At 45.7% G+C, this 72,089-nt stretch overlaps 5 protein-coding genes across 5 annotated transcripts in view; all 5 read left to right on the plus strand.

Moving 5' to 3' along the window:
- Window positions 1–2,673: 2,673 nt before the first annotated feature.
- LOC135828269 (dentin sialophosphoprotein-like) lies at window positions 2,674–7,633 on the plus strand. The gene is made up of 2 exons (XM_065340718.1): window positions 2,674–2,979; window positions 6,053–7,633. The coding sequence occupies exons 1-2, from the start codon at window positions 2,887–2,889 to the stop codon at window positions 6,935–6,937; spliced, it is 978 nt and encodes a 325-aa protein (XP_065196790.1). The 5' UTR covers window positions 2,674–2,886; the 3' UTR covers window positions 6,938–7,633.
- Window positions 7,634–22,796: 15,163 nt separating this feature from the next.
- LOC135828271 (dentin sialophosphoprotein-like) lies at window positions 22,797–27,756 on the plus strand. Its single transcript, XM_065340721.1, has 2 exons — window positions 22,797–23,102; window positions 26,176–27,756. The coding sequence occupies exons 1-2, from the start codon at window positions 23,010–23,012 to the stop codon at window positions 27,058–27,060; spliced, it is 978 nt and encodes a 325-aa protein (XP_065196793.1). The 5' UTR covers window positions 22,797–23,009; the 3' UTR covers window positions 27,061–27,756.
- Window positions 27,757–39,851: 12,095 nt separating this feature from the next.
- Window positions 39,852–40,717, plus strand: LOC135827923 (aspartate and glycine-rich protein-like). Its single transcript, XM_065340360.1, has 2 exons — window positions 39,852–39,944; window positions 40,184–40,717. Exons 1-2 carry the CDS (start codon window positions 39,852–39,854, stop codon window positions 40,715–40,717), a joined length of 627 nt encoding a protein of 208 aa, XP_065196432.1.
- A 5,194-nt stretch (window positions 40,718–45,911) lies between these two features.
- On the plus strand, window positions 45,912–48,005 carry LOC135828692 (RNA-binding protein with serine-rich domain 1-like). Its single transcript, XM_065341113.1, has 2 exons — window positions 45,912–46,437; window positions 46,921–48,005. Exon 2 carries the CDS (start codon window positions 46,993–46,995, stop codon window positions 47,464–47,466), a length of 474 nt encoding a protein of 157 aa, XP_065197185.1. The 5' UTR covers window positions 45,912–46,437; window positions 46,921–46,992; the 3' UTR covers window positions 47,467–48,005.
- Window positions 48,006–63,304: 15,299 nt separating this feature from the next.
- LOC135828383 (uncharacterized) overlaps window positions 63,305–72,089 on the plus strand; it is an 8,906-nt gene continuing 121 nt past the window's right edge. Inside the window, exons 1-2 of the mRNA XM_065340833.1 lie at window positions 63,305–64,812; window positions 70,478–72,089. The exon at window positions 70,478–72,089 is cut by the window's right edge and continues 121 nt beyond it. Coding sequence (XP_065196905.1) covers window positions 64,176–64,812; window positions 70,478–71,253 — 1,413 coding nt within the window. The 5' untranslated portion in view covers window positions 63,305–64,175 and the 3' untranslated portion in view covers window positions 71,254–72,089. The remainder of the gene's footprint in view (window positions 64,813–70,477) is intronic.

The raw sequence follows: 72,089 nt of genomic DNA on the forward strand, positions 1-72,089 counted from the left end.
GCCCGGTGATTGGCTGAAACACGGTTTTCACTGATCACGCCAGCACCTCGTGGAACAAAATGGCGCTGATGTTGAATGTACGCAACTGTGAGCCCTAAAATTGAAAAAAAAAACCTTGAAGCGTACGTAAACTCTCTATTATCCCTTATCCAACAATTCTTCTCATCCGAACAGGGTAGTTCCCCTGGAAGCAGCCCTGCACCCCTTGTTGCGGATCATCAGCGCTCTACCGTACTCAATCTCGTGTTTCGATATTCTGTATAATTTTGTAGGTCTCCTTAGCGTAGCTCACAGATAATGGCAGCAACGATCGCAAGGAAGTCTAATGAATGAAAACCACTAAACCAGTTCAAAGCGTCAAAGTCTTAGTGGTGGGCTTGTAACTGCGATAAACACAGCGAGTTTTGCACTAGCAGCTAATGTAATACTTGGTATATATTTCCTTTAGCCAATTATTCGCTTGAGAGACATGCATGCAAGTCACCCGCGGCCAAGTCAATTATTCCCTTTCTTCACCCATTGTGCAAACTGAAGCTGGATACAAATCTATTTCATTCCTTTGTTCTGACCGCCTTAATGCGCTTCCCGCATCTATTCGCACTAATCATATGCCCAATTCATTTCGCCAGGACTCATTTAACACATTCCTTCATATAGATACCCCAGTAAGAAGACCTTAGCGTCTTTTGGGAATGTCCAAGTAAACTACTTAACACATGTAAAGATTTATAGAAAAGAATAAAGACCAAGGAACTACAAATTACGCTATAATGTCCACTGACACCACGGCACCGGTTACTAAACAATCAGCTCGTGGGACAACATTGCACGCCACTGACCAACGGTACTGACGTTCACCACTAACTGGCTAACAGCTCTAGCACATCTTGGATGCGCACTCCAACAGCCCTTCGACCAGGAAGGTTCTACTTCAAGTAAGTTATAATATCCGCCAGCATCCTTCGCAGCTGACACTCTCAGCTCGTGCTAGTCTTGGTTGCGCTCACCTTCCCCTCTTAGGTTATCATTCCAACTTGCTCTCTCTGGGGAAGCGTTGGGAAAATACGCAGAGACTCACAGCAGAGTGCTAGGCCGTCGCCGGCCTGCCACTCAGCCAAACTAACTGCATACAAACGCCACTGCACCGGACAGCTGCTGAGTCCGTACCACTGTGTTCGCCAGTGACACTGTTCTTTCGTCTATGAGCAACACGTGCATTGATTCCCCTATGTATAACGGCAACGAGTTCCACTCCGAATTTGCGAACCGTGCGCAGAATAGCGTGCCACAGTCGGCAATTTGACTACAATGGCAATGCTACACCGTCAGGAGGTAGCTTGGGAATTCCCGCACCGGGGAATGCACTGCTGGAGCATGCCCATGTATGCTGGCAGATTCCCGAACGGTAGCGTGGAACGGAATCATCGTATGTCTATCGGATTGTCTGATGATTGCCTGTGCAGGGGCGTCGCACACTGCACGCTCACTACGCCTACGGTATTGGCCGTACCACTTTTTGCCCCAGATACCCCGTGAATCAACAATATACACTGATCTGGGATCTAAAATTCCAAAATTGTCCGCTCAGCCACCCCTCCCCCACGAGTAAATTGTACTTCAGATGGCTGACCGTGCCACACTAAAAATACCTTCCGACACCTCTGCTATGGGCATGAAACTATGAGCTACAGCGAATGATGCGTTGTGCTCTGTGCCGTGTGTATCGGAGAGATCTGTAGTGTAGGTATCACTCAAGGCGCCGCTTAGTACCCTAGTTTCTCTACTGCAAAAGGTATGCCTCAAACCCCAGGGGTCCCGGATAATTATAATAAAAATTCGCGGGATCCGCGTTTTAGCATCACTTGAATGTTCAGAAGCACCTTCAGCGGCGAATGCAGACCTCACAAGTGAGTCAGGGGAGAGCTAGAGGAGCTGAGTCTCTCAACCAATCGGGCGTGTAACGGCCCATAACCCTGTAAACTGCATTCTTGTTATCCTCACTCCGAGCTGTGGAGTGTGGGTACCAGTTGCCCGTGCACGCGTGGGTGTCGGCGCAGTTCTCTTTACACGCTCCCTGCTGCCAACGCGGGTCTCGGTATGCATAGGATATTGGGACACAGACTCCGGGACAGGTCTGCCATACCGTGTTCGGGGAGGCTGCTGAAGTTCAGCATGAGGTAGATCACGACGTGACAATATCAAGATAACAAGTTCGTTACTGAGTATAGAGGTTCAACGTCATCCGCGCGCACACACACACACACACACACACACACACACACACACACACACACACACACACACACACACATACACACACACACACACATACACACACACACACACACACACACACACACACACACACACACACACACACACATTACAGCTGGTCTTCTACAAGGCGGTCGATTAACAGACGAGCACACCGGCAGAACCATAGCTATTCAGACATGTACATGATCATACATTACTTACATGAGTACATGTACAGGCACACACATACAATGTACATTTATGTACACGCACGCACATACATGTACATGTACATGTATGTGCGTGCGTGTACAACGTCATACTCTAACGGTGTGACATGCATGCAAGTCATCGCCAATTGCTCTGCTCCACCGGAGTCTGGGAGAAAGAGCGGTTTGCGGCAAGCGTCTACCCCAATCGGCCGGACATCTTCGTAGTGAATCGCCATTTTCATCTTCAAACCTACATGTACATGTGCATATGCCGCAACCAGCATGCAACGCCAAACAAGTATATAAGCTAGATAGTTGTTGACAATAAACATCCGTCGATAGCTCACTCTGTCAGAGAAACAAAGCAGCTGAAACAAGAAGCAACTGTTACTTTGTGCAGCTCTGTCCTTTCCTCGAGATGAAGGTTGCTTTCGTTCTGGCCTTGTGCCTGTTGGCCGGTACGTTCGTCCGCTCCATTCCCCTGGACGTGTCGTCACAGGATGTGGCTGAGGTGAGAGTCCTGTCATTATGTAACGCTACTGCGTTGTACCAAGTCTACATGAAAACCAGAGTGAGCAGCTCGGATGGGTTGCTGTCACGGCGGAATTCCGTGATTACATCATCTTAGTGATGTAGACTTGTAGTGCGTACAAGCAGGATTCAAGCAGGTCTCTTTCCATGCTTTCTGCACAACTGCAGCTCAGTTGTACGCACTACGCCATTTTCCGCCTCAGATCTGCGCCAAATATGATGTAATCACGGAATTCCGCCGTGACAGACACCCATAGCAGAAAAAGCCCCAAGCTGCACACTCTGGTTTTCATGTACTCTTGGTTGTACTTGTGTGTGCGGGGGAAGGGGGCTGCTGCATTATTTATTTTGTTCTTTCTACAAAATCTGCATATCCCCAGACTCTAGGGTGAATAATGGAGTGCGGTGGGTATACCGGGAACCCCATTTTCCCGCGATCGAGATGCGGTGTCCCTTCAACATCCATTGTAAATCTGCACAAGAGTTACACAAGCGAAAGACTGGCTTTTTGTTGTTAGTCAGAGTTTCATGGTAACACCCTGTAGTCCGACAGCAGCATTGAGCGTACTACCTCCGTGTGATATGCAGATCTAACGATGAGTTGGGGAAGATGTTTATTTTTTTAATTTTTTTTTTAGTGTTTAGTTATGAGTACATGTATATGAAGAATCCACGTGCAGCTCTCTAAATCACAAAATTGTTTGCGGCTAGAAAGCGTGTGTGATGTTGAACTTGTATTGATGGAAATTTGACAGACAGAATTATGAGGTAAAGTTCTGAAAAGTCCAATGATTTATAAAAATAATAAACTTCAAAGTTAATTATCGTATCCACGTTTGTTCGCGCTCGCGATGCCGGACAAATTACTGGTGCTGTGCTTGTGGATATATCCAAAGCATTTGACAAGGTCAGGCACCAAGTGCTCATTAATGATTTGTTTGAGCTTCGCATATCTGGTTCAGTATTAGTTTGGTTTGCCGACTATTTGTCCAATCGTCGCCAAATAGTGCACATTGCTGAGAACTGTAGCTCTCCCTTCCCCTGCATGTGTGGCGTTCCCCAGGGCTCTGTTCTTGGTCCGCTGCTTTTTGTACTCTATGTTCGTTCGAGCCAGTCCATTGTCTCCGAGTTTTGTGTGAAAGTTATTCAATTTGCTGACGATATTCTATCGTATGCTTGCGGTACGCAGAAGAATGCGCTTAGCAACTCCCTGTCTGCAGTTGTCTCAGCCAGTAGTACCTAGCTGTCAAACCGCAATTTAATTATAAATGCCCGGAAGGCACAAGTGCTCTTCCTGTCTATGCCACATATTACTGACCACCAATTTGCAGTGTACTGTCATGGAGTGCAGCTCAAGCACGTTACTTGTGCAAAGTACCTTGGAATACATTTGGACCAGGATCTTTCTTGGAGGACTTAAGTTGATTCTATGGTCACCAAACTTGCCACTAAAATTGGTATTCTGTTCCGAAATCGACACAATATTCCGCTGACTTGCGGAGAAACTTTTGTAAAGTCCCTATCGTTGCCAGATTTTCTATATGCTTCAGGTTGTTTTTCTACTAGCCTTTCCTTAACCCAGTTAGGTAGGCTTGAACGAATGCTAAAGCCAGCTTTGCGTTCAGTGTACGATACTGGTTTTTGTAGTGCCATAAAGTCTTTTATTTGCGAGGCTTGGTTTAGATCGTTTGGCACCCATGTATTCTTCGTATTGTGGGATGGACAACACCAAGAGAAGATGTAGAGATAACTATTTACTCACTCTGCGGACGGAACTGTTTCGTCCTTTGTGGACTCGTCAGCGCAGCACAGAGAAAATGAGGCCGAACCTGATAGCAATGAAAAATAGATTTTCCAAAGCCGGATTTAAGTCCTTTACGGTATAACCAGTGTATGCCGGACCCTGTACCAAGCGTGATCCTGTATTGACAGGACAGTTTTTCATGCACCATAGTGCGGTGGATCGAACGTACATGTACATCCCTGGACCAAGCGGAATCCTGCCATATCCGGGCAATTTCCGCTGCACCTAGGGCATCCGGTTGGGGCAGGTTTCACTATATACAGTAAAACCTGTCAATGCGACCACTCGGATAAGGCGACCACCTGTCCTGGAAGACCACAGGAACCAGGACCAAGGGACTCTACTTCCAGTCAATTGACCCTGGATAAGGAGACCACTTGGTAATGGAGACCACAATTTGAAGGTCGCTCAGAGTTTGTCCCAGACCACGCCACCACTCTCCTTATTCATGGCTCACACATGACGGGTTTACGTGGCTCTAGTAAAAAAAAGAAGAAAAAAGTGTGTCAATCACTCATAGGGTTCCCTGTAATAAGACGACACCGTCTGTAGGGTTCCCCTATTACATGTAAATACTATTACATGATTGTACTACTATTACGCCTTCATTTCACTGAAGGCACTTAAAGAGGGCCGGGTTAATTATCTCTTTCCCATCTTTCTCTGTCACTGTGGGCATGGGGCCCATTTTTGACTAGCAAACAGGATGTGCGCAATTGGATCCGGGCATTCGTGTAAATTTGCACAAACATTTCGGCGCACTTACATATGTATGCGTTGCCTGAAAGACGAAAAGGATGTTCTGTTCGACGATTCGCAGTAGCGTGCCGAGTAGTAGACTTGATTATGACACGTGTATTTTGGAACTCCAATTTTTCTTTAAGAATGAACTCCTTGAGCCTCTTGTACGGGCAAATAACACATTAATTTTGTGAAGAATCAACACAATTACATAAAAAATGGAAGTCCAAATAGGCTCAGCGGTTTCAGGGAAAACACTAGGGAAGATGTGATGCATCATACCTGTACAATTTCAGGAAAAGATTCTGCTTGGCGGTATTTGTGTGCAATCTCGTGCAGCGACTTAAAACTCTATGATACCGTTAAGAAATCCACACATTTTCCTCATGTAGCTGAATGAAGGCATACGCCAATACGTCACATCAATTCTTACTTTTCACTAAGGTTACACGTTTCCCTACTGTTTGCATTAGATAAAGCAGGATGCTTTCCCTACTGTTTGCATTAGGTAAACCAGGATGCTGTCGAGATCACTAAGCGTGATGCTGCTGTTGAGCTGGATGCGCTCAACGACGAAGATGAAGATGCCATTGACAACTTCGAAGAAGATGAGGATGAGGATGACGTCATGGACGATGATGAGGATGAGGATGACGTCGACGAGGACGAGGATGAGGATGACGTAGAGTATGACGAGGATGAAGATGACGAGGCCGATGAGCTGGACATGGAGGATAACGAGGCTGGGTACACGCCAAAGGGTGGTGACGTCACTGTGTTTGCTGGTGGCTCAGATGGCGACGGAACTGGTGGACTTGACGGCAGCATTGACGATGGTCTTGGCAGTGATGAAGGTGGACCAGGCGGAGAACCAGACTTGGGCAGTGATGAAGGTGGACCAGGCGGAGAACCAGACTTGGGCAGTGATGATACTGGCGATGTTGGTGGAGGCTCTGATGAAGGCGAAGTCGAGCCCACAGACGACAGTGGAGTAAGTAAACCAGCAGTGACTAGCTCCACTGTCCATCCTGGTAAAGGCCCCCGCACACGCCCACCCACGATTCTTCCCACGAGCAAATACTATGGTGGACGCCGTGTGGGAAACCGCCGAAACAACCGACGCAACAACCGACGCAGCATCCGTCGAAGCAGCCGCAGCAGCAGCCGCCGCAGCAGCCGCCGCAGCAGCCGCCGCAGCAACCGCAATAGCCGCCGTAACGGCAGCCGCAACAGCAGCCGCAACAGCAGCCGCAACAGCAGCCGCAACAGCAGCCGCAACAGCAGCCGCAACAACAGCCGCAACAACAGCCGAAAGAACAGGCGCACTGGAGGTCGCAAGAACACCCGTAGATCTGCAAATCGCCGTGCCAAGTACTACTCTAAGAAGGGGTAAATTAAACTCACTCATCATGCCAAAGCATAGCCATGGTTGCATAGCACGATCACATTTTACCAGTCTGCACTGATCGCACAGCAGGCTATACATTTAGTTTCAGGCTATACCTATGGCAGAATTTTCAACAACAGAGCAGGCAAGCTGGTATGTGCATTCTCCCACTTAAGTAATCAGCCCTATGGTTTCATTTTGCGTCCTACGCACGTGACTCTTGCTGCTGAACAGATGATCACAAAACATAATCCTATAAATCCTCATATGACAATACAATTAATTTATGACCCGCGCTGTTACACGCACCACTTCCTCGCCGAGCCAGCTCTCCCCTCCCCCGCCACCCCCGCCACCCCCGCCCGCCTCTTCACACAGTACACAGGTTTTTAGTTTAGCCGAGCACGAGCACGAGGACGGCCGCAACACTATCGGCACTGTTAGTTGTGTTCCATGAGAGCTGTTCCGCCATCGTCTGCTTCCGACTAGTGCCCGCTAGTTACCTTTTCCCGCTCTCGTAGCAATCATTATACCTCCCTCTTCCCAATTCCTTCTCGCCTGGATAATACTATTCACAATAAACATTCGAAGTACAGTGAAACCTGTCTAAGAACGACCGCTCAAGGGACCTTTGAAACGTGGTCTTTGTTACCAGGTGGGCTCCTTATTCAGGGTCATTTCACTGGAAAGAGCATCCCTTGATTCTGGTTCCAGTGGTCTTGTACGACAGGCGGTCGCCTTATCCGAGTGGTCGCCTTGACAGGTTTCACTGTAATCTGGTGATGTACTGTAGCTTGACTCAAACCTGTAGGCGTGTAGATATCATGTGACGTGTAGATATCATGTGAGGTGTAAATATCATGTGACGTGTAGATATCATGTGACGCGTAGATATCATGTGACGTGTAGATTCATACATGGTTAGAACACGTGCGTTGTTGAGCTATCATTGCTCAGACTGGTTAAACGGTGGTTCGAATTTACAGGACGCGGAAAGAGCTTCCACGAAGGCATAATTATGTTGGGCACCTTCACAGACGCACTGCACTGGCTGATCAAATGTGTGTGTGTGTGTCTCTCTCTCTCTCTAATTGGCTCTGCTGTAGTACAGGCATCCAACAGCAAATACGAAAGAATAAGAATAATAAGAATGGACTCAGATGGAGAGCCAAGGTTTAATTTATACAAAAGGGAAAGACCAAGGAACTACAAGTTACGCTATACTGTCCACTAACACCACCAGTTGCTAAACCTTTCCCTCCTTATGTTATTTCTATAACTTAGAACCTTCCAAATTGGAAGGCTGTTTGAGTGCGCATCCAAGATGTGCTAGAGCTGTTAGCCAGTTAGTTGTAGAACGTCAGTACCGTCGGTCAGTGTCGTGCAATGTTATCGCATGAGCTGATTGTTTAGTAACTGGTGGTGTTAGTGGACAGTATAGCGTAACTTGTAGTTCCTTGGTCTTTCTCTTTTGTATAAAACAATAATGATAATAATAATTTAATAATAGCAATGAAAAGTATGAATGCCGCAGACATCACCACGCAACATGACAATTTGTTCAAGGTTTGGTTTTGTGTGTTTCCAAAATCGATTTTCACGTTCCGATCATCAGTGGAAATACGGAACTAAAGAGATCAAGGGAAAAACAAAGGTTAAAAATCCAAAGAAGTGTGACACATGACGGGTAACTTGTGGTAAGTTTTACAAAAAGTGAGAACTAAAATAAAGAGTAAGTGTGACAAACGGGCATGAACAGTGCAGAAACAACTCATGAACACGGGGTGCAAACTCACGAAAATAACCTAAGTGCTAAAACATGTTCTTGTCATGTTGCGTGGTGATGTCTGCGGCATTCATACTTTTCATTGCTATTATTAAACTTTTATCTCCACGTAGATTATTTGGATAATAATAATAATAATAATAATAATCTTCACTAGTTTGAGGGAAAGAGACAAACGGGAAAAGTCTGAAGAAAAAATTGACTGTCACCACCAGGACTCGAACCAGGGACCCTCGCTTGTAGCTAGCGATGCTCTAACCACTGAGCTATGGTGTAGTCGTCATCACAGCAGAGACTGTTCAACATTCTCTTCAGACTTCGTAACTCACACTTCCTGTGAATCCACACAGGCGGGTGGGACGCAGCCCTCACTGTACCCACACACTTCACGTACACTCTAGCACGCGGGGAGCCCCAAGTCATAAAATCTTCACTAGTTTGAGGGAAAGAGACAAACGGGAAGATAATAATAATAATAATAATAATAATAATAATAATAATAATGATCAACGCAATAAATAGAGTAAGCTGCGCACTCAGTATAAACACCATTAGCAAAACATGTTTCCATGTAAATATAGAAGCTTGTTTCATGAAAACAAGTTTTGCTAATGGTGTTTGTACTGAGTGCGCAGCTTGCTCTATTTATTGCGTTGATTACATTTTTATCTCCACGTAAGCTTTTTGATAATAATAATAATAATAATAATAATAATTTTACAAGAAGTCGGAGGCGGATAATACTTTAATAACGAAGGTACGTGTTGGGTCGTAAGTATCCACGCAAACACACATCCAGTCAAAATAAGGCACTTGTCAAAGTATCCGAACGTTTTCGGTCCCTTCTCATCAAGGATTATGCAGGGAATGGCTCAAGTTGGAAAGACTAAAACTTATATAGCGTAAAGATATGAGATAACAACACTCGTGACAAGGTGGAAAATTATCAAGTTCAGCACGACACAAAACTATAAGTTTTAGTCTTTCCAACTTGAGCCATTCCCTGTATAATCCTTGATGAGAAGGGACCGAAAACGTTCGGATACTTTGACAAGTGCCTTATTTTGACTGGATGTGTGTTTGCGTGGATACTTACGACCCAACACGTACCTTCGTTATTAAAATAATAATAATAATAATAATATTTTGGAACTCGGATGTTGAGCCATAAATAAATGTAAAAGAGAAAAGGACACATGGTTACGAGTTAAGAGTCTCCATCACTGTAACATGATACTATATACAGTCAGAAAGTGAGGAGTACTGTAGGAGTTTGGCTTTCGGCTTGTACAATTCGTTTTCGCAAAGCTTCCCCTTCTTTACTTATCTTTGATATTTATGACCCACCCAAGTTGGGTGGTGTGCTGCTTTGCTGCTTTGAATTGTAGTTAGACCGCTTTGTCAAATATCGTACTGGTCTCGTCATCGTCCAGTAACAATCGACATTCTTTGTTCCGTTGGGACTGTAGCTTTTTGCTCGTTTTCGTTGCGCTTGCCTTCCCCTCTTTGGTCTTTCCATAACCTTGAACCTTCCAAGTTGGAAGGCTGTCGGTTAGCGCTACGGAGATGTGTTGAAGTTAGGTGTCAGGACGTCGAATGTCTCAGTACTCTGTCAGTTTTGTGCCTAGTTATTGCACTTTCTGACTGTATATAGTATCATGTTACAGTGATGGAGACTTACTCTTAACTCGTAACCATGTGTCCTTTTCTCTTTTACAATAATAATAATAATAATAATTTGAAACTCGGATGTTGAGCCATAAATAAATGTAGAAGAGAAAAGGACATATCGATACGAGCTAAGAGTAACTCTCCATCACTGTAACATGATACTATATACAGTCAGAAAGTGCAATACTAGGCACAAAACTGACAGAGTACTGAAACATTCAACGTCCTGACACCTCTTTGGTCTTTCCATAACCTTGAACCTTCCAAGTTGGAAGGCTGTCGGTTAGCGCTACGGAGATGTGTTGAAGCTAGGTGTCAGGACGTTGAATGTTTCAGTACTCTGTCAGTTTTGTGCCTAGTATTGCACTTTCTGACTGTATATAGTATCATGTTACAGTGATGGAGAGTTACTCTTAGCTCGTATCGATATGTCCTTTTCTCTTCTACAATAATAATAATAATTATTATTAATAATAATAATAATAATAATAATAATAATAAGCAATGAATATAACTAAATGCGCACTCATATCACAACCATGGGCATGAATAATGTATTCCAGAACGTTTTCTTGTCACAATTATCAATGGAATTCGTGACTAAAGAGAATGATGAAACTACAATAGGATTTATACACTTGGAGTGAAACAGCACGCAGAAATCGGGAACAAACATTAATGTAAACGAAGACGAACACTGTGTCTTATCTTCATTATCAGCGAGTACCGGTACGCCGGACGCATACAACCGCAACTCACCAAAGCTGAGAAGGAGCAAACGGCTGGCGGCAGCTCGGTTTGCAGAGGTGACTTGAAAGATGCATCGAAACTCTCCGGATATGGATGATGCCAGCGGAAGAGTTGACGACTGTCAGGTGTTTGGCAATGGCAAGGGAAGACCGGTCAGGAAGAGAACGCGACGGCAGCTGGAGGAGGAGTGTGGAAGCGACGTGTGCAGTGACGATGAGGAACCCGGTGGTCAGTTGCTGGGAGAGCCGACGACAGGTGAAGGTGGCAGCGATGATGAAGAGGACGATGACGATGATGACGATGATGGTGCAGATGGTGTGAAGGACGGTGGCGGTCAGAAACCAAGTGAAGGCGGAGGCGGTGAGAAGAAGAAGAATACATTGGCAATAAAATTGCATTAATAATATTATTTTGTTGTCTAACCCCGTGTGTCGTGAAAGTTATGATGATTCTTGGTTCAGTGTTGTTCGTTCTGCAAGTAGTTTCAAGCAGTTGAAAGTTCTAGAAGCAGTCTACATTCGCATTCGTGATCCAAATCTTTGTAAACAAAAAGAAAATGTCACCGCACTTACGCTATTCCAGTAAATTCGCACTCACACACACTTGCACATGCATGTCCATTGTCACACTGCACTTGCTGAATTTCCTATCATTTCTCACTGCACCTATAGTTTATTACCTGTGCAAATTGTTCCTAGGTTTGTGCTATTTTTCTTACTATGCTTGTATCCTCGCTGTTTCACTCCAAGTGTATAAATCCTATTGTAGTTTCATCATTCTCTTTAGTCACGAATTCCATTGATAATTGTGAAAAGAAAACATTCTGGTATACATTATTCGTCCCCATGGTTGTGATATGAGTGCGCATTTAGTTATATTCATTGCATTATTTTAAAAGATTATTGTCTCCACGTCGCCTTTTTACAATAATAATAAGAATAATAACAGCTACTAACTCGTCGCAATTAAGGGGGCAGATTGGTCTTAAATCCCTGAAAAGTCGAATTTTTAAATTCATATCGAGTGCTACATCAGTTGAAAGAGCATGAATAGCTGCAAAATTTCAGAAATTTTGTCTCGATCTGACCAGCCGTTCAACAGTTATGGCCAAAAATGTGGCCTTGCAAGGAAAGTTTTTTTGTTACGCGCTGTCAGTCCAAAAATCACGTTTTTTAGCCACGTATTGGGCTGCACGGCGGCGGGCGTCGTCCGCCGCCGTGCAGCAGGACTTTTGCCAGCACCCTCGTGACGTTACAGATATGTGGCTTGATTATTGTAGTTGACGTTGATTTAGTGACTTTGGCAAGTTTGAGTCGTGTCAAGAAGTCAGGTAGGATTCAGTACTAGGCGTCCTGGTGTGGCGCTGTGTCAATGGGAAAGCCAGCAGTGTCCTCCAGGACCTATTCTCACCATCAGCTGGCAGCACCACCCGGCACCAGGTTTCCAGGGGCCTCACTGTCCCCTCGGCACAGTCAGAAGCCGGCAGATCTCGCCTGGCCTTTCAGGCAGCCTTGGCCTGGAACGCTCTCCCAAGGAGTGTAAGGGAGATCAAGGCTGCCCAGCAATTTAAGCTTGCCTCCATCCCCTACACCTTGCAATGAATGCTCTGTCTGACTTTTCCCGTCCACACACCACGTCATTTACTCTTCTCTGCGTGCTTGTGCGCTTATGAACTCTTTGTGTTCCCTCTGTTGACGCTTCAAAATCGCTCTATTGACACTGCAAAATCGCTCTGTTGACGCTACAAAATTGCTTATCATCTCCCTCCCTCCCTCCCCCCCTCTCTCTCTCTCTCTCTCTCTCTCTCTCTCTCTCCCCGTAGCTCTCTCCCTTTTGAAATTCGCTTCCATAGAATTGGGCACCATTGCCCGTTTGGCCTTGCGAAGCAAAATAAAAATCAACAACAACAACATACACCAAAATTACGGTCAATTGAATGCCATATGAAATTTATGGGTGGGCTGCCCCCTTAGGTTAATTGACTCTGCTGTAGTTCAGGCATCCAACAGCTAGCGCCTTGACAAATTGCACAAATTGTCTCCACTAACTCATCGCAATCAATTGGCTCTGCTGTAGTACAGGCATCCAACAGCTAGCGTCTTGACAAATTGCACACATTTCCCCCTCTAACTCGTCGCAATCAATTGGCTCTGCTGTAGTACAGGCATCCAACAGCTAGCGCCTTGACAAATTGCACACATTGCCCCGACTATGCTATAGTCATCTAGCGCTCAGCTTCACACAATCCCCAACCAGCAAGTTGGCCCATAGATTACACACAAGGGGTCCCCCTAAGCCTTACACTTGTTTCCGCCTGTATCCACCTTAAATTCCCATTATGCTGTGACCAGTCTGCATTGAATAATTGTTTGCCTGATGATTGCACACTGTGCATGAAACTCACAGTAACAAAACACTACGAATGATCCATTGTTTGTTGACATGACTGTGTCATTGCTTCCCCCAAGAAATTGGATTTTGAGCACTTTTTCTGCAGCTGCAGGCATAGTCTTACTGAGTATATATGATTATTATAATTATGATTTCGATCTTGTGGAGGACTCTCAATAGGACGCACTTGCCCTGGTTAGCTAAATTATGCTTTGCCCTCTACTTCTGGTAGTTTGAGCATTCTCAGCGCTAGTACATCGAGCTGTCCTAGTGTCTGTGGTTCTCGTAGTCATGGCTGACAGTTCAATCCTATTTTAAGCTCGGAGTTGCACTGATGAGGCCTCATTGGCCAAAACAGTCTGGCTGTCTGCAACATTGATTACATGTATATAATTATATCGCTCCTGCTCTTGCAGTAGTTGAGCACTCTCATGTGAGGTTGTGCATTTGCTGTTTGCATAACGCAGAGCTCACTGACTTGTCAGGTTGAGCACTCTGGCAAGGTACGTACGGGCCTGATTTAAATCTGGCTTTGGAAATTACTTACAAGTATATTTTTTCATTGCTATCTGGTTCGGCCTCATTTCCTCTGTACTGCGCTGATGAGTTCACAAAGAACGAAACAGCATGCTGTCCGCAGATTGAGTATATAAAGAGAGGGAGATAATATTAATATCTCCCTCTCTCTCTCTTTCTCTCTCTCTCTCTCTCTCTCTCTCTCTCTCTCTCTCTCTCTCTCTCTTTTTCTCTTTTTCTATATCCGGCTCTCTCTATCTCTCTATCTCGTTCTCTACCTCTATTTCTCTCTCTATCGGTGTCTTTCTCTCCCCCCCCTCCTCTCTCTCTCTGGCTCGCTGTCCTCTCTCTCTCTCTCTCTCCCTCCTCTTTCCCCTCTCTTTCTCTTCAATCTATAACAATACTGCGGGCCACACCGTTTGGATGCCAATCTCACCAAACGGGATACGCCCCCATACGAGAGGTCCTGAAAGGACAGGTAGACAGAAAGAATGCAGGAAGGAATATGCCATACTCTGGATCGCCATAGTTTGGTACTTGGTGCTGGTATTTTCTGCGTGTTGGTGCCGGTTAGTTTCGTGGAGGGCTTTCACATCTTTGCCATGTGCATAACTCTGTGCAGACAATGATCATGGCACGCGGACAGCGGAATCAATATGGCCGACATCATGTGTCCCGTAGATTCAAGGGTTGAGTGGAGTTGAAACCAACATGCCTGTCCTGTGTGGACATGTGAATTACAATCTATGTGGAAGAAGTCTGTAAGCCAGTATGTGGAAGAAGGCTGTAGAAAATGGGGAGAATAACGTTATCAAACATTACTGCGCACCAGCTGTGAGAAAGTGGGCTTGTGTGCTGTAATTGCAACTTTGTGTTACAAGGAGGAAAACTTCCTTCTGCCAGCGGAGAGGGCTCAACATAATAATGTGGAGTCGCCTGATGATTGCATTGAGCAGGAAACTCTAAGTTGCGACAATTCTGTAAACCTCCGTTGTCCCTTTTGTGTCTAATTATAACATTAATACTTAATGCAATGAATAAAACTATAGGCGCACTCACATCACAATCAGAGCAACGAATAAATTGTTCCAGAACATTTTCCTGTCTCAATTAGCGGTGGAAACTCGTAACTGAAGATAAAAATAGCAATAGGATTGGATTTATACACCTGGGGTGACAAAAACACGGATACAAGTAAGAAATTGAATTGAACTGTACTCAGTGACTTTTTATATTTTACAGGCTACGTTTTATTATTATTATTATTATTATTGTAAAGCTTTCCTTTTGATCTTGTCTCTTATTGTTGTGACCTTTCCACAATAATTGTGTTGCATTGTCAAAAAAATTCTAAGATAAAAAAAATAAAAAAAGATTCAAGTAAGAAATGGACTGAAGGTAAAGTAAGAAAGTAGCACATACTTTATGATAAAAGTACAATACCCTGGTAAGTGATAGATATGTAGGTGAGACTACGATAGGATGTTCGGGGAAGTTAGCACTTTATAATGTGCCGATGTACGGGTAACCGTGGTGAGTGTGGAAAATTACTGGAATGGTGTAAGTGCGGTAACATTATCTTGTTGTTTGCACAGGTTTGGATCACGGATACGAATGTACATTGCTTCTGGGACATTCAACTGCTCGAAACTGCTAGCAGACCTCGTTCAGGGCTCGCTGTGTTCATCGCAGTTGAGCTTTGGTGCTTGGACCTGGTTTACATTTTAATATAATGCTTTATTGTTCGCTGGATCTCCTTGTGATCGGTTCCGCCAGCAACTCTGAGCTCCGCTGAAGAGATCCAACAAGTCCGAAAATTTGGATATCCGCGGATTTAGTGTGCTCATGTACATATGTACAATATACATGTACATGAATACTTTCTACTCAAGAAGTACTTGATTCGTCTCCGGGCAAAACTTCCGTAGCCTCTTCGAACCTCAAGTGGCCTATTGAAAAGGATCGAGCCTGTAATTATTATGTAGAGTCAATATTGGATCATTCGTTTTTCCCACAATGCACCATCACGCTGGCCTTGGCGCACAAATAGCCCTGCTACTCATGGTCACTACATAAAGCACAGATACAATAAAACCTGTAGCTAAAGAGTAAAGACCATCGTGACTAGCGACCAGCCTGGTACTACAGACCACTTTGCCAGGCACGGACGGTCTCACATTCATAATAATGGTTGTTCTGTGCAAACCTCTAACTAAAGGACCACCTGCCACTAAACTTCGGACCGCTTTTTCTGGCCCAAAGGGATGGTCGTTAGTCACAGGTTTTACTGTGCAGGGACAACCGTGGGCAGGGTATGTGTATGAATGCCTTTGGTTTGGACACACTGACATGAAATATTTCCCTCAAGTTGTCTGGCCGTTCCATTGCAGCAGGCATGCTGCATGATTTCAGATTCTTCGCTTTCAATCCAGTATGGTGAGCTGGCCAAGGTAAATACTGCGCTATAATTTTTTTATCAACCCTTTATTGGCCGATGAAAATGTTTGGAAGTTTGTTGTTCCAACGAGGAACACACGCTTCCTGCCGAACTTGACACTTGACTGACTCACGACTGCCATCAGTGGGGACAAATACTAAGAAGGCGATAATAACAATTATTTTTCTCAATTTTCACAATGGTCCATAGGCCATAGCCGATCAGGAAAGAAATAATCCAAATTATTAGAATACAAGTATCCTCCTTTGCTGATGTTGTGTCTTCCACGCCGCACCTGGTATGTCTTTCCTGCTCTTGCGGCAGCCGAGCACGTGGGGTGGTTGGTTCCTTTGCTTTTAGCGTTGTGCGGAGCTGGAAGCAGCAGGATTTTTCCAGCCGTGCTGCGATCCACAGTTAATTGACAAAGCCCAGTTTTAGCACTCTCGTTAGGTACGTTCGGGCCTGGTTTAAATCTGGCTGTTGGCAAATCTTTCCATTACCATCCGGTTTGTTGTTGTTGTTGTTTGGCTTTATTTAGAGTGGAGTTCCAAGACAGGCCTAAACCTAATGACAATGGTCCCACTGATGATAAGAGAAAAGAAAAAATATATAAAAATAAGTTGACAAACAGAACAGAGAAGAAGATAAGTTAGATAACTAATATGAGCACGGCAGCAGGGAAACAAAAATCATAAGCACGGCAACCGGAAAGAAGGGAGTGAGTGTGAGAGAGAGAGAGAGAGAGAGAGAGAGAGAGAGAGAGAGAGAGAGAGAGGAGAGAGAGAGAGAGAGAGAGAGAAAGAGAGAGAGAGAGAGAGAGAGAGAAAGAGGTAGTGAAGCAGATGAGTTCATCCTAGTTAGTAGTACGAAGGTTTCACCTCATTCTCTCTGTGCTGCGCTTATAAGTCCCCAAAGGACCAAGCCGTTCTGTCGGCAGATTGTATTTTTGATGTGCATGTAATTGTATCTTCTGTGCTTTGTTGTCGATTGAACTATTACTACCGGTACAAAATAGAGATGCAAGACTGAGAGTCCTCATTTCTTAAAGGTCGCTGACGTTCGACATTGGATATTCGCCGGTTTTCTTGGGGAATCATACCGCCATAGCATTTCAAACTGACGTCATTGTACTAGCTTTACACGAAGAAAAATGCCACCAGCACGTCAGGTACGAGAGGTGTATTGACCGTGACTGCCAAGTACAAAGTATAATGTTCGTATTTTACATCCTAGTTGCATTTCAGTTCCCACACCTTTGACTGTTGCTACATTGCTCGGCGACGTACCGACGGACGACGAAGTGTTGCTGCACCACACCTCATGCAGGGCGAATGTTGCATAGGGTACAGCTCCCTTACTGTTATTTGTCGCCGTGGTTGGCCACTGTCTTAACATTGGCCGGTGTTTCCACCGAGTCTTGAGATGTTGTAACAAAAAACCTAAATGTAAAGTACTGCAGTGTGCTACCTAGCCAGGAACTGACTGCTCATGGTGACAATGTTGCACTCTGCGTGCTCTTCTGCTAGCTCTTGCTAGGCCGGGAGCTGGGGCGCAGCAGAAATGTGTACAGATACACAGTGATGGCTTCGCATGTATCTCATACACACACACACCGACATGGACAGCAGAAATGGTCACAGAATACACAGTAATGGCTTCGCATGTATCTCATACACACACACCGACATTGACAGCAGAAATGGGCACAGAATACACAGTAATGGCTTCGCATGTATCTCATACACACACACCGACATGGACAGCAGAAATGGGCACAGAATACACAGTAATGGCTTCGCATGTATCTTGAACAAAAACAACTTTAAAACGGCTTGCCATTTTTACGAAAAATGATTTATGTATACAAAAATGCATGTACATGTACGAGGTCACTACACGCGTACCGGTAGTGACGTCACAGAGCGTGGAGAAGAAAACTGTTACACTTACAGTACTGACGTTGCTGTTAAAGGGGAAGTCCGGTGAAAAATTTAAATTTCACAGTCCGTAGAGTTCGGGGCGCTGAGTCGAATGGTCTTTGTCCGAGGAGGCTGCGGCCTATGGTTCGTCAGATACGCCCAATCGAACATGTGCGAATTTGAGCGCGCATCACCCAGATCCAGGTGATGACGTCACAGCGTGCAGCCAGGTAGCCACACCATCTAATCGTGTACAAAATGGCCATATTCGGAGCGCGTTCGATTGGGGAACCGTTTGTCGCAGCTTCTTCGGACCAAGACCATTCGATTCAGTGTTACAAACACTACGTACCCTGTGATTTGCAGCTCGGTAAACCTCGAGGTTATACCGTATTTTAGCCGTTTCCGAGTTGGACTTTTTCCGTTAGTGCTCTACGGCTCCAGCAATGCGCTGCGTGCATGCTAGCTGTAGTCAGGTAGTGCAGTCAACAAACTCATCACACACGGAACTACTCCCGCCCGCACTGCCGTGCGGGGCTAGCTACAACAAGACTCGAGACACAAGATCAGACTCAGAAAACTAGTCAACACACGGACTTGTCATGTACTGCACTCGACTCGTATCAGTGTACAGTCATGCAGTCTGAGAACGTGCGTTTCTCCTTGCCGGTGCCGGTGGTTGTGCTTTGAGAAAGAAAATTTTAGTTTTCCGCTCCAGTCCGGCCTCATTATTTTATGCTACAGCGATGAGTGCACAACCGTGACAAGTGACAAAACAGCGAACAGCTCCCGGACCTAGAACTTTCAGATTCCATAGCGTTGCGAGCGAAGAGTCGTGCCCGCGGTTCAAAGAGCCTGCAGTAGTCCGAAATATGCCAAGTTCGCACCAAAACATCACCATGTGGCAGGCTACTGGAGTCTAAGCGAATCGGTATGGAACAACATTTAGAGCACTCGCATCACTCTTCTCCATTTTGGCGACCCTGCTCTCCAGCGATTTGATAATTATATCAGCCTCGTCTGCAATAGCTGCTGCTTCTTCATCAGTCGGAAACTCAGTAGCGCTCACTCTTGACCGGCCCGCGCGGCCATTTCTTCAGCTGAATACCGAGGTTCTCAGCCCCAGACCAAACTCATGAAGGTCAGCCATGGCTGCATCCTCACTCTCACAAGGAGTTAGGTCTTCGGGGTCGCTTGCACCACCTAATATCAGTCGCCAAGACTCGCCAACTCATTTGAAATAGCACTGACACTATTGCTTTCACGCACTCCTTTTGACCTAGCTGCACGCTATGACGTTGCGGAGGGTGTGGCGCGGCCGCATGACGTCATGGCGCAGCCCCCGAAACTCAGTTTTTCAAACGGAAATATCTCGAGAACGCTTTGTCGGAGACACGTGGGACCAACACCATTCGACTCAGCGCCCGAAACTCTACCGACCCTGAAATTTAAATTTTTCACCGGACTTCCCCTTTAATACAGTGCTGGCAACTGAAATCCGACCCCCTGAGCGATGAGTGTACATGTACATTCCAGCGGTCTCTATTTCGTAGTTTTACAATCCCGTGTTGGGTCTTTGCGATGTGAGCGCACCGCTCAGGGTGTCGGATTTCAGTTGCCAGCACTGTAGTTTACAGTAGAGAGTTTATGCTTCAAGTTTGTTCAATATCGAACGTGAGAAAAATGGTGTGCTGAATCGCTTTTGTCACCGTGAGTTGGCGCTCTGTCGCGCTGAAATCTCACGTTGCAACGTGAGGAGCGCCATTTTGGCAGTGACATCTCACGTTCGAAATTGAAAAAAAAAACCTTGAAGCGTACGTAAACTCTCTATTATCCCTTATCCAACAATTCTTCTCATCCGAACAGGGTAGTTCCCCTGGAAGCAGCCCTGCACCCCTTGTTGCGGATCATCAGCGCTCTACCGTACTCAATCTCGTGTTTCGATATTCTGTATAATTTTGTAGGTCTCCTTAGCGTAGCTCACAGATAATGGCAGCAACGATCGCAAGGAAGTCTAATGAATGAAAACCACTAAACCAGTTCAAAGCGTCAAAGTCTTAGTGGTGGGCTTGTAACTGCGATAAACACAGCGAGTTTTGCACTAGCAGCTAATGTAATACTTGGTATATATTTCCTTTAGCCAATTATTCGCTTGAGAGACATGCATGCAAGTCACCCGCGGCCAAGTCAATTATTCCCTTTCTTCACCCATTGTGCAAACTGAAGCTGGATACAAATCTATTTCATTCCTTTGTTCTGACCGCCTTAATGCGCTTCCCGCATCTATTCGCACTAATCATATGCCCAATTCATTTCGCCAGGACTCATTTAACACATTCCTTCATATAGATACCCCAGTAAGAAGACCTTAGCGTCTTTTGGGAATGTCCAAGTAAACTACTTAACACATGTAAAGATTTATAGAAAAGAATAAAGACCAATGAACTACAAATTACGCTATAATGTCCACTGACACCACGGCACCGGTTACTAAACAATCAGCTCGTGGGACAACATTGCACGCCACTGACCAACGGTACTGACGTTCACCACTAACTGGCTAACAGCTCTAGCACATCTTGGATGCGCACTCCAACAGCCCTTCGACCAGGAAGGTTCTACTTCAAGTAAGTTATAATATCCGCCAGCATCCTTCGCAGCTGACACTCTCAGCTCGTGCTAGTCTTGGTTGCGCTCACCTTCCCCTCTTAGGTTATCATTCCAACTTGCTCTCTCTGGGGAAGCGTTGGGAAAATACGCAGAGACTCACAGCAGAGTGCTAGGCCGTCGCCGGCCTGCCACTCAGCCAAACTAACTGCATACAAACGCCACTGCACCGGACAGCTGCTGAGTCCGTACCACTGTGTTCGCCAGTGACACTGTTCTTTCGTCTATGAGCAACACGTGCATTGATTCCCCTATGTATAACGGCAACGAGTTCCACTCCGAATTTGCGAACCGTGCGCAGAATAGCGTGCCACAGTCGGCAATTTGACTACAATGGCAATGCTACACCGTCAGGAGGTAGCTTGGGAATTCCCGCACCGGGGAATGCACTGCTGGAGCATGCCCATGTATGCTGGCAGATTCCCGAACGGTAGCGTGGAACGGAATCATCGTATGTCTATCGGATTGTCTGATGATTGCCTGTGCAGGGGCGTCGCACACTGCACGCTCACTACGCCTACGGTATTGGCCGTACCACTTTTTGCCCCAGATACCCCGTGAATCAACAATATACACTGATCTGGGATCTAAAATTCCAAAATTGTCCGCTCAGCCACCCCTCCCCCACGAGTAAATTGTACTTCAGATGGCTGACCGTGCCACACTAAAAATACCTTCCGACACCTCTGCTATGGGCATGAAACTATGAGCTACAGCGAATGATGCGTTGTGCTCTGTGCCGTGTGTATCGGAGAGATCTGTAGTGTAGGTATCACTCAAGGCGCCGCTTAGTACCCTAGTTTCTCTACTGCAAAAGGTATGCCTCAAACCCCAGGGGTCCCGGATAATTATAATAAAAATTCGCGGGATCCGCGTTTTAGCATCACTTGAATGTTCAGAAGCACCTTCAGCGGCGAATGCAGACCTCACAAGTGAGTCAGGGGAGAGCTAGAGGAGCTGAGTCTCTCAACCAATCGGGCGTGTAACGGCCCATAACCCTGTAAACTGCATTCTTGTTATCCTCACTCCGAGCTGTGGAGTGTGGGTACCAGTTGCCCGTGCACGCGTGGGTGTCGGCGCAGTTCTCTTTACACGCTCCCTGCTGCCAACGCGGGTCTCGGTATGCATAGGATATTGGGACACAGACTCCGGGACAGGTCTGCCATACCGTGTTCGGGGAGGCTGCTGAAGTTCAGCATGAGGTAGATCACGACGTGACAATATCAAGATAACAAGTTCGTTACTGAGTATAGAGGTTCAACGTCATCCGCGCGCACACACACACACACACACACACACACACACACACACACACACACACACACACACACACACACACACACACACACACACACACACACACACACACATACACACACACACACACATACACACACACACACACACACACACACACACACACACACACACACACACATTACAGCTGGTCTTCTACAAGGCGGTCGATTAACAGACGAGCACACCGGCAGAACCATAGCTATTCAGACATGTACATGATCATACATTACTTACATGAGTACATGTACAGGCACACACATACAATGTACATTTATGTACACGCACGCACATACATGTACATGTACATGTATGTGCGTGCGTGTACAACGTCATACTCTAACGGTGTGACATGCATGCAAGTCATCGCCAATTGCTCTGCTCCACCGGAGTCTGGGAGAAAGAGCGGTTTGCGGCAAGCGTCTACCCCAATCGGCCGGACATCTTCGTAGTGAATCGCCATTTTCATCTTCAAACCTACATGTACATGTGCATATGCCGCAACCAGCATGCAACGCCAAACAAGTATATAAGCTAGATAGTTGTTGACAATAAACATCCGTCGATAGCTCACTCTGTCAGAGAAACAAAGCAGCTGAAACAAGAAGCAACTGTTACTTTGTGCAGCTCTGTCCTTTCCTCGAGATGAAGGTTGCTTTCGTTCTGGCCTTGTGCCTGTTGGCCGGTACGTTCGTCCGCTCCATTCCCCTGGACGTGTCGTCACAGGATGTGGCTGAGGTGAGAGTCCTGTCATTATGTAACGCTACTGCGTTGTACCAAGTCTACATGAAAACCAGAGTGAGCAGCTCGGATGGGTTGCTGTCACGGCGGAATTCCGTGATTACATCATCTTAGTGATGTAGACTTGTAGTGCGTACAAGCAGGATTCAAGCAGGTCTCTTTCCATGCTTTCTGCACAACTGCAGCTCAGTTGTACGCACTACGCCATTTTCCGCCTCAGATCTGCGCCAAATATGATGTAATCACGGAATTCCGCCGTGACAGACACCCATAGCAGAAAAAGCCCCAAGCTGCACACTCTGGTTTTCATGTACTCTTGGTTGTACTTGTGTGTGCGGGGGAAGGGGGCTGCTGCATTATTTATTTTGTTCTTTCTACAAAATCTGCATATCCCCAGACTCTAGGGTGAATAATGGAGTGCGGTGGGTATACCGGGAACCCCATTTTCCCGCGATCGAGATGCGGTGTCCCTTCAACATCCATTGTAAATCTGCACAAGAGTTACACAAGCGAAAGACTGGCTTTTTGTTGTTAGTCAGAGTTTCATGGTAACACCCTGTAGTCCGACAGCAGCATTGAGCGTACTACCTCCGTGTGATATGCAGATCTAACGATGAGTTGGGGAAGATGTTTATTTTTTTAATTTTTTTTTTAGTGTTTAGTTATGAGTACATGTATATGAAGAATCCACGTGCAGCTCTCTAAATCACAAAATTGTTTGCGGCTAGAAAGCGTGTGTGATGTTGAACTTGTATTGATGGAAATTTGACAGACAGAATTATGAGGTAAAGTTCTGAAAAGTCCAATGATTTATAAAAATAATAAACTTCAAAGTTAATTATCGTATCCACGTTTGTTCGCGCTCGCGATGCCGGACAAATTACTGGTGCTGTGCTTGTGGATATATCCAAAGCATTTGACAAGGTCAGGCACCAAGTGCTCATTAATGATTTGTTTGAGCTTCGCATATCTGGTTCAGTATTAGTTTGGTTTGCCGACTATTTGTCCAATCGTCGCCAAATAGTGCACATTGCTGAGAACTGTAGCTCTCCCTTCCCCTGCATGTGTGGCGTTCCCCAGGGCTCTGTTCTTGGTCCGCTGCTTTTTGTACTCTATGTTCGTTCGAGCCAGTCCATTGTCTCCGAGTTTTGTGTGAAAGTTATTCAATTTGCTGACGATATTCTATCGTATGCTTGCGGTACGCAGAAGAATGCGCTTAGCAACTCCCTGTCTGCAGTTGTCTCAGCCAGTAGTACCTAGCTGTCAAACCGCAATTTAATTATAAATGCCCGGAAGGCACAAGTGCTCTTCCTGTCTATGCCACATATTACTGACCACCAATTTGCAGTGTACTGTCATGGAGTGCAGCTCAAGCACGTTACTTGTGCAAAGTACCTTGGAATACATTTGGACCAGGATCTTTCTTGGAGGACTTAAGTTGATTCTATGGTCACCAAACTTGCCACTAAAATTGGTATTCTGTTCCGAAATCGACACAATATTCCGCTGACTTGCGGAGAAACTTTTGTAAAGTCCCTAGCGTTGCCAGATTTTCTATATGCTTCAGGTTGTTTTTCTACTAGCCTTTCCTTAACCCAGTTAGGTAGGCTTGAACGAATGCTAAAGCCAGCTTTGCGTTCAGTGTACGATACTGGTTTTTGTAGTGCCATAAAGTCTTTTATTTGCGAGGCTTGGTTTAGATCGTTTGGCACCCATGTATTCTTCGTATTGTGGGATGGACAACACCAAGAGAAGATGTAGAGATAACTATTTACTCACTCTGCGGACGGAACTGTTTCGTCCTTTGTGGACTCGTCAGCGCAGCACAGAGAAAATGAGGCCGAACCTGATAGCAATGAAAAATAGATTTTCCAAAGCCGGATTTAAGTCCTTTACGGTATAACCAGTGTATGCCGGACCCTGTACCAAGCGTGATCCTGTATTGACAGGACAGTTTTTCATGCACCATAGTGCGGTGGATCGAACGTACATGTACATCCCTGGACCAAGCGGAATCCTGCCATATCCGGGCAATTTCCGCTGCACCTAGGGCATCCGGTTGGGGCAGGTTTCACTATATACAGTAAAACCTGTCAATGCGACCACTCGGATAAGGCGACCACCTGTCCTGGAAGACCACAGGAACCAGGACCAAGGGACTCTACTTCCAGTCAATTGACCCTGGATAAGGAGACCACTTGGTAATGGAGACCACAATTTGAAGGTCGCTCAGAGTTTGTCCCAGACCACGCCACCACTCTCCTTATTCATGGCTCACACATGACGGGTTTACGTGGCTCTAGTAAAAAAAAGAAGAAAAAAGTGTGTCAATCACTCATAGGGTTCCCTGTAATAAGACGACACCGTCTGTAGGGTTCCCCTATTACATGTAAATACTATTACATGATTGTACTACTATTACGCCTTCATTTCACTGAAGGCACTTAAAGAGGGCCGGGTTAATTATCTCTTTCCCATCTTTCTCTGTCACTGTGGGCATGGGGCCCATTTTTGACTAGCAAACAGGATGTGCGCAATTGGATCCGGGCATTCGTGTAAATTTGCACAAACATTTCGGCGCACTTACATATGTATGCGTTGCCTGAAAGACGAAAAGGATGTTCTGTTCGACGATTCGCAGTAGCGTGCCGAGTAGTAGACTTGATTATGACACGTGTATTTTGGAACTCCAATTTTTCTTTAAGAATGAACTCCTTGAGCCTCTTGTACGGGCAAATAACACATTAATTTTGTGAAGAATCAACACAATTACATAAAAAATGGAAGTCCAAATAGGCTCAGCGGTTTCAGGGAAAACACTAGGGAAGATGTGATGCATCATACCTGTACAATTTCAGGAAAAGATTCTGCTTGGCGGTATTTGTGTGCAATCTCGTGCAGCGACTTAAAACTCTATGATACCGTTAAGAAATCCACACATTTTCCTCATGTAGCTGAATGAAGGCATACGCCAATACGTCACATCAATTCTTACTTTTCACTAAGGTTACACGTTTCCCTACTGTTTGCATTAGATAAAGCAGGATGCTTTCCCTACTGTTTGCATTAGGTAAACCAGGATGCTGTCGAGATCACTAAGCGTGATGCTGCTGTTGAGCTGGATGCGCTCAACGACGAAGATGAAGATGCCATTGACAACTTCGAAGAAGATGAGGATGAGGATGACGTCATGGACGATGATGAGGATGAGGATGACGTCGACGAGGACGAGGATGAGGATGACGTAGAGTATGACGAGGATGAAGATGACGAGGCCGATGAGCTGGACATGGAGGATAACGAGGCTGGGTACACGCCAAAGGGTGGTGACGTCACTGTGTTTGCTGGTGGCTCAGATGGCGACGGAACTGGTGGACTTGACGGCAGCATTGACGATGGTCTTGGCAGTGATGAAGGTGGACCAGGCGGAGAACCAGACTTGGGCAGTGATGAAGGTGGACCAGGCGGAGAACCAGACTTGGGCAGTGATGATACTGGCGATGTTGGTGGAGGCTCTGATGAAGGCGAAGTCGAGCCCACAGACGACAGTGGAGTAAGTAAACCAGCAGTGACTAGCTCCACTGTCCATCCTGGTAAAGGCCCCCGCACACGCCCACCCACGATTCTTCCCACGAGCAAATACTATGGTGGACGCCGTGTGGGAAACCGCCGAAACAACCGACGCAACAACCGACGCAGCATCCGTCGAAGCAGCCGCAGCAGCAGCCGCCGCAGCAGCCGCCGCAGCAGCCGCCGCAGCAACCGCAATAGCCGCCGTAACGGCAGCCGCAACAGCAGCCGCAACAGCAGCCGCAACAGCAGCCGCAACAGCAGCCGCAACAGCAGCCGCAACAACAGCCGCAACAACAGCCGAAAGAACAGGCGCACTGGAGGTCGCAAGAACACCCGTAGATCTGCAAATCGCCGTGCCAAGTACTACTCTAAGAAGGGGTAAATTAAACTCACTCATCATGCCAAAGCATAGCCATGGTTGCATAGCACGATCACATTTTACCAGTCTGCACTGATCGCACAGCAGGCTATACATTTAGTTTCAGGCTATACCTATGGCAGAATTTTCAACAACAGAGCAGGCAAGCTGGTATGTGCATTCTCCCACTTAAGTAATCAGCCCTATGGTTTCATTTTGCGTCCTACGCACGTGACTCTTGCTGCTGAACAGATGATCACAAAACATAATCCTATAAATCCTCATATGACAATACAATTAATTTATGACCCGCGCTGTTACACGCACCACTTCCTCGCCGAGCCAGCTCTCCCCTCCCCCGCCACCCCCGCCACCCCCGCCCGCCTCTTCACACAGTACACAGGTTTTTAGTTTAGCCGAGCACGAGCACGAGGACGGCCGCAACACTATCGGCACTGTTAGTTGTGTTCCATGAGAGCTGTTCCGCCATCGTCTGCTTCCGACTAGTGCCCGCTAGTTACCTTTTCCCGCTCTCGTAGCAATCATTATACCTCCCTCTTCCCAATTCCTTCTCGCCTGGATAATACTATTCACAATAAACATTCGAAGTACAGTGAAACCTGTCTAAGAACGACCGCTCAAGGGACCTTTGAAACGTGGTCTTTGTTACCAGGTGGGCTCCTTATTCAGGGTCATTTCACTGGAAAGAGCATCCCTTGATTCTGGTTCCAGTGGTCTTGTACGACAGGCGGTCGCCTTATCCGAGTGGTCGCCTTGACAGGTTTCACTGTAATCTGGTGATGTACTGTAGCTTGACTCAAACCTGTAGGCGTGTAGATATCATGTGACGTGTAGATATCATGTGACGTGTAAATATCATGTGACGTGTAGATATCATGTGACGCGTAGATATCATGTGACGTGTAGATTCATACATGGTTAGAACACGTGCGTTGTTGAGCTATCATTGCTCAGACTGGTTAAACGGTGGTTCGAATTTACAGGACGCGGAAAGAGCTTCCACGAAGGCATAATTATGTTGGGCACCTTCACAGACGCACTGCACTGGCTGATCAAATGTGTGTGTGTGTGTCTCTCTCTCTCTCTAATTGGCTCTGCTGTAGTACAGGCATCCAACAGCAAATACGAAAGAATAAGAATAATAAGAATGGACTCAGATGGAGAGCCAAGGTTTAATTTATACAAAAGGGAAAGACCAAGGAACTACAAGTTACGCTATACTGTCCACTAACACCACCAGTTGCTAAACCTTTCCCTCCTTATGTTATTTCTATAACTTAGAACCTTCCAAATTGGAAGGCTGTTTGAGTGCGCATCCAAGATGTGCTAGAGCTGTTAGCCAGTTAGTTGTAGAACGTCAGTACCGTCGGTCAGTGTCGTGCAATGTTATCGCATGAGCTGATTGTTTAGTAACTGGTGGTGTTAGTGGACAGTATAGCGTAACTTGTAGTTCCTTGGTCTTTCTCTTTTGTATAAAACAATAATGATAATAATAATTTAATAATAGCAATGAAAAGTATGAATGCCGCAGACATCACCACGCAACATGACAATTTGTTCAAGGTTTGGTTTTGTGTGTTTCCAAAATCGATTTTCACGTTCCGATCATCAGTGGAAATACGGAACTAAAGAGATCAAGGGAAAAACAAAGGTTAAAAATCCAAAGAAGTGTGACACATGACGGGTAACTTGTGGTAAGTTTTACAAAAAGTGAGAACTAAAATAAAGAGTAAGTGTGACAAACGGGCATGAACAGTGCAGAAACAACTCATGAACACGGGGTGCAAACTCACGAAAATAACCTAAGTGCTAAAACATGTTCTTGTCATGTTGCGTGGTGATGTCTGCGGCATTCATACTTTTCATTGCTATTATTAAACTTTTATCTCCACGTAGATTATTTGGATAATAATAATAATAATAATAATAATAATCTTCACTAGTTTGAGGGAAAGAGACAAACGGGAAAAGTCTGAAGAAAAAATTGACTGTCACCACCAGGACTCGAACCAGGGACCCTCGCTTGTAGCTAGCGATGCTCTAACCACTGAGCTATGGTGTAGTCGTCATCACCGTCTTTGCTAATTCGTTTCAAATTCAATGTATCCCTTAGTTGTCGTCACCCGTCCTCTATAGTTTTACCTCGTTCTGGCGCCCATTTCCTTAAATCCCCTCTCTTCAGTTTATCTGTGGAATGGAACAAACTTCCAGAACACATCCGCTGCGTTCAGTCCTCTGTCAATTTTCGCATTGCTCTAAAGGCTCATTACTCACAGCATAGATATTCTCTGACTGGAATTCCGAACTTTTCCGTTTGAGAATTTTTTTTCCTTAAAATTAATCCTTGCTGGGTTTTTTCATCTAAATGTCCCGCTATTATCTGCAGAGGTGATTTCTTCCCTCGTCGATTTCTTTCCTGCTTTTATACCTCGATATTTAGGTACTTGTTTCCCTTCATCCCATGCTTCATCTTCCACTCTCCTCTCCCCCATTTCCCCATTTTTCTTGCGATATTTATGTGGGAGACTTCCGTGATAAGCATCCATTTGCTTTTGGAGAATCCTTTTAAATAAATACAATACAATACACAGCAGAGACTGTTCAACATTCTCTTCAGACTTCGTAACTCACACTTCCTGTGAATCCACACAGGCGGGTGGGACGCAGCCCTCACTGTACCCACACACTTCACGTACACTCTAGCACGCGGGGAGCCCCAAGTCATAAAATCTTCACTAGTTTGAGGGAAAGAGACAAACGGGAAGATAATAATAATAATAATAATAATAGCAATGAAAAATATCAATTGTGCACTCATAATCATGTATAAACAATTAAAATGAAACAATTCCAGAACGTTTTCGTGTGACCATCATCAGTGGAACATCGTCACATAGTAAGAATCACTCACAGCTGCCACATTCATCTACTGCTACCATTCTCAGATACACTGCAAAGGTTCACACTACACGCGTTATGCATAACCGCTAGCTGTGCTGCATTCTCACGCTTCTTTTCATGTTACTCTAGCTATATAACTGGTTGTTTTAGTGATTCTTACTATGTGACGATGTTCCACTGATGATGGTCACACGAAAACGTTCTGGAATTGTTTCATTTTAATTGTTTATACATGATTATGAGTGCACAATTGATATTTTTCATTGCTATTTTACGACTGTTGTCTCCTCGTCGGTTATTTAAATAATAATAATAATAATAATAATAATGATCAACGCAATAAATAGAGTAAGCTGCGCACTCAGTATAAACACCATTAGCAAAACATGTTTCCATGTAAATATAGAAGCTTGTTTCATGAAAACAAGTTTTGCTAATGGTGTTTGTACTGAGTGCGCAGCTTGCTCTATTTATTGCGTTGATTACATTTTTATCTCCACGTAAGCTTTTTGATAATAATAATAATAATAATAATAATAATAATAATAATAATAATAATAATAATAATAATTTTACAAGAAGTCGGAGGCGGATAATACTTTAATAACGAAGGTACGTGTTGGGTCGTAAGTATCCACGCAAACACACATCCAGTCAAAATAAGGCACTTGTCAAAGTATCCGAACGTTTTCGGTCCCTTCTCATCAAGGATTATGCAGGGAATGGCTCAAGTTGGAAAGACTAAAACTTATATAGCGTAAAGATATGAGATAACAACACTCGTGACAAGGTGGAAAATTATCAAGTTCAGCACGACACAAAACTATAAGCTTTAGTCTTTCCAACTTGAGCCATTCCCTGTATAATCCTTGATGAGAAGGGACCGAAAACGTTCGGATACTTTGACAAGTGCCTTATTTTGACTGGATGTGTGTTTGCGTGGATACTTACGACCCAACACGTACCTTCGTTATTAAAATAATAATAATAATAATAATATTTTGGAACTCGGATGTTGAGCCATAAATAAATGTAAAAGAGAAAAGGACACATGGTTACGAGTTAAGAGTCTCCATCACTGTAACATGATACTATATACAGTCAGAAAGTGAGGAGTACTGTAGGAGTTTGGCTTTCGGCTTGTACAATTCGTTTTCGCAAAGCTTCCCCTTCTTTACTTATCTTTGATATTTATGACCCACCCAAGTTGGGTGGTGTGCTGCTTTGCTGCTTTGAATTGTAGTTAGACCGCTTTGTCAAATATCGTACTGGTCTCGTCATCGTCCAGTAACAATCGACATTCTTTGTTCCGTTGGGACTGTAGCTTTTTGCTCGTTTTCGTTGCGCTTGCCTTCCCCTCTTTGGTCTTTCCATAACCTTGAACCTTCCAAGTTGGAAGGCTGTCGGTTAGCGCTACGGAGATGTGTTGAAGTTAGGTGTCAGGACGTCGAATGTCTCAGTACTCTGTCAGTTTTGTGCCTAGTTATTGCACTTTCTGACTGTATATAGTATCATGTTACAGTGATGGAGACTTACTCTTAACTCGTAACCATGTGTCCTTTTCTCTTTTACAATAATAATAATAATAATAATTTGAAACTCGGATGTTGAGCCATAAATAAATGTAGAAGAGAAAAGGACATATCGATACGAGCTAAGAGTAACTCTCCATCACTGTAACATGATACTATATACAGTCAGAAAGTGCAATACTAGGCACAAAACTGACAGAGTACTGAAACATTCAACGTCCTGACACCTCTTTGGTCTTTCCATAACCTTGAACCTTCCAAGTTGGAAGGCTGTCGGTTAGCGCTACGGAGATGTGTTGAAGCTAGGTGTCAGGACGTTGAATGTTTCAGTACTCTGTCAGTTTTGTGCCTAGTATTGCACTTTCTGACTGTATATAGTATCATGTTACAGTGATGGAGAGTTACTCTTAGCTCGTATCGATATGTCCTTTTCTCTTCTACAATAATAATAATAATTATTATTAATAATAATAATAATAATAATAAGCAATGAATATAACTAAATGCGCACTCATATCACAACCATGGGCATGAATAATGTATTCCAGAACGTTTTCTTGTCACAATTATCAATGGAATTCGTGACTAAAGAGAATGATGAAACTACAATAGGATTTATACACTTGGAGTGAAACAGCACGCAGAAATCGGGAACAAACATTAATGTAAACGAAGACGAACACTGTGTCTTATCTTCATTATCAGCGAGTACCGGTACGCCGGACGCATACAACCGCAACTCACCAAAGCTGAGAAGGAGCAAACGGCTGGCGGCAGCTCGGTTTGCAGAGGTGACTTGAAAGATGCATCGAAACTCTCCGGATATGGATGATGCCAGCGGAAGAGTTGACGACTGTCAGGTGTTTGGCAATGGCAAGGGAAGACCGGTCAGGAAGAGAACGCGACGGCAGCTGGAGGAGGAGTGTGGAAGCGACGTGTGCAGTGACGATGAGGAACCCGGTGGTCAGTTGCTGGGAGAGCCGACGACAGGTGAAGGTGGCAGCGATGATGAAGAGGACGATGACGATGATGACGATGATGGTGCAGATGGTGTGAAGGACGGTGGCGGTCAGAAACCAAGTGAAGGCGGAGGCGGTGAGAAGAAGAAGAATACATTGGCAATAAAATTGCATTTGTTGTCTAACCCCGTGTGTCGTGAAAGTTATGATGATTCTTGGTTCAGTGTTGTTCGTTCTGCAAGTAGTTTCAAGCAGTTGAAAGTTCTAGAAGCAGTCTACATTCGCATTCGTGATCCAAATCTTTGTAAACAAAAAGAAAATGTCACCGCACTTACGCTATTCCAGTAAATTCGCACTCACACACACTTGCACATGCATGTCCATTGTCACACTGCACTTGCTGAATTTCCTATCATTTCTCACTGCACCTATAGTTTATTACCTGTGCAAATTGTTCCTAGGTTTGTGCTATTTTTCTTACTATGCTTGTATCCTCGCTGTTTCACTCCAAGTGTATAAATCCTATTGTAGTTTCATCATTCTCTTTAGTCACGAATTCCATTGATAATTGTGAAAAGAAAACATTCTGGTATACATTATTCGTCCCCATGGTTGTGATATGAGTGCGCATTTAGTTATATTCATTGCATTATTTTAAAAGATTATTGTCTCCACGTCGCCTTTTTACAATAATAATAAGAATAATAACAGCTACTAACTCGTCGCAATTAAGGGGGCAGATTGGTCTTAAATCCCTGAAAAGTCGAATTTTTAAATTCATATCGAGTGCTACATCAGTTGAAAGAGCATGAATAGCTGCAAAATTTCTGAAATTTTGTCTCGATCTGACCAGCCGTTCAACAGTTATGGCCAAAAATGTGGCCTTGCAAGGAAAGTTTTTTTGTTACGCGCTGTCAGTCCAAAAATCACGTTTTTTAGCCACGTATTGGGCTGCACGGCGGCGGGCGTCGTCCGCCGCCGTGCAGCAGGACTTTTGCCAGCACCCTCGTGACGTTACAGATATGTGGCTTGATTATTGTAGTTGACGTTGATTTAGTGACTTTGGCAAGTTTGAGTCGTGTCAAGAAGTCAGGTAGGATTCAGTACTAGGCGTCCTGGTGTGGCGCTGTGTCAATGGGAAAGCCAGCAGTGTCCTCCAGGACCTATTCTCACCATCAGCTGGCAGCACCACCCGGCACCAGGTTTCCAGGGGCCTCACTGTCCCCTCGGCACAGTCAGAAGCCGGCAGATCTCGCCTGGCCTTTCAGGCAGCCTTGGCCTGGAACGCTCTCCCAAGGAGTGTAAGGGAGATCAAGGCTGCCCAGCAATTTAAGCTTGCCTCCATCCCCTACACCTTGCAATGAATGCTCTGTCTGACTTTTCCCGTCCACACACCACGTCATTTACTCTTCTCTGCGTGCTTGTGCGCTTATGAACTCTTTGTGTTCCCTCTGTTGACGCTTCAAAATCGCTCTATTGACACTGCAAAATCGCTCTGTTGACGCTACAAAATTGCTTATCATCTCCCTCCCTCCCTCCCCCCCTCTCTCTCTCTCTCTCTCTCTCTCTCTCTCTCTCTCCCGTAGCTCTCTCCCTTTTGAAATTCGCTTCCATAGAATTGGGCACCATTGCCCGTTTGGCCTTGCGAAGCAAAATAAAAATCAACAACAACAACATACACCAAAATTACGGTCAATTGAATGCCATATGAAATTTATGGGTGGGCTGCCCCCTTAGGTTAATTGACTCTGCTGTAGTTCAGGCATCCAACAGCTAGCGCCTTGACAAATTGCACAAATTGTCTCCACTAACTCATCGCAATCAATTGGCTCTGCTGTAGTACAGGCATCCAACAGCTAGCGTCTTGACAAATTGCACACATTTCCCCCTCTAACTCGTCGCAATCAATTGGCTCTGCTGTAGTACAGGCATCCAACAGCTAGCGCCTTGACAAATTGCACACATTGCCCCGACTATGCTATAGTCATCTAGCGCTCAGCTTCACACAATCCCCAACCAGCAAGTTGGCCCATAGATTACACACAAGGGGTCCCCCTAAGCCTTACACTTGTTTCCGCCTGTATCCACCTTAAATTCCCATTATGCTGTGACCAGTCTGCATTGAATAATTGTTTGCCTGATGATTGCACACTGTGCATGAAACTCACAGTAACAAAACACTACGAATGATCCATTGTTTGTTGACATGACTGTGTCATTGCTTCCCCCAAGAAATTGGATTTTGAGCACTTTTTCTGCAGCTGCAGGCATAGTCTTACTGAGTATATATGATTATTATAATTATGATTTCGATCTTGTGGAGGACTCTCAATAGGACGCACTTGCCCTGGTTAGCTAAATTATGCTTTGCCCTCTACTTCTGGTAGTTTGAGCATTCTCAGCGCTAGTACATCGAGCTGTCCTAGTGTCTGTGGTTCTCGTAGTCATGGCTGACAGTTCAATCCTATTTTAAGCTCGGAGTTGCACTGATGAGGCCTCATTGGCCAAAACAGTCTGGCTGTCTGCAACATTGATTACATGTATATAATTATATCGCTCCTGCTCTTGCAGTAGTTGAGCACTCTCATGTGAGGTTGTGCATTTGCTGTTTGCATAACGCAGAGCTCACTGACTTGTCAGGTTGAGCACTCTGGCAAGGTACGTACGGGCCTGATTTAAATCTGGCTTTGGAAATTACTTACAAGTATATTTTTTCATTGCTATCTGGTTCGGCCTCATTTCCTCTGTACTGCGCTGATGAGTTCACAAAGAACGAAACAGCATGCTGTCCGCAGATTGAGTATATAAAGAGAGGGAGATAATATTAATATCTCCCTCTCTCTCTCTTCTCTCTCTCTCTCTCTCTCTCTCTCTCTCTCTCTCTCTCTCTCTCTCTTTCTCTTTTTCTATATCCGGCTCTCTCTATCTCTCTATCTCGTTCTCTACCTCTATTTCTCTCTCTATCGGTGTCTTTCTCTCCCCCCCTCCTCTCTCTCTCTGGCTCGCTGTCCTCTCTCTCTCTCTCTCTCCCTCCTCTTTCCCCTCTCTTTCTCTTCAATCTATAACAATACTGCGGGCCACACCGTTTGGATGCCAATCTCACCAAACGGGATACGCCCCCATACGAGAGGTCCTGAAAGGACAGGTAGACAGAAAGAATGCAGGAAGGAATATGCCATACTCTGGATCGCCATAGTTTGGTACTTGGTGCTGGTATTTTCTGCGTGTTGGTGCCGGTTAGTTTCGTGGAGGGCTTTCACATCTTTGCCATGTGCATAACTCTGTGCAGACAATGATCATGGCACGCGGACAGCGGAATCAATATGGCCGACATCATGTGTCCCGTAGATTCAAGGGTTGAGTGGAGTTGAAACCAACATGCCTGTCCTGTGTGGACATGTGAATTACAATCTATGTGGAAGAAGTCTGTAAGCCAGTATGTGGAAGAAGGCTGTAGAAAATGGGGAGAATAACGTTATCAAACATTACTGCGCACCAGCTGTGAGAAAGTGGGCTTGTGTGCTGTAATTGCAACTTTGTGTTACAAGGAGGAAAACTTCCTTCTGCCAGCGGAGAGGGCTCAACATAATAATGTGGAGTCGCCTGATGATTGCATTGAGCAGGAAACTCTAAGTTGCGACAATTCTGTAAACCTCCGTTGTCCCTTTTGTGTCTAATTATAACATTAATACTTAATGCAATGAATAAAACTATAGGCGCACTCACATCACAATCAGAGCAACGAATAAATTGTTCCAGAACATTTTCCTGTCTCAATTAGCGGTGGAAACTCGTAACTGAAGATAAAAATAGCAATAGGATTTATACACCTGGGGTGACAAAAACACGGATACAAGTAAGAAATTGAATTGAACTGTACTCAGTGACTTTTTATATTTTACAGGCTACGTTTTATTATTATTATTATTATTATTGTAAAGCTTTCCTTTTGATCTTGTCTCTTATTGTTGTGACCTTTCCACAATAATTGTGTTGCATTGTCAAAAAAATTCTAAGATAAAAAAAAATAAAAAAAGATTCAAGTAAGAAATGGACTGAAGGTAAAGTAAGAAAGTAGCACATACTTTATGATAAGAGTACAATACCCTGGTAAGTGATAAATATGTAGGTGAGACTACGATAGGATGTTCGGGGAAGTTAGCACTTTATAATGTGCCGATGTACGGGTAACCGTGGTGAGTGTGGAAAATTACTGGAATGGTGTAAGTGCGGTAACATTATCTTGTTGTTTGCACAGGTTTGGATCACGGATACGAATGTACATTGCTTCTGGGACATTCAACTGCTCGAAACTGCTAGCAGACCTCGTTCAGGGCTCGCTGTGTTCATCGCAGTTGAGCTTTGGTGCTTGGACCTGGTTTACATTTTAATATAATGCTTTATTGTTCGCTGGATCTCCTTGTGATCGGTTCCGCCAGCAACTCTGAGCTCCGCTGAAGAGATCCAACAAGTCCGAAAATTTGGATATCCGCGGATTTAGTGTGCTCATGTACATATGTACAATATACATGTACATGAATACTTTCTACTCAAGAAGTACTTGATTCGTCTCCGGGCAAAACTTCCGTAGCCTCTTCGAACCTCAAGTGGCCTATTGAAAAGGATCGAGCCTGTAATTATTATGTAGAGTCAATATTGGATCATTCGTTTTTCCCACAATGCACCATCACGCTGGCCTTGGCGCACAAATAGCCCTGCTACTCATGGTCACTACATAAAGCACAGATACAATAAAACCTGTAGCTAAAGAGTAAAGACCATCGTGACTAGCGACCAGCCTGGTACTACAGACCACTTTGCCAGGCACGGACGGTCTCACATTCATAATAATGGTTGTTCTGTGCAAACCTCTAACTAAAGGACCACCTGCCACTAAACTTCGGACCGCTTTTTCTGGCCCAAAGGGATGGTCGTTAGTCACAGGTTTTACTGTGCAGGGACAACCGTGGGCAGGGTATGTGTATGAATGCCTTTGGTTTGGACACACTGACATGAAATATTTCCCTCAAGTTGTCTGGCCGTTCCATTGCAGCAGGCATGCTGCATGATTTCAGATTCTTCGCTTTCAATCCAGTATGGTGAGCTGGCCAAGGTAAATACTGTGCTATAATTTTTTTATCAACCCTTTATTGGCCGATGAAAATGTTTGGAAGTTTGTTGTTCCAACGAGGAACACACGCTTCCTGCCGAACTTGACACTTGACTGACTCACGACTGCCATCAGTGGGGACAAATACTAAGAAGGCGATAATAACAATTATTTTTCTCAATTTTCACAATGGTCCATAGGCCATAGCCGATCAGGAAAGAAATAATCCAAATTATTAGAATACAAGTATCCTCCTTTGCTGATGTTGTGTCTTCCACGCCGCACCTGGTATGTCTTTCCTGCTCTTGCGGCAGCCGAGCACGTGGGGTGGTTGGTTCCTTTGCTTTTAGCGTTGTGCGGAGCTGGAAGCAGCAGGATTTTTCCAGCCGTGCTGCGATCCACAGTTAATTGACAAAGCCCAGTTTTAGCACTCTCGCTAGGTACGTTCGGGCCTGGTTTAAATCTGGCTGTTGGAAAATCTTTCCATTACCATCCGGTTTGTTGTTGTTGTTGTTTGGCTTTATTTAGAGTGGAGTTCCAAGACAGGCCTAAACCTAATGACAATGGTCCCACTGATGATAAGAGAAAAGAAAAAATATATAAAAATAAGTTGACAAACAGAACAGAGAAGAAGATAAGTTAGATAACTAATATGAGCACGGCAGCAGGGAAACAAAAATCATAAGCACGGCAACCGGAAAGAAGGGAGTGAGTGTGAGAGAGAGAGAGAGAGAGAGAGAGAGAGAGAGAGAGAGAGAGGGAGAGAGAGAGAGAGAGAGAGAGAGAGAAAGAGAGAGAGAGAGAGAGAGAAAGAGGTAGTGAAGCAGATGAGTTCATCCTAGTTAGTAGTACGAAGGTTTCACCTCATTCTCTCTGTGCTGCGCTTATAAGTCCCCAAAGGACCAAGCCGTTCTGTCGGCAGATTGTATTTTTGATGTGCATGTAATTGTATCTTCTGTGCTTTGTTGTCGATTGAACTATTACTACCGGTACAAAATAGAGATGCAAGACTGAGAGTCCTCATTTCTTAAAGGTCGCTGACGTTCGACATTGGATATTCGCCGGTTTTCTTGGGGAATCATACCGCCATAGCATTTCAAACTGACGTCATTGTACTAGCTTTACACGAAGAAAAATGCCACCAGCACGTCAGGTACGAGAGGTGTATTGACCGTGACTGCCAAGTACAAAGTATAATGTTCGTATTTTACATCCTAGTTGCATTTCAGTTCCCACACCTTTGACTGTTGCTACATTGCTCGGCGACGTACCGACGGACGACGAAGTGTTGCTGCACCACACCTCATGCAGGGCGAATGTTGCATAGGGTACAGCTCCCTTACTGTTATTTGTCGCCGTGGTTGGCCACTGTCTTAACATTGGCCGGTGTTTCCACCGAGTCTTGAGATGTTGTAACAAAAAACCTAAATGTAAAGTACTGCAGTGTGCTACCTAGCCAGGAACTGACTGCTCATGGTGACAATGTTGCACTCTGCGTGCTCTTCTGCTAGCTCTTGCTAGGCCGGGAGCTGGGGCGCAGCAGAAATGTGTACAGATACACAGTGATGGCTTCGCATGTATCTCATACACACACACACCGACATGGACAGCAGAAATGGTCACAGAATACACAGTAATGGCTTCGCATGTATCTCATACACACACACCGACATTGACAGCAGAAATGGGCACAGAATACACAGTAATGGCTTCGCATGTATCTCATACACACACACCGACATGGACAGCAGAAATGGGCACAGAATACACAGTAATGGCTTCGCATGTATCTTGAACAAAAACAACTTTAAAACGGCTTGCCCTGACAGAGCATGTGACCTTAGCGGGAGTCTGCGGGACCCGTCTCACAAGTCTCTTGCACGTGAACAAAGCAGTGACACGCACGCTAGCACACATACACGCGCACACGCGCGCGCAGCGCAAATCGGTACAGACATACACATATACAGGACTGACTGTCCATGTCCAATGTACCGGCCATCGGACATGCCTAAGGTCCAGAGTTGCTTGCTCTGTTGCACCGGAGTCTGCGAGAAAGGGAGCCTTGGGGAAAGCCGCTGTACTCGATGGGCCACACCTTCATGAAGTAAAAATCAAGGTTCGATCTTAAGTAACACGACTCTCAACGTGTGCAGTAAATGTATAAAAAGCGTGATTTGTGTAGACAAAAACCATCATTCTACAGCTGAGTCTTTCAAAAAGAACAAAGGAGTTGACCTAAGAAAGCAGCGTTTACTTTGTACAGCTCTCTCTCTCTCTCTTTTCGTCAAGATGAAAGTTGCTTTCGTTCTGGCCTTGTGCCTATTGGTGGGTGCATGTGTCCACTCCAGTCCTTTGGACTTGTCTTCGCAGGATGTTGCTGAGGTAATTGAGAGGGGTGGGGAGCGGGGAAATCAGAAGATGCAATTACTAATGTCACACCTGTTGTCGTTGACATGTTCGGTCGCGGATAGTCTAAAGATTTTATTTGCAAGATTTTGAGATACATGTACGTGTGTACTAGTATACATTTTCTTGTTCAATGAAACAATACCTTCATTGAATAGATGGTTGCTAAAGGTCAAGATTAAGAGATACGTTGTTTGACTTGTTGTTTGCATTAGATTAACCAGGATGCTGTCCAGATCAATGAGCGAGGTGTGGCTGAGGAACGGGAGGCTCTCAATGACGAAGACATGGTGGCAGATGAGCTGTTTGATGACGAAGATGAAGATGCCATTGACGAGACCTATGAGCTGGAAACTGAAGACAACGAGAGTTGGTACAAGGGTAGAGGTGATGATATCGAGGTGCAATCTAGCGCCTCTGACAGTAATGAAAGGGATGGCGGTGACTCAAGCTCCGACGATGGCGGAAGTCGCGAGAGAAACCGCATAACTGCTAGCCGTCGACGCAGCAGCAACCGAATCCGCAGCAGCAGCAGCCCACGCGGCAGCAGTCGCCGCAGCAGCCGACGCAGCAGCCGCAACAGCAGCCGACGCAGCAGCCGACGCAGCAGCCGAGGCAGCAGCCGAGGCAGCAGCCGACGCAGCAGCCGACGCAGCAGCGGAAGCAGCAGCGGAAGCAGCAGCCGTCGTAGCAGCCGACGTAGCAATCGGAGATCTGGTAACCGTCGCTCATCCCGTAACAAGCACTAAGGCTACTACTAGTAGATTATCTCGCCATGGCAACGGGTAACTATGGTAGCGGACGGCCATCACCATGGAGCACTCATCATTGTAATGATCGTCCAAGTGACCTACGATGCATCACTGTAGCAATGGCGGAGTATCAGACACCAGAGCAGTCGAGCTGGCATGTATACCCGACGAGGGAAGTGAAGCAGTATAATGAGTTCCTATACTTACCATGCATTTGACTGCTGCTGAGTCTTCGCAGATTACCACAATCATAACAATCATAAGCCTATAAGCACAATACATTTACATCACACCACACATTAGTCATGACTCTCGTAGTAGGACATGCATCACCTTTCCTACGCTCCCGAATCTACTCCCCCATTCTTTCTTCTATACGGAGCATCACAGTTTATTTTGTTTGCGCTTCACCATAGAGGCGATATCAGGATACCAATTGTATGCTTGATTCTAACATAACCTGCTCACTATTAAGTATTTGTGCCTGGTAGTTAACACCGGTAGTGTAGTTCTCTGAATAGCTAGACTTCTTGTAGATTACCTCTCTCCCCCCCCCCTCCCCCCCACTTCTTCCCTTTGTAGTTACATTACTTCAAAGTATAAACAATAAAATAAGATTCCATCAACCTTAATTTCACTGGTCAAGATTGATGCTGCTGTAGCTGGCCCAGGGACCCGGAATCAGGGTCACACCCCACTGTGGGGCAACCTCCCCCCCCCCTTGCATAACCCAAGCACAGTACAGCTATACTAGCCGAATGTTTGAAAAGTTCTCAACGCGAGTAATCACACAACATGGGGTTGTGTTTCCACACAGGTTTTCACATGTGGTCCGAGGATCGACTTGTGATTAAGTTGTTTCCTGTTCCGTGATGGTGGTCCGTAGCCCCAGATGATAAGAATACTGCGTGAGGTTTTGTGCAGTGACTTGTTGTGGTCGGTCGGTACGTCGCGGAGCAATGTGGCGAGCACTGAGAGTGCCGCACTGAAATGCAAAGCCTCACCACCTGCCTGGCGCATTGCTACATGTAACGTCTTGTACTTTCTTGTGCAGCTGTTCTAGAATTTCATAGGACACTCTGTAGCGAGAACAATAGTCTATAGGGATACATTGGGCGCTTTCGATTACACGCATTTCGGTCAATTCTAGAATTAGTTATTGTTGATGCACAGTTCGATTACACAAAAAGTCACAAATTCCGTCGTTAGAATTGATTTTATCCAATTCCGTCGAATCCATCAATTCTGAAGAGAAGGCGGAATTTCTCTAATTCTGGCGCCAGAATTGCACTGTCGGTGTGTTACCGGTTTGGTCATGACTCAAGCGCGCGAAGAGCCTCCCTGGCCGGCGTGTGCGCGATGCTAGGTCCACGTGCGCGCGATCGATCGCAAGGGTGTACGTGATCTCTTTTTGCGATTCATCAATTTCGTTTGTGACATGACATGAATAAAATGCGTTGTGGATTCCAGTCGTTCGTTTACAAGGCTGGAATCCGCTCATTCTGGTCATTCCAGAATTAAAAAACCAGTTCCAGAATTGTGTAAACGTGTAATCGAAAGCGCCCATTGTATCTCTATTCAAAGAGTGTAATACGGTACTAATTGAAGTACGACTAGACTCTCGTACGCAGTAAACTCTTCTCCAGAGAAGGTGATTCTCATCAGGGGCTTTTCCGGATGCCCAAGATGATGAAAATCGTCTAAGGGAAAGCAAAGTTGCGTCCAATTCAGGGTATAACATTTCAGTGTACAATTCTACATAGAAATCAGCCGGCAAAGGGTTCAAGTTCGGTGACAGTCGTTATCAGAAATTCACCTGCTTTCTTTGAGTATCTTAGCACCATAACAATCTGGACTAACGTCATTACACTGGCTCTACACTGCGCATGAAGAAGTGTGCCATCAGCACATCTTGTGTAAAGACAAATGACAAAGACAGGCTAATGCTGCATCAAACGGGCGATTTTCACAGCCAGATACGAACCCTAGTGTCTGGTCGGTGGGGGGGGGGGGGGCATTCAGAGTACTGCCTCCAGTGTCTTTTGCAGATGTAGATGTCGACTTGAATATAATTATTGGTCCTGTACGCAAAGGCACACAATGAAAACCTTGGGCAAATTCCGTTGTGACTCAGAGTTTCATGGCTGAACCAATCACCAGACAACGAGCCCAAGGTTTTCATTGTGTGCCTTTGTGTACGCCGCTCTGCCTAAATCAGGTAATGAGCACTTTCGCAGAACCTATGCATACTGTCTCTGTAATTTGTGCCGTAGACTTAACGCGACCGACTGATATCCATGTACATGCAGAGGCCAATGTTCATGTTAACACATGGAGTATAATGAACTACGAACTACATTGCACAACATTGTACAGTGTACACGATTTTATCTCCAAGTCGCATTTCAGTGACGCAAATTCGGTTCTTGCTACATTGCTCCGCGACGTACTGACCCACTACAAAGTGTCACTAAATAACACCTCATGCAGTGTGAATGTTGCATCATTCTGCTGTGTGTGCTACGTTACTTCTAACTGATCATGACCTGACTGATCATGGTGACAACGCTGAGCTCTACGCGAGGTGTTCTGGTGCCTCTGTACAGACCGGGCGCACAGCAAAAATGGGTATAGACGCCCAGCATTGCACTGGACGTCTGGGGCTCTACCGGCCTGCCACTCAAATTTGGCAGCATGTACAATGTAGGCCACTGGTCCAGACTGTCGTTATATCCGCAGTCGTTATTAGCGAAGTTGACTGTACTGTGCCACCCTGTTCCTACCTTCCATGCTACGGTCCTTTTAAAACAACAAAAGAACAGATTGGAGATGTTCTTATGTGCTCGTATGGCCCGATTTCAGTCGGCGGAAGACTTTTAAAGAAGCCCGCTCGTGAACTGCGAGCTCTCTACGGACCTTCAAGTGTGACGTCTGCAATATCGACAACAATGGCAAGGAATGTGCTGGTGGTCGTTCGTGATTGTGTAAGTATGTACTTGAAGTTAGTATACACTGGGCATGCAAATGAAACTCAACAACAACATGCGTGCGCCTTTATTATAATGACATTGTGCTAGGGGGCGAATATGTGCATGCGTCCGAAACCAGGAATATGGGCGTGAGGAAGTTTACAAGTTCTGCGTGTTTCGTCCAACAGTTACACATTTTATAAGAATGATACTGGTAGGTCAGAACGGTCAACGATAGGCACAACACTGACTCATGTGGTATACATGTACTGACATTCAACGACCGGATGCTTAGCTGCATCACGTCTTGGAATGCGCCAACCAACAGCCTTCCAACTTGGAAGGTTCTCAGTTAACTTAAGGGAGGTTGAGCGCACACAAGACGAAAAGAAGCTAAACATCACAACGGACTAAGAATGTTAGCTATGACAAGATGATAACGAAGGACGAAGAACCACAGCACAGAACCGCCACGGCTGGCTTCAAGAACGCGAAACAACGACCACCCAACTTCGAAGGCTCATGTTATCGGAGGTAATCAAAGAGGGGAAGTTACGCGAACACGAAACAAAACTGACTGGACGGCACTATCTCCTCGTACAGTACTACATGTACGTGCAGAATGGAACTTGTGGGGGACAAAATCGAAAAACTAAGAAATTAGCTTGCGCTGCCTGAGAGTGCAACGGTAGCGGGACCCGTCTCGCAAAACTCCTGCACGCGCACAATGCACACACACACACACACACGCACACGCGCTTGGGCGCAAACAGGTGCAAATAAACATGTACATTTACGTGTACCCATCATCGGGCATGCCTAAGGTCCAGAGTTACTTGCTCTGTTGCACCGGAGTCTGCGAGAAAGGGAGCCTTGGGGAAAGCCGCTGTACTCGATTGGCCACACCTTCATGAAGTAAAAATCAAGGTTTGATCTAAAGTAACACGACTCTCAACGTGTGCAGCAAAATGTATAAAGGCGCGATTTTTGTAGACAAAAACCATCATTCTACAGCTGAGTCTTTCAAAAGGTACTTGGTACAGCTCTCTGTCTCTCTTTTCGTCAAGATGAAGGTTGCTTTCGTTCTGGCCTTGTGCCTGTTTGTGGGTACATGTGTCCACTCCAGTCCTTTGGACTTGTCTTCGCAGGATGTGTCTGAGGTAATTGGAGAGGGGTGGGGAGCGGGGAAATCAGAAGATGCAATTACTAAGGTCACACCTGTTGACATTGACATGTTCGGTCACGGATAGTCTAAAGATTTTATTTGCAAGAGTTTGAGATACATGTCCATGTGTATACATTTTCTTATTCAATGAAACGATACCTTCATTGAATAGATGGTTGCTAAAGGTCGAGATTAAAGGGGAAGTATACCCTAAAATCAAATTTTCACCAGTTGTAGTCTTCTGGGTGCTGAGTCGAATGGTCTTGGTCCGAGGAAGCTGCGACGCTCCCTTCCTACTTGAATCCCAATCGAACTCGCGCACTTCCACCGAAACTGGGTGACTGCGCCCTACGAGATGGGGATTTGTATGCAAAATGTCACTAAAAGCGCCATTTCGTTCTTATAAAAGCACGGATGACCGCGATTGGCCCATATGTTGTAGTCTTTTGGACGCCGAGTCGACTGGTTTTGGTCCGAAAAGACTGCGATGCAGCGTTCCTCCTTTATTCCCAATCGAACATGGTTGAACAAGCGGTCACGTGCTCCTGGGTGCCCAAATCACCTGGTCACCGCGCCAGCAGGCGACAACTTTCACACCAAGGTTCAACTCGGGTTCAACTCGAGTGACAGGACTGTACCCAAAAAAGGTCAAACAGGCTAGTAAGTTGTACCCTGCAGGCACGGTGACCAGCTGACTGGTGTACGCAGGAGCACGTGACCGCTTGTTCAACCATGTTCGATTGGGAATAAAGGAGGAACGCTGCATCGCAGCCTTTTCGGACCAAAACCAGTCGACTCAGCGTCCAAAAGACTACAACATATGGGCCAATCGCGGTGATCCGTGCTTTTATAAGAACGAAATGGCGCTTTTAGTGACATTTTGCATACAAATCCCCATCTCGTAGGGCGCAGTCACCCAGTTTCGGTGGAAGTGCGCGAGTTCGATTGGGATTCAAGTAGGAAGGGAGCGTCGCAGCTTCCTCGGACCAAGACCATTCGACTCAGCACCCAGAAGACTACAACTGGTGAAAATTTGATTTTAGGGTATACTTCCCCTTTAACCCTTTGTGTACCAGCCCCATCTCGAACCGTACCATATGGTACGGTTCGCTGCACTCCAATCAAGCGCGCCGTTCCCCGCCGCCGTAGCTCCGATCGAGCCGCGGTTTTTTGCGCTTGACAGCTGAGATCCCACTGAAAATTTTGATGTATGATATGGGTAGGTTGCCATTTGAAAGTATGGAGAACGAACGCGTTCAAAAGTATGCTTTTCAGCGCAAATAATTGTCGCTGTTTCGATCGTGTTCTCGCTCAGTTTCTCTGCTTGTAGCGAAGATGTAGCTTGTTCTAGGTCATGTCGACGTCTTCTAGACGTGGTGGACGATTGGAGAGATCGGCTGTGGCGATATCATCGCTGAATGCGACTCGAAATTGAAAATTTGTATCGCTGATCCCATCGCAGTATTCGCTCTCAAAACAGGAGCGAGAGGGAGGGCAGCGATGGCCTAAAATCGTCAAGGCAGGCGTAATTCACCAGCCAGCGACTGCTTCTTATCCTCTCTTTCACTTACCTTACGCTGGATGTGAGTAGATGAAGAAAAATATAGATTTCGAATCTGACACAAGAATTCAAAATTTGCAATTTTGAACCAATTGTGTTACCTCAAATGTGTGACAATATGACCATATCCCTGGTATGTTGTTGCTCTTCATGCACTGAGACAACGCTTATGAGGTTTTTTTTGTCCCTATGTTCCCAGTACATGAGCACAAGCTAATTCTCAGTCTATTTTTTTGTGATACCCTGGTTGGTCAGAAATATGCACAATTGGCGCATATCTTTGGTATTCCACCTATGGCTTTCATATACTACTGCATGCTGTACCAATATCCATGCATACCTGGGTATAGTGATACATATGGAGTCAGGAAAACACAACTTGCATATACAAAAGTCGTCTAGAATTCATACCATGGTTGCTTCTTTGGCTGCGATAGCCCCTTACATACATTAGATGGCTGGTACATAAAGGGAGATGCGCTGTTTGATTTGTTGTTTGCATTAGATTAACCAGGATGCTGTCGAGATCAGTGAGCGAGGTGTGGCCGAGGAACGGGAGGCTCTCAATGGCGAAGACATGGTGGCAGATGAGCTGTTTGATGACGAAGATGAAGATGCCATTGACGAGACCTATGAGCTGGAAACTGAAGACAACGAGAGTTGGTACAAGGGTAAAGGTGATGATATCGAGGTGCACTCTAGCGCCTCTGACAGTAATGAAAGGGATGGCGGTGACTCTAGCTCCGACGATGGAGGAAGTCGCGAGAGAAACCGCGTAACTGCTAGCCGTCGACGCAGCAGCAACCGAATCCGCAGCGGCAGCAGCCCACGCGGCAGCAGTCGCCGCAGCAGCCGACGCAGCAGCCGCAACAGCAGCCGCAACAGCAGCCGCAACAGCAGCCGCAACAGCAGCCGACGCAGCAGCCGACGCAGCAGCCGACGCAGCAGTGGAAGCAGCAGTGGAAGCAGCAGCGGAAGCAGCAGCCGTCGTAGCCGCCGACGTAGCAATCGGAGATCTGGTAACCGTCGCTCGTCACGTAACAAACACTAAGGGTACTAGATTCTCTAGCCATGGCAACGGGTAACTATGGTAGCGGACGGCCATCACCATGGAGCACTCTTCATTGTAATGATCGTCCAAGTGACCTACGATGCATCACTGTAGCAATGGCGGAGTAACAAACACCAGAGCAGTCGAGCTGGCATGTATACCGGACAAGGGATGTGAAGACGTACTCTGAGTTCCTATACGTACCATGCATTTGACTGCTGCTGAGTCTTCGCAGATTACCACAATCATAACATAAGCCTTTAAGCACAATACATTTACATCACATCACACATTAGTTATGACTCTCGTAGTATGATATGTTTCACCTTTCCCACGCTCCCGAATCCACTCCCCCATTCTTTCTTCTATACGGAGCATCACAGTTTATTTTGTTTGCGCTTCACCACAAAGGCGATATCAGGATACCAATTGTAAGCTCGATTTTAACATCTCCTACTTACTATTGAGTATTTGTGCCTGGTAGTTTACACCGGTAGTGTAGTTCTCTGAATAGCTAGACTTGTTGTAGGTAACCTCTCTTTTCCCAACGTCTTCCCTGTGTAGTTACATTACTTCAAAGTATAAACAATAAAAAATTCCATCAACCTAAATTTCACTGGTCAAGATTGATGCTGCAGTAGCTGGCCCAGGGACCCGGAATCAGAGTCGCACCCCTCTGTGGGGCAACCCCTCCCCCCTCCCCCTGCATAATCCAAGCACAGTACAGCCATACTAGCCGAATGTTTAAAAAGGTCTCAACGCGACTTATCACACAACATGGGTTTTTTCACTTGTGGTCCGAGGATCGACTTGTGATTAATTTGATTCCTGTTCCGTAATGGTGGTCCGTAGCCCCAGATTATAAGAACACTGCGTGAGGTTTTGTGCAGTGACTTGTTGTGGTCGGTCGGTACGCCGCGGAGCAATGTGGCGAGCACTGAGATTGCCGCACTGAAATGCAGAGCCTCACCACCTGCCTGGCGCATTGCTACATTTAACGTCTTGTACTTTTCTTGTGCAGCTATTCTAGAATTTCATAGTATACTCTGTAGGAAGACAAATAGTCTATAGGGATACATTGTGTCTCTATTCAAGGAGTATAATGCTACAAATTGAAGTACGACTAGACTCTCGTGCGCAGTAACCTCTTCTCCAGAGAAGGTGATTCTCATCAGGGGCTTTCCCGGATGCCCAAGATGATGAAAATTGTCTCAGAGAAACCAATGTTACGTCCAATGTAAGGCAAAACATATTTGAGTGTACAATTCTCAACATACATAGAGTTCAGTTGAAGCACTCTCATGTGGAGTAGGCCCTTTGCTGTTTGTATTATGCAGAGCTCACTGACTTTTCAGTTTGAGCACTCTGACAAGGTACATGTACGTTCGGGCCTGGTTTCAATCTGGCTTTGGAAATATATTTTTCATTCCTATCAGGTTCGGCCTCATTTTCTCTGTGATGCGCTGATGAGTCCACAAAATACGAAACAGGTCTATCCGCAGATCGAGTAGAGTTCAATCGGCAAAGGGTTCAAGTTCGGTGACGTTCGCTATCGGAAATTCATAATATTCTTTCTTGGAGTATCTCAGCACCATAACAATCTGGACTGACGTCATTGCACCGGCTCTACACTATGCATGAATCAATATGCCATCAGCACATCTTGTGTAAAGCCAAATGACAAAGACAGGCTAATGCAGTACTAAACGGGCGATTCGCACAATCAGATACGAACCCTAGTGTCTGGTCGGTGGGGTTGCATTCAGAGTACTGCCTCCAGTTTCGTTTGTAGATGTCGACTTGAACGAAATATCATAATTAATTTGTACTGTAGACTGAACTTGACCGAATGATATACAGTCATGTACATGTACATTATGTTAACATTGTCGCATGCATTATGAACTGCGAACTACAGTGCTGGCAACTAAAATCCGACCCCTGAGCGATGCGTTCACATTCTAGCGGTCTTTATTATTTTCGTAGTTTTACTATACTGTGTTGGGTCTTTGCGATGTGAGCGCACCACCGCTCAGGGGTCGGATTTCAGTTGCCAGCACTGTACATTGTACATGACACGATTGTATCACCAAGTCGCATTTCATTGACGCAAATTCAATTCTTGCCACATTCCTCGGCGACGTACTGACCTACTACGAAGTGTCACTACACAACACCTCGTGCAGTGTGAATGTTGCATCATTCTGCTTTGCGTGCACCGTAACAGTCGCTATCACTCTCTCTCTCTGTATTGACTCCCATTGATTTTCACTATACCTAAGCAGTCAAATATTCCTGCATATTTCACTCCCTTGGGCTATATTGACTGCTTATATTTGACTGCTTATGGGTTGCGTAGTTGAACGGTGCCTAGTGCAGCATGGTCACTGTATGAGTAGGTGATGGTGCAACGGTTGTGCAATCATAAAACCGGGATTCATGAGGTTATCGTTGGAATTAGGAATACAGACTGTTTGTCGTGATATAGACTTCGTACTTGGTCAGGATAGGAAATAAAACCTCGTAAAAGACCTCGGCTTCGCTTCGGTCTTTTACTGGGCTTTATTTCCAATATTGACCTCGTACTCAGTCAATATTGGATACTTACTGCTAACTAAGCTTGAACTGAGTGGTCATGATTCATGGTGACGACGCTGAGCTCTACGCGAGGTGTTCTGGTGCCTCTGTCCAGACCGGGCACACAGCAAAAATGGGTATGGACACCCAGCATTGCACTGGGCCTCTGCCGCTCTGGGGCTCTACCGGCCTGCCACTCAAATTTGGCAGCATGTATGTGTAAAACTGGTCCAGACGTCTACTGTGCCACCCTGTTCTTACCTTCTATGGCACAGTCCTTAAAAACAACAAAAGGACAGATTACTGATGTTCTTATGTGTGCTTATGGCCCGATCTCAGTCGGCGGAAGACTTCAGAAGGCCGCTCGCTAACTGCGAGCTCTGCACGGACCTTTAAAAGTGTGACGTCCGCAATATCGACAACAATGGCAAGGAATGTGCTGGTGGTCGTTCGTGATTGTGTAAGTATGTACTTGAAGTTAGTATACACTGGGCATGCAAATGAAACTCAACAACAACATGCGTGCGTCTTTATTATATTGACATTGTACTAGGGGGCGAATATGTGCATGCGTTCGAAACTACGAATATGGGCGTGAGGGAGAATGTGTGCGTGCGTTTGAAACCATGACTATTGGCGTGACGGCGAATATGTGCGTGTGCATGAACACCTAGGGTACATGTACACGTGATATGCATGCATCCCCCTTAGTCTATCTCAACTGCAAACCCGGATTTTGTATACAGTAAAAACCTGTGACTAACGACCACCCCTTTGGGGCCAGAGAAAGCGGTCCCTAGAGGCAGTTGGTCCTTAGTTAGAGGTTTGCACCGCACATCCATTATAATGAATGCGAGACCGTCCGTGCCTGGCGAAGTGGTCGGTAGTACCAGGCTGGTAGCTAGTCACGGTTGTCTTTAGTTACAGATTTTACTGTATTTGTGTGAGCTTGAATGAGGTCACACAGCATGGTGCATTCGTGTGTGCGTGTGCTCCTCCCATGCCTTCAATTGGTATCCTTCATTTTGCGGCATAGATAGATATGCAATCACTCCGCATGTACATCAGACTCGGATGGATAGCCACGGATTAAAAAATTTTAAAAAGAGGACCACCCCAGGTGTAGAAGTTATCCGGTTTTCGAGCAACACAAAGACATTCTATAAGAATGATGCTGGTGAGCCAGAGCGTGCAACGATTAGCACAACACTGACTGATGGGATACTGACATTCAACAACCTGATGCTAAGCTGTACCATGTCTTGTAATGTGCAAACCTACAGCCTTCCAACTTGGAAGGTTATCAGTTAATTAAGGGAGGGTGAGCGCACACAAGACGAAAAGAAGCTGCTTGTAAACATCACCACGGACTACTTCTGAAGTAAGAATGTTAGCAATGACAAGATGATGACGAAGGACGAAGAACCACGGCACAGAACCGCCACGGCTTGCTTCAAGAACGCGAAACAACGACCACCCAACTTGGGAGGCTCATGTTATCGGAGGTAATCAAAGAGGGGAAGTTACGCGAACACGAAACAAAAACTGACCGGACGGCACTATCTCCTCGTGACCCGTACTACATTGTACATGCAGAATGGAACTTGTGGACCGGGATAAAATCGGAAAACTAAGACGTTAGCTTGCGCTGACTGAGCATGCAACCGTAGCGGGACCCGTCTCGCAAAACCCCTGCACGGGCACAAAACACACACACACACACACACACGCACATACACGCGCGCGCCCGCACAAACAGGTGCAAACATACATGCACATTTACGTGTGCCTATCATCGGACATGCCTAAGGGCCAGAGTTACTTGCTCTGTTGCACCGGAGTCTGCGAAAAAGGGAGGCGCGAGGAAAGCCGCTGGATGTGATGGGACAAAGCACTCAGGAATTAAAATCAAGGAATCACCTTTAATAACGTGAGACTCCGTTTGCGCAGTAAAAATGTATGAAAGCGTGTTATGTGTGGACCGAATCCATCATCCGCAGCTCAGACTCCCAGAGAGAACGTAGCAACCGATCTAAGAAGCAAATTTTAGTTTGTGCAGCTCTCTCGCCCTCTCCCTCCTCTCTCCCTCCCTCTCTCTTCTTCGTCAAGATGAAGGCTTCTTTCGCTCTAGCCCTGTGCCTGGTGGCGGGTACATTCGTCCACTCCATTCCTCTGGATGTGTCTCCGCAGGATGTTGCTGAGGTAGGTGATGTGAAAACCCCTCAAGCTCAAGTTAGAAGCGAAGAGTTGGTTGGTTGGTTGGATTGGATTGGGCAGGGAAAGTTAGAAAACATTTACCTAGAAGAACATTCAAATGTCATACCACTTGATCCGAACACCATTCAGTCACGGAGAAACCAAAGGTTTGCTTTGGAATATAAAGAGAAAGGACACTAAAATGCCACCGCTAGCCCTGAAACCTATACAGCCTTTTTGTCTTTTTTTTGTGCTCTGAAGTGTCGCTGAAGCTGAGACCTCAGGTCGGCGGAGATGCTCCAGTTTCACCACCACAGTTGCGTCTGCAACCACCTCTATCATGCAGTATTCTGTTCTCGAGGTTCGTGGTTTCTCTAAAAAAATAAAATAAAAAAGCCCCCAAATTCAAACACAGCTTTCCACACAGCGCTACAACACCCACCAATACATCTCCTGGCATATCTATCGGCATGGCCAGTAGCATCCTCATGTTGTATGATGATTGCGAAAGCATGAACCTTTGAGTAGCTACTAACTAGCCTTGATTGCTCTTGTTATTCTGTGTATTACGCTCTGCCGCCGCGGTGTTGAGCACTGTCAGCTAGGCATTGGGGGATAATGCTCGAAAAGGTGGAAGATTCTGCTCGAAAAGCAGTGAAATTGGCAGAACCATACAAACCTTATGGCGGGCAATTCCTCGAATTCTGCTCCATTTCTTTATCCACATACCAAACATGCATGAAACGTACCAGAAAAAGTACCGAATTCTGCCAATTTTTCTGCCGGCATTATCCGCATATGCCTACTGTCAGCACACTGGGTGCACCCTCCGGTAGAGACGAAGGACAATACCTGTATGTTATGAGCTGTGACTAACTGCCCAGCTGTCCACCAAGGTAACCAGATCATAATAATTATAGTTAGATTCACAGTCACCTACTGCGACAAAGCACACAACTGACAGGGAGCACTGAGACGCCATCACATTCCCTAGCCATTGGCGGACTATGCTCGGCCAATCGTCAAATTATGCTTTTGATTATGCCACAATTATGCCAACAAATATGCTGAATTATGCTCGGTTCCACTATGTATTCACGCTGTACATAGAGGATTACCACGCATACACACACGGCCATGCCCTAAGCATAATTTGGTCTAAACCGAAAGATTATGCCGACCTTACACGTTGGAATCCGTATATTATGCGGAGCATAATGTTTTGACGAAATCCCAAGATTATGCCAAATATTATGCCGGCATAATCCGCCAAGGGCTAACATTCGCTCTTATGTGATTGGGTTCTTGCCCGTTTGAAGTTGCGAATTCAAAAAAATACAAACAAATACTTTGTCCTCCCTCTTTATCCATGATTGGCTCACCATCCGAGTTCAAATTTTAAATAGAAGTTAAGTATACAGTACATGTGTGTCGAAATTCTTCATAGGCCTGGAAAGTGGAAACGTTATCTTGGAAAGATATTGTCGTGAATGGAAGTCAGAAGGGAGAGTATCGCTTTCAGGTAGCTTCACTGAAGGTAGGATATGAAGGCTGACATTAGAGAGTTTAAGATGCTCGTTATTTCCGACGTGACGCTAAAGTTTAGCTCGCGTTATTTGGCTCGTGCGTCGAAAAACAATAATTATGAGTGACCTGCAGCTCGCGTCGAAATTTGGAGTTTTACGCCAAATTTGACGTGAAATTGCGCGTTACGTCGGAAACAAAGTGCATCTTAACCTCTCTATTCTTACCATGTCCCCAATTACACTCACTGTGGATACGTTTACGTGTGTGACTGTTGTTCACTATTGATCAACCAGGATGGTGTTCAGTTCAGTAAGAGTGAAGCCGTCAAGGAATTGGATGCTAATGAGATAGATGCGATACTGGACGAGATTCTTGGTGACGAAGATGACGATACCATCGACAACGTGGACGATGATGACCACGAGGACATGGACGAGGATGATGACGTCATGGACGATGATGAGGATGACGTAGAGTTTGACGAGGATGAAGATGACGAGGCGGAAGAGTTGAGCACGGAGGATATCGAGCCTGGGTATACGGCAGACAGTAATAACGTCGTATTGTTTGATGCTAGTGCTTCTGACGATCTGGAAACGGGTAGAGTTGCCAGGAGCACCTACTATGGTAGAAGTCGTGGGGAAAAGCGAAGAAGCGCTAGCCGCCGAAGCAACAGCAGCCAAAGCAATCGACGCAGCTGCCGACACAGTAACATGTAGCCGCCGACGCAGCCGCAATAGCAGCCGACGCAGCAACGGACGTAGCAGCGGAGGTAGGAGCAGCCGTGGTAGCAATCGGAGATCGTCCATCCGTCGCTCATCACGTGATACGAATAAACACTAACCGTACTAATCTATGCGATGATTATTATCGCCATGGAAACGGGTCACCGCGCTAGCGGACCGTCATCATGATGAAACACTCTTCCTTGTTTTTTTGTATTTTATTATACTTAACCATTTCCCAAAGGCTTTGGGCCTGTCGAGGGGATCTCCTGCAAGAAGAATGAAATCACAACTTTATGTAGAGGGAGCAGTTAATTGAGGATAGGCTAAGGAAATAGATCGAGGCATACAAAATCTGGTAATTAAGGAGTTGGGATACCGTCAGTGTAATGAATATATCGGCGAAAATGCTGATAGAGAGAATGCTTGAATTCGGGGGGGGGGGGGGCTGGTTATAGAGGTAAGAAAAGGCGGTAGGCAATTCCATAGCATTGCTGTTTTGTTGGAAAAGAGGGAAGAAAAACGCACACCGTGATAATTGATGTTAAGTTTGTTTGGTCTTCTTGGACTTGAAGACAGTGAAAGGTGAAAATGTTGGAGGTGTTCTGGAGATATAATTATGTATAAGTAGAGTAACAAGAGTATAGAGTAACAAGAGCTGATACTTGTCTGCGAAAGTGCAAGGACTCTAAGTCACAAAGGGCATTTGACTGGGATTTCGTTTCGCATCTATCTATTGTTATGACCGTCCAGGAAACATAAATGTACGTGTACGATGCACCGCCGTGGCAATGGCGACAATTCAAAGAGCAGAGCAGTCCAGATGGTATGTATACATGTACATGTATGCATACCCGACGATGGATGTAAAGAAGCATGATGAGTTCGAATACTTTCCATGCACGTTTCAGCTGCTCTTACACAGATTATCACAGAACAATAATCCTAGAAATCCTCATACATGTACTTCCTCCGTTAACAAAAACTTCGTGATGGAATTTTGAGGGGCTGATTTGGGCACAAACTGCCGTGAAATGAGTCGCAATCACTTTCTTGGCCTTCCCTGGCATGCCATGACAGAGGTACGATGCAAGGAAAGCGACCTTTCACAACAAGCCAACCGGAATCGATGGTTGCGCTGTGGAAACATAGGTGATGACGGTCATGGCGAGCGAAACTGAAATACCACTTCTCCGAGGGGATATTGCGCTGCTTGGCCTCTCTACCACTTTAGTACTGAGTACGTTGAAGAGTGATAGAGAGCGATAAAACGGAGCAGCGAGCCCACACAATGAGCGAGTGAACAAGGAGCTGCTCCGATCGCACAGCTCAATGAAAATAATTCTGAACTCAGGTTCTTGTTCAACCTGCGCAAAGCCCAGATTCGAATGCTGATGACCATGCATTCTTTCAGAAGTCTGCAGTCCGTGGCTAAGGAAAGTCGACTGGACTTGCTAGCCGCTGCCGTTCAGTGCTGGTATCCATTAGAGAAAATGGAATCAGTTTGGCTGTGCCTTTACTCCTCGTTTCGCGGAGTTCTGGAGAGCAAAGATGAAACCAGGGAGTCGTAAAATATTTTTCACGACTCCCTGGTGGAAACGAGTAATCGCCATCGCGGCGGATCACGCAGCTTGAAAGCAAACTTACTTGAACGACGGCAACATCAAGCGGAGTGTGATCAAAGAAGCCGAGACAAGGCTGAAACGAGCTGAACAACGAATTCGAGAGAGATGACTACTCGCGTACAGCAGATGACGACTCGCGTGCAGCAGATGACGACAGCGACGCAGGTCACATGAATCGAGCGAAAGCGACGCAAACTGAACTCTCTGCTCATTCCGCCAACAGTTTCTCTTGTCAAGAGGCTGTACATTGGCTGAATCACCTTCGTCCAGTGATTTGCAGTCGATACAAACTGCTCTTGACCTGTTCTAAGCGTTTTCATATCCATCAAAATCCATCACGAAGTTTTTGTTAACGGAGAAAGTACATGTGTACGTGTACCCCCAACGCAGCCAACACGTCTGAATACGAAATACATACCCCTACCACCATCCCGAATCCTCCTCGCTATTCTTGCATAAGAGTGCACAGTAGCTGTGTAGCCCGTCAGAACAGATATTTTAGCAGGATTCCAAAGGTGTGTTGGGAATTATTCCAACATTGCCTAGTCACTACTATCGGTAGTTCCTTGGTAGTTTTTATAATAGCGTAGAGTAGTTAGTTTGCCTTCCTTTCCCCATTCCTTCTTGAGCTCTGAATACTTCTTAGCAGATAAAACGTACGAATCAAACTGATGTTGCCTTGGTCAAGATAGACACTAGCTAGTACGATGTTGATAATATCTACAGCATGAGCACAGCACGTGGGTTCGTTCACATCCACACTCTACTCTGTGCAATGACACAAGAGGCTACCGGCGGGATGACTGTACCGGTATCCGTGATTATGCAGTAAAACCTGGTGTAAACGACCTCTGGTTTTAGCGACCACCTAGAACGACCGTTTTCCATGCACGGACAGTTCTACACAGATACTGTGGGATCCGTATTTGGTTCTAAAGACCACCTGGCTTTAACGACCGCTTTTGCTTGCACCTCGGGTTGGTCGCTTAAACCAGGTTTCACTGTAAATTATTGTAAGTCATGTGTGGCACAAGCAGTCATCATTCGTGAAGGGGAACAAAGGTCATCAGCTTTTTCTTCCTGAAACGGAAAGGACGTAACAGGACAACACAACAATGGGAAGTCTGGGGACTACAAGACGGAACCGGTGCGGGTACACTGAGTCGAGTTTTTCCCCAGATTCTCCCGGAATGCATGAGGTCGTTGGGTTTGTTTATTTATTTATCCACAATGACGTGGCAGTACTGTAGCTAATTTTGAGCTGATGCGAGCGATAGCCAGCCCTGATGATAATAGAGGGAAAAAATGAAAATGGTAACATACATCTAAAAAACAAACTAAAAAAAACATGTAAATGTACGACAAGTGTGGATAGCTATACTAGCTATCCACACAGAATGCCAATAGTATTTTTCAGTCTACAGTAGCTACATTTAAACATAGGCCCGATGTTGGATAGTGTGATAGAAAGGACAAGCGAAGGTGGCAACGTACATGTACATGTACATGTACATGTACATGTAGGAAGAGAGGTCCGTGATATTTGAAAATAGTTGAAACACGCTATAGAAAAAGGGGGGAGATTTTCTGTTGCTCATGTCCCGAGGTGCAACAAACGGTGTACACAGGAAAGAACATGAGAAGCTTTCGAACGTACGTGTACATGTACATGTAGTCGGATGAGCATCGCCATCGGGTGATTTTTTACGCTTCGGCCAAGGTGATCGTACAGTGTAGTGCTAAGCTTCACCTGTAGGGTTGTAAGCAACGAATCTTAAATTCTGCAGTATGTATGGTGTGTGTGTACATGTATGCTGTAATGTAAACCAAATAATACAACTGGAATAGAGAGTGAATTGCTTCCCCGTCACTGTGTCCAAAGCCAAAGGCATCCGTGTGATCTCCTGCCACCTTTTTCCGTCCCTGTTCCTCCGAGCCCTGGATAGAATAGGAGCATCGGTGTATTTCCGAAAAGGCCAGCTCGATGTTGCATTGTGGGAATGATGTACATGTACATGTACATGAATAATCGAATCCTGACTCGACAATACAGGCTCGATGCTTTTCAATAGGCCACTTGAGGTCCGAAGAGGCTACGGAAGTTTTGGCATGAGACGAATCATGTACATGTACTTATTGAGTTAAATTAAGGATCTGATCTCTCTCAGCCTTTTCAAGGTCCATGTAACCCCTTATACATACAGTCATGTACATTTACGGCTCATTATCCACATCTCCTTTACATCTCTGTTGCTCTTTGATAACTGGCTACTGACATCCTCTTTTCGCCACAGAGTTACTGTTGCTGTGGCTACTCTTCTCATTCCCCTCCTAACCCCCTGTTTATCCGTATCGCCGTGGTTGGCTATCACCAGTCCTATTCTCTTCACATTGACCGGTGTTTACAATGAGTCGTGAGATGTTTCAATACACAATAACAAAATGAAGTCAGCACAAAGTCACATACTAAGTAGTTGATACATTGCATCACGTGACACTGCCCAGCAACCCCGCTACCAAACTGAGCGCCTACAGGCTTCACCTCACCGGCACAGCTCAATAGCACATACACGCCCTTTGTAGTCCCCTATGTCTTGATGTTGTTAATGTTGCTCTCTTCCATTCTATGTAGGCATACATGTTTGTGCACTTTCATAAAAATAAAAAAAATAAAAACTGACAGAGCCCTCGCTCCTTTGAAGTTGGGTCGAATTGGGTGTGAAATGACAGCGGTATAGAGCGATTATGCATTGGTTCTTGAACTATTCATAGCAAAGAGGGAACCAGTGGGGCACAAGTTATGCGTCATAATTCACAAACTAGACCAGCATCTTGAACAGTCAGACGTACATGCACATAACTTGTGCCCCACTGTTTTCCATGTTTTCAATTAATATGTCCTTGGCTCATCACCTGGGCCATCAAGATCAGGAAATTTGGCCAACTGGCTATGGATCATTTCTCTCCGAAACTCAATACAATGAAAACCTGGTTTAAGCGACCACCCCTTGGGACCAGAGAAAGCGGTCTTTAGTGACAGATGGTCTTGAGTTAGAGGTTTGCACCGCACAACCATAATGTGAGACCGTTCGTGCCTGGCGAAGTGGTCTGTAATACCAGGCTGGTCGCTAGTCACGGTGGTCTTTAGTCACAGGTTTTACTGCAGTACCAGGCTGGTCGCTAGACACGGTGGTCTTTAGTTACAGGTTTTACTGCAGTACCAGGCTGGTCGCTAGACACGGTGGTCTTTAGTTACAGGTTTTACTGTAGTACCAGGCTGGTTGCTAGACACGGTGGTCTTTAGTTACAGGTTTTACTGTAGTACCAGGCTGGTCGCTAGACACGGTGGTCTTTAGTTACAGGTTTTACTGCAGTACCAGGCTGGTCGCTAGACACGGTGGTCTTTAGTTACAGGTTTTACTACACTTGAAACAGTGGAAAGGGGAGCAAAGAAGAAGTAGGTAAGCGGCCTGATTTGGTAATGCTTAATTTAAAAAAAGACAATCCATGCTCTGGCACCGACTCAAACATGAAAACGGCCCACTGTGTCAGATGAGTAGGACTACCTGTTCACGTACGATGGAAAGAAAGCCTGTCATCTCTACTTCTGTGCGCACAAGTACGAAACACAAAGTCTCGTTTGATTGATTGATTTTATTTGGATTCGCGAGACCAAGCGTGCAGGAGTGCTCTATAACAGGGTAGCGAATGGTTGAGCTGTGCTATGTGACAATGTAGTGTGTGCGTGGGGTGGTGGTGTGTGTGGGGGGGGGGGGGCTGTTATGCCATAGTTGTGGCTAGAGCGAAAGTGAGATCTTTTTTCACACGAGCTAGAGGGCCAAAAAAACTAAAAACGCTAGCGTCTATTTAATACGCAGCAGCTCAATGATTTAGGAACACAGCACATGCACTCCATCTAAAGGGTTTGTCCGCATAGAAAAACAGGAGAGGCATTGACATGGCTTCAACTGCAAAGACCGTGATGCGATTGGATGAGCAACGTGTGTTACCCATCATTGGCGGAGCGCGGCAGTTGTGGATGGCAATTGGCCGATAGAGACTACTAGTATACGTACAAATCACACTGACCGTTTGATTTCCTCAGGCTGCTTGCGAGATATATAATTATGTACATGTAGCCACATGAAGGCCCCAGAAACCACAACACAGATTTGTAGTGGGTGATGAGAAGGCGCTCGACTTCTGAAGGAGAGTGTGAGGGGCACTTTACACTCTTCAGTCTACACAATCTGCGGACAGAACTGCTTCGTCCACTCTTTAGTCTAGATACAAGTACCTGTAGATTTCGCATAGAAATGAGTTATGAAGCAACAATCCACGACTAAAACAAGATGATAAGCCGTCAGAAATCGAGATATACAGGGCACAAAACTGGCAAAATTGGAGATGTGTAAGAGCTAGGTCTCAGGTTGTTGAATGTCTCAGTAGCCTGTTAGATTTGTGCCCTGTTTATCGCACTCTCTGACTGCTTATTATCTTGTTACAGTCGTGGATAGTTGCTCCATAACTCGTTTCCGTATGATTTCTTCTGTACTTGTATTTGATGTGGTTTTAACTGTTTTCTTTCATCATGATGCATGGGTTTGGTCTGTCGTGGAGGGATTTTCAGGAAGCCGTTGCTTCGTGTTACGGTTGGTGGCTGGAGAATACACCAGGCGTTCTACAGACATTGTACATGTACATGTTTACGGACAAGAGGTTTCTGCGGAGCACCAGTTTTGTTGTATTCGTGGAGGATTTCCCACCCTCGGAAGTAACGAGGTTCGGGATCTTCTGGCGGAGACATTAGCCACGACCTGTTCAGTCGCCACGGAGCGGATGATTACTACACTCACCAGCCAGTCACATCATTATCGCACAGCGAATGTCAACGAGAATGCCAAATTTGATGTGAGCTCTGGGGAGTTTTGAGAGCCGTTGGGAGAAGACTGTTTGGTTCTTTATTTCGGGGCTTTTCCGACGTGGGCAACATACAATGTGCCGGCGGATCGTGTCCTGGGATTAACTGTAGGGACAGTCTGAAGTTACAGTCCAACTGGAACTGGAATCAAAGGTATTGTTTAGTGAAAAAGAAACACAGCCTTAAACTCTTTGACAGCGAGATGGCACCATGATCTTGGCTACCACAACTACAGCAGCCATCAGATTAGTATAGGCATGATCGTGTACATGTATATGACTTGAACTACAGTGCAGCTCTAATAAGGCATCATTGGCCATTGCGTCGAATTCCTGGAATTGGAACTACAGCACAGCGCTCCTGCCTTCCGGATGACCCCCAGACTTTGCTTTCTTCATACCATTGAGTGACATGATCCCCGGAGCGTTCTCTGAGCTTGCAACTCTCGATGACCTTGTAATTTGATCTCCGAACTCCGACGACGACAACTCCATAGTCTGATTGTCATAGCATGTCAAACTCCTCACACGACTGGTCGCATGTCAAGCAAACATCCATTGACAACTCTTGTCATTCGCGAATAGGACACGCTCCTTGGCAGAAAACGAAACGGCTCGTAGCGCAGCGCTGGTAAACGTGTAGCTAGCTAGCGTGCAAGCTAGAAGTCAGTTCCAATTTGGTAAGAGCCTACATTATCCTACATTTTCCAATCCCCCCCCCCCCCCCTGACCAAACAAGTCTAAATACTCTATGACTTGTTTCTAATACTCTATGACTTGTTTCTGTGTGTATGTGTGGGAGAGGGGAGGGGGCAAACAAATTCATACGCCTCAACCACGCGGTCATCTTCTTGCTTTTGGCCGAAATTGTTTGTACCCGGAGTACGATACTGGCTGTGAATTTCTAGAGTGAAGTGCGTCGTTCAAACAACAAGCTATGGAAATACACTACGTCTGGGGCGCCTGTTGGACATTAAAACCCCTTCAGTCTTAGTGTTTGAATGTCGTAGTATAATGTGCATGTACATGTAGATCCAGAATACGGTACATGTACGAGTACATGTACCGGGACATGTACAGACACATGTACATGTACATAGCGGACTCAGCGGAGGACGTTCAGGTTGGTTGTAACGCTGAGTTTCATGTCCAAAGCAATCATCAGACAACTAAGGACATGTAAGTGTACAATCATGTACATGTATGCTAGACACCGGCCGTTGTAGAGCAGAAAACCATCATTGCTGACTATATTTTCACAGAACATGCAGCGTATAATGATGGGCTAGTATTTCTTTAGTCTGTGCGCAGTGGGTACGGTTAAACCTCTCTCCCCCCCCCCCCCCCCCACCCTTCCATCTGTTTCAGACGTTGTCTGTCAACAAGACAAGGTAGAGAAGACAACAACTAGCCAGTACTGGAAAATGATCGACAGGTCACGCAGTGCTGCGCGTCGCAAGATCGTGACAACTCGACGCCCGACTGACACATTCTTGGCAAGGTCCATTTCTCCCGACAAAATGAACTTTGCTCATGTCCTAGTAATGATTATCCGAAGATGGAACTAATTTCCGAATAATTATGCCTCTCTCGCCAGTCGATTCTCTGCAGTCTAGAATCTTCCATGACGGATAGAAGTGTGTCAGTAAAACGATGTCAATGGAGAAAACATTATGTCACATGTGCCATGTACAAGTACATAATACATGTAATAGTTTTCCAAGTGAGGTTCATGTTCATGTACTTACATGTACATGTACATGTAAGCGTGTGACGCTCCTATCTGATATGACAGCAGAATGTGACGGTATGCGTAGTTTTCTCCAAGCCGAAGGAAACACAAGTCACTCAACTAAATTTAATAACTACTTGCCTTGTTCTGGCAATTAGACGATGATGTCATAACACCTGACTAACCATTCTTTCCGCCTTTCGTACAATACATCAGTAATACAATTTGCGCTGGCTATGTCTCCACGTACATGTACATGTATGCCGTGTAGCGCAACAATGCAGATTGAAAAGTCGTTCACACGACTCCCGAGCTGCATCTCCTTCGCTTGCGCATTCTTGCAGTGGGGTGTGCGAGAGGAACGTTATGGGCTGGAGGCGCTATCAGATGTTTCCAAGTCCGGCCAGTGGCACTCTGGAGTAGAGCAAAACTGACACTTGCATGTTGTCACACTGTACTGGGCATGGGGCCAGCCTTGTATGAGGTACTATTACATGTATCATGAATTGGCCGTAATTCCGCGTTCACGTGCCTTGTCTAGCTGTGCCACGCATATGGTGTACAGCCGGGTCAAGCTCACTCCGTCCACTTCTTACTAGTACATGTATGTACAATGTAGGAGGCAATCCGTTGGGAGACAAAAAAAGAGAGCTTGGGTCTATTTTCAGTAGCTTGAGTCTTGAGAGGCAATTCTCCGCAATGCGCACGTGCCAACTGTTCATACAAAGATGCCTGCACGTGGTACTTTGATCCAAGGCACGGCAATTACATTATGTACATGTGCTCGGAATATATTTGTACCAGCAGTTTCTCCTGTTCAAGGTGACGCACTCTCCTCTGCTCAAAGACAAGGCCAGAAGTGATCGCTTTGCCAGAAGAGTAGACACAGCAGTTGGAGATTGTTTTCCAAAACGACGGCTCGCGTCCGTTGTGTTTGCTTTCAAGTAGAGAGTGCTTAGTACCGGTGATCTCACCATCATCAGCTACCTCCATGACAGGTACGGAGCATTTCCATAGCCGAAGTCCGACTGCCTTGTCTAAACGAATGTCGATACGTCGCGAGCTACCCTTGTCCAGGCTGCTTCGCTTCAACCTCTCCGAACTTTGGCCCAGATCTACCCATTCCGGACAGGAAACGTGCTGCAGGGGATAGATACCTCTGTAAAGTGAGTACTGAGTGAAATTGTAACTCCCGGTGACAGATTAATCCAACCGTGACTGTGAGAACGCTCTACCACACAATATTGGTGAATTATTTCGCTGATATTGCCAAACTCCACTCCCAACATCAAGTCTCGTTCGGTGGGGGAAAGCAACACGAAAGGTGCGTCATTCAAGGCATTCTCATTTCTTTGAGAAGAATCCTCCATTACTGGCATTTGTGGCTGACGTGATAAAAGAACAATCATGCAAACTCAGCTTCCATCACTCGCACGAATGAGTACTGATTTTGACGGGAATGTGCCACTAGCAGAGAACACATCGGCTGATGTCCATCAACACATTACTACTGTCACCACTGGGCGAGGGCTTGGCCATGCGAACGTGTCACAAAGGTTTCTGGGTCTCGTGCTGAGCGACCCAGTCAAATTGCAGGAACTCTACTCGTTTGCCAAGAAGAGAGAGCTACACTCCAGGTCGAGACGTAGACGGGAACGCAAGCATCCATCTCTGAGTCGCAAAGATGCCAGCCGCCACAAATCGAATAGCCACCCTGATGCTGGGACCGTGACCAGCCTGAGAACAGAGCCTCGACCTCCGCCTGGCCGTAAATCGCGTTCTCGGAGCACGTGCCCAAGGCAGCAGCGACTGTCATCTGAGATCCTACCAACACTCCAGTCTGAGTCAGGCAGTGACAATACAGTGCACGCGGCTGGAATGTATTCATGGCAGCCACTTGAACATGACGTGCGCGCAGGGGCCATGGCAGATGAGCCAGCAGCAGCAGACGCGATCGTCCAAACCACTACCAGTTCTCTAGCTGAGCTGTTGGAGGTCTCGCAGGGGAGATTGGGAGTTTCACCTGCTGATGCTGCATATTGTGGTAGGTGCTAAGTCCTTAGTTATGTGTACTTGTAGTATCAATAAAACTTTTTCATTAAATAAAAGGACTATTAAAAGGGGCTAGCTTAATTTTAAGAATGATTCATGCATTATAATTGAATGGAAGTGTTTACAAGTGATGTAAGCGAATAATTATTATCTGTGCTGTTAATTCCTCTCATGTATTATTCGTCCGCTGCGTTTCTGTGCTGGTCAGTATAATTCTAGTTCGTAATATCGAGCTAGGACTGATGTTCTAGATTATTGCATGATTATTGTGCCCGCACATGCAGCTGTGCTGTAAATCGTCTGGTCGTCACGTGCATGATGTCTAGATGAAATCGGGAATACTATGGTTTTGTAGTGCATGGCTGTACAGGGCAGTGTTTAATGCATCGTCCGTTACTGCTAGCAAAGCAGATTCCAAGCCTCTTCTAGGGGTAACAATTAACACAATGGATTAAAATGCAAGACAACATGCACTCGAGAAGAGATCAGGAACATTATTCCCATCACAGTATCCCCCCCCCCCCCTCCCTCTCTCTGTACTTGTAGGATAGCTGTAGTCACATGCATTCCGTGCCATGGAATCATAAAGCAATGGTAGTTTATAGAGCGCAAATCAATTGGGCAGTTTATTATGCTACACATCTGTTCTACAAAAAGCATAGCAATAGACTTGCATGTATGCATGACGTGCATATACATGTACATGTACATGTCTTGGTATACACTGCCATGCAGAAAACCTGTAACTAAAGACCACCGTGACTAGCGGCCAGCCTGGTTCTAAAGACCATTTCGCCATTCACGGACGGTCTCACATTCATACATGGTTGGGCGGTGCAAACCTCTAACTAAGGACCACCTGCCATTAAAGACCGCTTTCGCTGGCCTCTAGGGGTGGTCGTTAGTCACAGGGTTTACTGTACATGTATTCCGAAACAGGGTAGTCTACAATAGTAGTGCTGTAGTGCGTGATCTCTAGATTATTGCCCTTTGCCTGGCCTGTTGCTTGTGGAGCGCTGATTACAACGAAACACAACATCCCTTTCCTGTGCTGTTATGTCTCTGAGGGTCAGCGATGTTGTCTGATAATTCCCCAAAACACGTGACTTTAAAATTACCAACTTTGTTGTTAATTAATTGAGCCTCTAGGTCCAAAAGGGGGCTTATGGACTTTTGAGCATTTTTTTAGTTATCTATACCATGACATTGCTGTGTCCCAGCGCATCACTCTGTTAAAACCTAGGTCCGAAATCTTTATCTTTCACAGAGCTATGGGTTTTTCAATAAGTCAATTACACACTGTGCATCGCTTTATCCGGGAAACTCAGCTTTCAAATGCATTTTAAAAAAAGAGAGAGGACTCATAGTTAACATGCCTTGTTTGTCCTACACTTACAAGTATGCCAGGATACTGGTGAGTCAGAACATGAGTGCAACACTGACTGATGTGATACGGAGTCGGAATATTCCACGGCCTGAAGTTTACCCGCATCACGTCGCCATCTTGATAATATCCGATACTATTCACGTTACTTTTAGTTTGTAGGAGGGAAGCTTCACGACATTCCAGGTCAGAATTTGATAGCTTGCCACAGGCAACTCTAGACACCTGTATAAAGTTGTCACAGACGCGTCAGAGAGTGACCGTAACTCGGAGACTCCCTGGATTTAGGCTTAGGCCTGTGGAGAATCGATGAAAACTAATACATTAAAAAAATCTTCACCACTCCCAGTTCGTTCCGTGAAGAGCATTTACTGCACCATCTAGAGGTTATGTACAAGGAGGAACTGGTCAACTGACGTTCCATCTATTAGTTTGCTATTTTACTCTGCGTCAGAATGCCGATTTCCAAGTTTGTTGAGTCTTGTCAAATAATGATATGTTGGGGCCAGACACCTCCTCTATTCATGATCTCGAGATTACACTGGAAAATTCCTCTCGCCTGAAATCCCTGTAACATTTCATGTCCTTGATTGTACATGATAATAAGCTACAACTGTGCAAGGTGAAGTCCGACATGATGAAGTACAAACTTGTTAACATTCATCATCCCGCCCCCCCTCCCCGGGATGTTTTTTACATTGAACACAACCCTACCAAGGAAGAATTTGACAGGAAACAGGAAGGAGCAGTGACATAAAACTAAACAAAGGTAATGGTAGGGGCCCACCATGAGCCATGGTGGCTGTGCCAGTAGGATGCAAGCACGCTCAGCAGACAGACCCGTCTCGGCTTTATTGCCAAGCCCGCGCACTGAAGATAGAGAGAACAGGGGGAAATAGGAAACAGCGGAGAGGAATGAAAAGAAAAGAGGAACGGGAAAGAGTGCGAATGTTGCTGGACGGACACAAATACTGTACAAGACTATACACTGACGCATTCGCAACTGGGCCATTGGGACCTCAAGCTTTGTGCTGGGGTAGCAAATTCGACTGGGATCAGATGTGGGGAGCCTTCAGAAAGAGCCACGGCACGGCGAAACCATTCAATGATTTTGGAGCTAGAATAGTTACCGGATTGCAGTTAGAGAATAAGTTCGTACTAGAGGGAAATGGCCAGAACGATGACGGATGAGACAGAAATGGTGACAGACGTCCACAGCCAGATGACAATAGTTCGCTGCAGCAGCAGTAAATGAGTCATCATTGGCATTACTGTCATGTGAAGCAGCACTTGCAAGAATGTACTGGTCACTCAACCTGTTCACTGAGCAGCGATGCCTAGCCAAGACGAATTGTCCCAGACTAGCATCTATGTGTGCTAGAATCATCATGATCTGTCAAAGTAATAATGAATGACTTATTGGGCGTACAGGATGAACTTCATTCACTACATTGTGTGTGTGTGTGTGTGTGTGTGTGTGTGTGTGTGTGTGTGTGTGTGTGTGTGTGTGTGTGTGTGTGTGTGTGTGTGTGTGTGTGTGTGTGTGTGTGAGAGAGAGAGAGAGAGAGAGAGAGAGAGAGAGAGAGAGAGAGAGAGAGAGAGAGAGAGAGAGAGAGAGAGAGAGAGAGAGAGAGAGAGAGAGAGAGAGAAAGAGAGAGAGAGAGAGTTATGAGCAACAATATGTAAAATTTACATTGATGAAGAGTCGTATTGCTCATGTTTTTTTCACGCCCTTCACTGAAGACATGACTGGGCAAGTGGCTGGAAATACACACCTGCCCGTATACCGCAAATCTCCAAGGTAGCACAGAAATCTCCTTCTCACCATCACTACCACCTCCACCACCACCTCCACCTCAACCACCACCACCACCCTCATCATTTTCACGTATGACGCCTGATCCATGCATAGCTGCTGGTGGTATCAGACTTGGCGGGATGGTACATCAGGTAGCATAGCGTGTGACGCATTCAAGATAGCACAGCTGGGAGTTGGCTCGATTGCGACTCATTTGTACTCCCCGCCGCGTACCATCAAGCAACTTTAGTATTGGATTTGTTCGGATGGAACTTGGCAAGGAACATGATTCCACTGCAGCTTTAAAACGAATTAGTCATGTACTATGTCGCTCCACCGAATTGGTTTTGCAAAATAAAAATAAAAACTACGTTGCGTGGCCAGCGGCAATGTTACACTGCGTTGAAATAGGCACAGTACATGTACCTCATTCACGTTCGGTGTCACCTGTATTGTCACTCACAGTCACTCTGCTGCCATTCCCAACATGTTTTGAGTGTTTTGGCAGCAGGTCACAGCGTTCCTACCTGCACTACACCGTGGATATAGACGTCAAGTGGATACTTCATCTGTGCTTGTTACAAGCCACGTTTTGAAGAGCACCTTCTACTTGAATACTAGTAGTACGGACACTTCGATTTTAGTGCATGCCATTAGTTGTTGGAGTGTTTGGTGAACACGACCAGTATGTACTGAAGTAGATACATGTACAGTATGGTTTGGGTCCCTGCTGCGACTGCAAGTGTTGCTCTTAGACCAAGCGTCAGGTAGGACACAGCGTGCTGCACACCAGCAAAACAACAGAGACCAATGGTATTATCCTCTGTGAGTGCAACTCCGAGATTGTATTCAATCGTTTGAACCAGGGACCCTCGCCTGCAGCCAGTGATACTCTACTACTAAGCTATGGCGTAGTCGTCATCCAAGCAGTGACCGTTCAACATCAAAGTTTTGAGTTCAGGAACACTTTAAAATAGACTTAATGTTGGATGCAGCTAATGGGGTCGTTTTCGGCACTTGTGCCAGTGGTTGTGAGACTTATCCACTCACCCCCACCGTTAGGCGCTGCATCTGCCTCTAGGATTTATCGGGTGTTAGCGGCCGTCGTTAGTTCCCTTCGGGAACGGACACGATAATTTACTTTTTACTTTTTTTTTTAATCTATAAAGTTTGAAATGTACACAACCTGCAGACAGAACTGTTTCGTCCTTTGCGGATTCATCAGCGCAGCACAGAGATAATGAGGCCGAACCTGATATGCTGTTGTTGTTGATTTTTATTTTACTTCGCAAGGCCAAACGGGCATAGCAATGAAAAATAAATTTTCCAAAGCCAGATTTAAACCCGGCCCGAACGTACCTTGCCAGAGTGCTCAAACTGACAAGTCAGTGAGTTCTGCATAACGCAAGCAGCAAAGGCACTATCCCACACGAGAGCGCTCATCTGCTACAAGAGCAGGAGCGAAATTTTACTATTGTACATTGTACATAATGATGATGCCCAGTATTCATGGGTGATGCGTTGCGTGTCACATGCACACCATCAGGCTAATCCAATAACTTGTCGCTAAGACCATGACTTATTTGATTGTAGATTTGGCTGATCGATGTCACTTGCCAGAAAGTTCATAATAGATTCCGGTGCCATCATCCTTGACATCCGTAAATAACTCAGTGTTATTCTTTTCGCCACTTACATGTAACTTCCGGCAGAGAGTCGATGCCAACACGGTTTTTCAGTATTCTGCCATCCATGTACATGGGGTTTTCTGAATTTCACTGCATTTCGAGTAAAATGTGCCAATTTTTCGACCAGTACCAGCCAAGGCGTATTCCCTATTCGTTGAACTGACCGTATTGTGAAAAACACACACTAGTAGTAACGGAACTGGCAAGTGCCTATGGTGAACTCACCATAGTAACACATTGCAGGTTAAATCTCAGAAACCTCTACCCGGCGGGCATGGTGACTCACGATTTTGTGGACAAAAAAAATGGAAAGCACGGTAAATCCTAGCGGCAGATGCAGCGCCTAACGGTGGGGCTGAGTGGATAAGTCTCACAACTACTGGCAGAAGTGCCGAGAAATCCGATTAGCTGCATCCATGTACCCCTTGTGCTTTAGGGTTTACCGGGTGTTAGCGGCCGTCGTGAGTTCCCTTCCGGAACGGACATTATAATTTACTCCTTTTTTTTTCGGGAAAGCCCGAAGAAACCATTGTGTGTGTAGTGGTCCTGAGCCCCCTCCCGCCTCCCTCTTCCTCCGCTGTCCCCGAGCACTTCTGACCTGTTTGAGAGGCATTATGTCCTGAGCGCCCGCTTTCCCCCCCCACATCCCTCTGCAGGCGCTAGGAGATCCTGGAGAGCATTGCTGGTAGAATGCCACAACCTTCAATCTCCTTGAAATGTACAAGTATTCATACATGTAGTTCTTTACATACCTTCTCTTGCTTTACATTGTACATTGTATGCGCAGGACCAACATTAGGCCCTCCAGTTTTTGCGGATCACATGCCAGCGTACACCGCCATGACTAGCAACAGCACCAGCCGAAGAAGCAGCAGCAGCAGCAGCAGCAGCATGGCCGCCAATGCCGCCAGCAGCAACACCATCGGAGACCAGCAGGGCTTGACCAGCGTCACAGTACCTATGTCCAGCTCCAGAACCAGCGACTTCAGACTCGGACACGACGTTCCCCGGCACGAGGGCGACGTCTCCGGTCGCATTCCGTCCTTTTGGGAGTCGGGCGGAAATCCGGGAATTCCCCTCTCCGCTACCAGCTGGCCTTCGGACGCCATCACTGCAGAATACATTGCTGACTCGCCGATGAGCTTGAACGGAATTGATATGCTGAGTCACAACAAGGAAGCTCACAATGGGGTGTCAATCATCCCAATGTCGTCTACAAACGCTCTTGGTGGTGGTAACCCTGACAACGGTAGCTATGGAGACATGTCCCTCTTCGCCTGCGACTTTATGCGAACGCCATCACAGGCGCTCCCGGGCCTGGCATGGGCGCCACCGACTCCACCCGAGCCGATTTACACACCCAGTTCCGGCTCCGGCGCCGACTGGGATCTGGAGTCCATAATCAGCGCAGGTCCGAACGTCCAAGGTGCGATCGACCCCGGAGTACCAGCTCCGATCGAGGATTGCTCACTTCCATCTTCGTGCCGCTTGCGTCTGGCCAGGAAGATTTGCCAGAACGCAAGTATGGTGTCATCTTCCCTGGACACTACCCAAGGCCAGTGATTCAGGGATCCAGGGATCCAGTGATCCAGGGATCCAGTGATCCAGGGATCCAGTGTTCCAGTGATCCAGGGATCCAGGGATCCAGGGATCCAGTGTTCCAGTGATCCAGTGTGATCATCACTCACCGGATTACCAGCAGAACCAGCCATGTACACTGTACATGTATGCCCCTGTTTTCAATAAACTTGCCCTCATTTTTTTTCCCGATGCGTGAAGTAGGCGAGGATGCCAAGACCATTGGCTTCCAGTGCCCCATCGCCACACCTTTCCAGCACCATTTATTAACTTTAAAGGTATTGTTAGTGCGTTGTTTTTGTCATTTCTTCCTTTTTTTTAACCAATTGGGTGCGTGGTTTCCAGTAAAAACACATACTTCAGTATATGTATGTCGTCTCCCGATCACGTGCCGAAGGGTGTTTTCCACTAATGCAAAGCATTAGATGCTTTATCATCCAATATTTCTCTCTCTCTCTCTTTCTCCCACTATCTATACTCGCGTGACATGCACCTCCAGAAGGAGATGCTGGCAGTGATGAAAGTGAGGACAGCGCTCCTGTTGCAGGCAAGCACAATTACACGGACAAGCATGATACACGTTATACGATAGAAAAGAATGGGCATAGTAACAGCAATGATCTGTATCCTGAGCCCCTACAGAGCTCGGATACTGCTTAGCTAGCCGTACAGACAATTGTCGTGCATCCGTACTTGGTATTAAGTGCAATGTTTGTGCAGCAGCTTTCTTGTCCATTCTTATTGCCAGTATGTATTGGAGAGCTTTTCGTCCAGTGGATGGAACACAATTTTGCTTGCTTCATTCGCTTCAGTTCTCTATG

This window comes from Sycon ciliatum, chromosome 12, assembly GCF_964019385.1.
Source record: "Sycon ciliatum chromosome 12, ocSycCili1.1, whole genome shotgun sequence".
NCBI lineage: Eukaryota > Metazoa > Porifera > Calcarea > Leucosolenida > Sycettidae > Sycon > Sycon ciliatum.

Excerpts from the sequence above, each read along its gene's own strand:
- LOC135828692 (XM_065341113.1), top strand. The coding sequence starts at position 46,993 with ATGGTGGCAGATGAGCTGTTTGATGACGAAGATGAAGATGCCATTGAC.
- LOC135828269 (XM_065340718.1), top strand. The coding sequence starts at position 2,887 with ATGAAGGTTGCTTTCGTTCTGGCCTTGTGCCTGTTGGCCGGTACGTTC. Across the intron at positions 2,980-6,052 it reads CGTCACAGGATGTGGCTGAG|GTAAACCAGGATGCTGTCGA; the intron begins GTGAGAGTCCTG and ends TGTTTGCATTAG.
- LOC135828271 (XM_065340721.1), top strand. The coding sequence starts at position 23,010 with ATGAAGGTTGCTTTCGTTCTGGCCTTGTGCCTGTTGGCCGGTACGTTC. Across the intron at positions 23,103-26,175 it reads CGTCACAGGATGTGGCTGAG|GTAAACCAGGATGCTGTCGA; the intron begins GTGAGAGTCCTG and ends TGTTTGCATTAG.
- LOC135827923 (XM_065340360.1), top strand. The coding sequence starts at position 39,852 with ATGAAAGTTGCTTTCGTTCTGGCCTTGTGCCTATTGGTGGGTGCATGT. Across the intron at positions 39,945-40,183 it reads CTTCGCAGGATGTTGCTGAG|ATTAACCAGGATGCTGTCCA; the intron begins GTAATTGAGAGG and ends TGTTTGCATTAG.